The sequence below is a fragment of the Lepidochelys olivacea genome (genome assembly GCF_965140295.1).
Source record: "Lepidochelys olivacea isolate rLepOli2 genome assembly, chromosome: 1".
NCBI lineage: Eukaryota > Metazoa > Chordata > Testudines > Cheloniidae > Lepidochelys > Lepidochelys olivacea.
The window spans coordinates 138,588,361-138,649,308 of NC_140411.1; the positions used below are offsets into that span (position 1 = coordinate 138,588,361).

General features: G+C 42.0%; 1 protein-coding gene across 4 annotated transcripts; it reads right to left on the reverse strand.

Annotated features, from left to right (window-relative positions):
• Positions 1-29,639: 29,639 nt before the first annotated feature.
• ASB9 (ankyrin repeat and SOCS box containing 9) lies at positions 29,640-59,836 on the reverse strand. 4 transcript variants are annotated; one of them, XM_084628924.1, is made up of 7 exons: positions 59,228-59,836; positions 50,701-50,780; positions 49,844-49,951; positions 47,122-47,272; positions 45,194-45,328; positions 44,137-44,328; positions 29,640-29,801 (listed from the first exon to the last, which is right to left on the reverse strand). In XM_084628924.1, the coding sequence occupies exons 1-7, from the start codon at positions 59,319-59,321 to the stop codon at positions 29,647-29,649; spliced, it is 915 nt and encodes a 304-aa protein (XP_084485050.1). In that variant the 5' UTR covers positions 59,322-59,836; the 3' UTR covers positions 29,640-29,646. The 4 variants fall into 4 exon arrangements, with proteins under 4 accessions (XP_084485050.1, XP_084485052.1, XP_084485051.1 ...); XM_084628926.1 differs by lacking the exon at positions 29,640-29,801 and adding an exon at positions 32,824-34,560 and having other exon boundaries at positions 59,228-59,829; XM_084628925.1 differs by lacking the exon at positions 29,640-29,801 and adding an exon at positions 36,126-36,301 and having other exon boundaries at positions 59,228-59,833.
• Positions 59,837-60,948: the final 1,112 nt, after the last annotated feature.

Sequence of the window (60,948 nt, forward strand, 5' to 3'; positions counted from 1 at the left end):
TAATTAAATATTTATTGGAGCAGGGCCTTGCTCCTGACTCTCCCACATCAAGTGGCCTAATCCTTGGGCTATAAAGTCAGTCTCTCATTGTCCCTCTCTGGCCCAATAAATATTTAAGATCGTTCCTGTTCCATTTTCTTGAATGTTCACTGAATCATTTCCCTGGGTGTCAGAACAGGTTTATCATATTGTCTCGTCCCTGTGTTTCTAAGCACCCTAGAGAGGTCTAAACAGCTAGGACCCAAACCTGCTCCTATCAAAATGAATGGCATAAATCCTATTGATTTCAATACAGCAGCATCTGAATTCATTTATGGAGTATACCAAGAACTCAACACCATGTTCAATCCAGTTCAAAACCTCAAAGTCAATGTTGTATTGCAAGTAAAAGTTTGTTGGGCTTATGGCTTTAAGACATGTCCAGCACAGTCCTGCGTAAATGCCTCATGCCCTTTTATTCCACTGAGAATGCTGTGAAATGACTTGGAAGACTGAAATGTTTCAGAGAGTAAGTTATTGGTATCCATTAAGATTCATGCAGGAGGTGGCACTTTATAGGTATCTTATGTAGTCATTTACAGCTGTACAAAGTAGATGCTAAATGCATGCTGCTAGCCATTTATGGTAGTACTTTGCAACTTCTTTGTACAGGTGCGAATGACTACACATAGAGCAAGGTGGAGAAAACTCTGTCCCAAGGAATTTACAGTCTAGGGGACACAAGAAGTCCAAATGATTGCAGTGAGACGATTTGTGTGAGCAAGAACTTTTCAAAACATAATGCACTGAACAATGATACAGATGCAAGAAAGTATGGAGACAGTACAGCAAAAACGGGTGGTTGTTTTTTTCTAAAGAAAGGCTCTGTAAGAGAGGATGGTTGCATGGCACAGGAGATGTGGAAACTAGAGTGGAGGGTGTCAAAGATGGCATCGAGAACCAAAGGCAGCAGTGTCTGTGCTAGGGAGGTCTCTCTCCTCTTTCTGCTGGAGCAATGGAGCCCAGCAGCTTGTTCCCCAAGAGCCTCAGCAACTGGTTCATATATTCAGGACTGTCTGTGCTAGAAGTCCCATACCCATTTCTCTTTTGTAAACAGGAACTGTGATTCCCCTCTCTGTGTAATGGAGGGGTCTGGGAGGGTCATGGGACCATCAGAGTTCATCAGGGAGAGAGAGGGAAGTTCTAACTCCATGCTTATTCAGCCCTTGGCTTTTTTCTGTTTTGAAGCTAAGATATGGGCTGTGCAGGAACAAGTGAAGTTGATGGGAGTGCCACAGAAATAGTGGCATCTTTAATCCTGCTTCCGGTGCCTATAATAGACTTTGTGTCTCTAAAGGAGAAGCATTAGGAACACCACTCATTAGACTCAGTCTTTGAAAGCAGATTGATTGGTTAGGTGATGAGATCACCTCAGGAGATGTGGAGTTTTAGTCCAGTTACTGGTAATGTCATTAACTCCTGCAACTTGTCAAATAACAATACACTGGAGTTCCTGGCTGGAAAGCCCAGCAGCCAGACTTGTTCCTAGTGAGTGACATTAATACTTTGAGACTAATAGTCTGATATCATTTGTCAGGATAAATTTGCAGTGAAAAATACTCTTACTGTATATCAACTCCAAGAGAGACCATCTGTGAATTATGCTGGCATAAATTAAAATAAGCAATTGAGCATAGCCTAGTGTGAATTGATACAGTGTTTTGTGCAATGAGGATGCTCAGCTATTTTTCAGTAATAAAAATAAAGCGGTGAAGTTATACAAGTCCTTTAGTACCAGCTGCCAAGTCAGCTCTGGTGTAAACAGATTAATTCCCACAGACTTCAGTGGGAGTTTTATCTACATACACCTGGTCTGAATTGAGTCCTGTGTTGTGGGTTTATTAACTATTTCAGTGTCATCATCTAAATGCAAGACATTTGTTGTGACACAGATCTAGGCTCTGGACATATGTCAGATGTCCTTGCACTCCAGCTACATTTTCTACACCTCACCATACACTACAGTAACACTTGAATGTGCTCAGAGTGTCTGTGCTCACGTATTACAATAGTGCTAAAGAAGGTGGGAGTAGGACCAACTCTTTTGTTCCCTTGTAATTTTGACTTAAATATTAATAATACTTCAGGTTTCAGAGTAACAGCCGTGTTAGTCTGTATTCGCAAAAAGAAAAGGAGTACTTGTGGCACCTTAGAGACTAACCAATTTATTTGAGCATAAGCTTTCATGAGCTACAGCTCATGCATCCGATGAAGTGAGCTGTAGCTCACGAAAGCTTACGTTCACGAAAGCTTATGCTCAAATAAATTGGATAGTCTCTAAGGTGCCACAAGTACTCCTTTTCTTTTTAATAATACTTCAGTCACAGCAGCTCATGGTAGTGTGGTGGCAGGGTATGAGGACTCCACAAAGAGACAGTTAACTGTTGCCATCAGTGAGCCAACCCCACTGTGTAACAAGATCGATATGGCAGTGAAACTGGTTGCTTTCTCCCTTCATCAAAGTTCTAAGGCACTCCCTCCTAAACATGTCTGCATTTGGTTTAGGGAACAATGTAGGTTGCTTTCTCCCTGTGTTAACATCCAGGGAGTATGATAGTTGAACACTATTTGACACACCCTGACCATGATTAATGTAATGGCTGCCCCCAACAAAGCCAGGAAAATACAGAACTGATCTTTATAAGATAAAAACAAGTAGATGGAAAAAAGAAACTTCTAATGATATGCCTGGCTTTCCGCTCCCTTTCAGTCTACAGAGTTGCAAGTGTGTTTTGACTGGATATTTGAGCACACTTATAATCACTGGTGACTGCTGTAGCTGCAGATGGTTGGAATCAGTATACTATATACTATATGCATGTATATCTTCAGTTTCAGATACTGTTTAGAGTCCAAATAAGATCTGAGCAGAGAGAGCTTAAAAAAACCCCAAAAAAACAAACAAAAAAACCCCCAGTGATAATAATTTTGTGGCTGCTTAATGTATAATGAGTGAATGAAGAAAAAGAATCAGATGACCTAACTGGTGTGGACACTGAACGAGGGAAGAAGATTAAAAGGTCTAATGCCCTGAGGGATGAATCTCGGAGACAGAAATATACATGATTAATCTGTTTCTGTAAAGATGTTTGATGAAAAATCCTATTACATGTAATGGACATAAAAATTGGTGATGCAATGTTAAACTGCATTTTTAATATTGTAGCTTATACCTCTAAACAGGTTAGTCCATAGTTAACTGTATTAAAATTAATAAAGTTTACTGTGATTAATCCCTGTCTCATTCTCAAACTGTCTCTTACTCATGCAATGATGTATTTTGGGTTATTGTAATATCTACAATATTGCAAACATCATAATTAATTTGTAAATTAATCTATTCAGAATTAATGAGCTGGAAACTTATTTCATGTACCAGATGTGTATTCTAACTGGTGCCTGAAAGACCTGATCAGGGTAGATTTCTTTAGAATCAGATATATTCTGATTTTTTAAAATTAGATCTTCCACCTAATTAGTTTGTACATTATTAAGATGTTTCAATTTGTATCTGAGCTGAGACATAAGCAGATAATGAAGTAAGCTTCCTTTTATTAAAGGCAAAAACATCTTACTTTAGTGCCGAAACCCTGGGACTGCTTAAAATGTAATAAAAGATAGAAGTGAAGAAAAATTAGGGCAGCAAGTCATAAACTAACAAACAACAATTCGCCATCGTGAGAACTGTCCAAGAAAAGCCATAGGGGTGTAATGCTAGTTGACAGTGATAGGAGGGATGGGTTGTATCAAGAACAGGGCAGAGTGTGTAGGAGAATGCAGCAAGGCAGCCTGAGGGGTAGGGAAACTCATCCACGCTCCAGCAACAGAGTGCAATGATTATAGACTGAGACTGTGCTTTCGCTGAATTGTGTTATTAGCAGTGTCACCCTTCAGGTGAGGCAGAATGCCAGATCATGAAAATATCACACCCCTTCAAGTGATACCACAGCCCAGATCACTTCCTCTTATCCCTCAGTTCGGTCATAATAGCTGGCATTCATGACTGCTTCCAAAATAAGCTTCACCTGAGGTGGAAAGACATCAGAGCACACACACAAACCCACATCATTTTGGTAAGGTAAAAGCAGGCCTGTCTCTCAATCAGGCACCCCTTTTTAAGGACTATCAGAGTGAGATTTTTGGCCCAATCTCTGTCATCTCATGCAATCCTGTTGACTTCACTGTGGCTGCACAGGATATCAGTTAAAGCGGAATTTGATCCCTTGAGTTCTGTGTGTTGCGTTCCCAGCACAGGTAGTTTTCTGAAATGCAGCACAAACACTAAACGGCCTGGATTACTTTTGCTAGGTTGTACCCTCCCAACATGAATTCATTAATACGAATTCAGCAATCACTAGGAACTGGTTCAAGCAGTTCTGGGGCCCGATGTAAAGATATTCACTTGTCTCTCCCCAAACTGTAACGCATACCCAAGAGTCAGCATGTAACCTGTTCTTACATACCTGCAGCAAATGATGGTTGTGACAGCTCAGGTGATTCATCCCTAACAAGGCTAGAAGGAATTAATTAGTAAATGAGCCTAAATCTGTCCTCTGTTACAGCTTGTAAATCCAGTCGCTTTCAGTTGGAATTGTGTCCCTATAACTATGGACAGAATTGACCTTAATATGTCCAGAACTGATACATGTGTTTGTGGAAGAAAAATTTTAGAAAATAGTGTGGAGGGTTCCTTTTAAATAGTGGGGTGGATGGAGGGGAGATGGGGCTGCAGTGTGCAATATGCAGAGCCAATGAAGTGTAAACAGGAAAGTTGGGATAATGCTCTGTGATGGGGGGCTGTGGGGCCAGGCAACTTGATGTCCAGTCCCTTACTTCCCTAACTGGGCAGCACAGATTCCTGGTTCCTGACATTAGGCCAGGAATCTTCTGACCAGCATTCACATCTGGGCCTTAGCCCTTAAGAGTGTATGGTAGGGAAACCTGGGCTCTCCCTCTCCATTATGTCCCAGCCCAGGGCCCTGTGTGAAGCAACACTGGCAGGGTCCTCCCAGCAGAGAAGTCCACTGCCCTGAGCTACTTCCAGCCTATGTCCCTTCAGCTGGGGTGTGGCCCCAATAGTCCAAACAGTCTATAGTGGCTCATGTGGAGAAGCATCTCCTATGGACCTGATGTGGTGTCCTACTGTGGCCTCAGGTCCCTTTGGGTGTGGTGGATGTAAGTTTGGAGGGGGCCTACCTCCTCCATGTCCTAAGAGTGAAATGGCAAAGTTCACTCACTGCTGGGTGCTTCCCAGTCTCCTCAATGGTCTCTCTCTCTCTCGGGCAGAGACATAGCGCTGCTGTCTGGTTTGCAGTGACACTCCCATCATGCAGTGGCAGAGCTGCCTGTGAAGTGAGTCAGCCCTGAACTGAGCCAGGCTCTCTCCTCTTCTTCCCCCTCCAGGCCTGGCATTGGCTGTGAGTATAGCAGAGCAAGGCTAGCTGGACCTCTAAGCTCTCGTCAACTTTTTTTTTTTTCCTGGTGTGAGGTTTCTCTGCTCTTTTACTCACATGCTCCTTTTGGTCCACATATTTTTCTAGTATCAGGTAGAGCTGAGTGAAATTTTTCAGACAAATAATTTATCCCACAAAATATGCAGTTTTGTGTTGTCTGAAACTATTCACAAATTTGGGTAGAATTTGACAATTCGTTTTGTCCAAAAAAACCCAAAAAAGTCAAAGCATTTTGTTTTGACATTTTTTAAATAAAACATTTTAACTTTTCATTTTTGAAATTTAGCTAGATTTATATTTTTAAAGGGGTATAAAACACCCAAAAATGAAATGAAAAAAGATCAATTAGACCCAAAACTAATTTTTTTTGTTCAGCCACTGAGCCAAAAAAATTAAATTTTCATTCAGTCCTAATCACAGAGGTTGAGAGGAAGAAGATCTTCCCTTGTGCTGCACTCCCCATTATGTTCTCCTTCAGCTATTACAGAACTAGAAATAGTCAGATTGGCTGATAATGGAAGGTTACTCACTAAACATTATGCATCTCATAGTCTACTCCCCTTCCTTCTTACTGCCAACCTCTCTTACAGACTGTGTTATGACTCCGTCAGTCAGGAAACTGGAGGCAAAATCTGTCACTCTTAGATAGTATGTAAGCCCCAGTCTTCCCACTTCTTCTTGGAAGAAGACTTCCAAAGCAGAAAAAGGGACTTGGAAGAAAGTCTCTTCTAGCTGACACTCCCAAAAGAGAAGAGGGAGGGTTTTAGTGTGGGAGAAAACAGGACTATGACAAATCGGATTACCAGCGACCTGGTATGTCCTTCCTCTCCTGCCACACACAACAACAGCTCTTACAGACAGCAGATAGTGTAAGCAATTTGATCCTAGATGAGTATTAACTCTAGTGGAGCTTGGAGAATCAAACTATAAATTTTAGAGTCTGAGACAAAAGACAGGGCCAGTTGGTAGTAGCAGATACAAGTGTAATGAAGTGATCAGTGGTCACGTTGCATATTTTAGTGGCAGATCATAGCTCATCAAGCCCAAGATATTGCTGTCCTTCAAAGGGATGTGGCTTTTGACAGGAGGACGTTTCATAGCATGGTCATACAAGAGGAGAGGGAAAGGGACTTCCACCCACCAGGCAATTGTAATTTGACTGGTGGCCTGAACTTTAGAACTGCTTTCATTTTAGATTTCCTGAAACATTTGGCACAAACACCAGGAAAAGGTGACACTTGAATGTGGGGACCATTTGTGATGTCAATGCTTTTGACTTCAACGGCTGTAGACCAAAGCAGGGTAAGTCCATTTAAGTAGTGCAGTTTGTCATAAGTGCTCACAACAGCAAGTTAAACTGCTAGTAGTTATTGAATTCCAGCTGTGAATTCATTTTATCTCGGCTATTTTTGCATTTGTGTAAATATTCTTTTTTGTCAAACATAGCATAAAGTTTCAGAGTAACAGCCGTGTTAGTCTGTCTTCGCAAAAAGAAAAGGAGTACTTGTGGCACCTTAGAGACTAAACAATTTATTTGAGCATGAGCTTTCGTGAGCTACAGCTCACTTCATTGGATGCATACCATGGAAACTGCAGAAGACATTATATACACACAGAGACCATGAAACAATACCTCCTCCCACCCCACTGTCTTGCTGGTAATAGCTTATCTAAAGTGATCATCAAGTTGGGCCATTTCCAGCACAAATCCAGGTTTTCTCGCTCTCCACCCCCCCCACACACAAACTCACTCTCCTGCTGGTAAGAGTGAGTTTGTGTGTGTGGTTTTTGGAAGGGGGGTGAGGGAGTGAGAGAACCTGGATTTGTGCGGGAAATGGCCCACCTTGATTATCACACACATTGTGAAGAGAGTGGTCACTTTGGATGGGCTATTACCAGCAGGAGAGTGAGTTTGGGGGGTGGGGGGAGGGTGAGAAAACCTGGATTTGTGCTGGAAATGGCACAACTTGATGATCACTTTAGATAAGCTATTACCAGCAGGACAGTGGGGTGGGGGGAGGTATTGTTTCATGGTCTCTGTGTGTATATAATGTCTTCTGCAGTTTCCACGGTATGCACCCGATGAAGTGAGCTGTAGCTCACGAAAGCTCATGCTCAAATAAATTGGTTAGTCTCTAAGGTGCCACAAGTACTCCTTTTCTTATAGGAATTATTAAGAATTATAAAGTTGTATAATTGTAAAATTATAAAGTCCAATTATAAAGTTGTAATTAGTATGAATTTAATGTAGTCGGTTTGAAAGTTATGATATTAAAAAAGGCAGACAATTTTCACAGTTAAAAGAATGTCATTTGGTGAACTGGAATGAGATTTATAGTGGAACAATTTAAATAACGGATTAAATGATAGGTGCTTGCACCTTCTTATTTTGTCATTCTTCAAAATGCACTTTGAGTGTGGCCTTTGGGTTGTGATGAATCCTTACTGCAGCGATGTCACCAAAATATGTTCTCATCTGTTGGGATTACATAATTTACCCAACAGATACATACATCACTTATTGGTTTCGGTTACTATACAATATACGTCCTTTAAAAGATAAGCTGATTATGCCAAATGTCTATGAAAAGTTTTGTTCAGGAAATATCCGTGTCACAGTACATGTATGCATTTCTCCCATTATATGATAAAATCTACTTAGCTAGGACACCATGGTGGATGGCCTTTTATGAGAGTTAAGTAGGAATTTGATATAACAAAAGCAACTGAGACACAGTGTTGAGAGTTTGCCACTGACTTCTATGAAACCAGGACTTACCTACTGTGAGTAGAGCTGATTGAAAAATAGCATATTCTCTCTGGTCAGCACTGCTGAGCCAGCATGCCAGAAGAAGTCATTGGCACTGGGTACAAAGGCTGGAGTGGATTATTTCTCCTTGGAACCAGATGCTGACTGACTCACAATCTGGTTTCAGCGCTGTTCCTGGGACAGTGCAACAATGTGTTTAATTGTTTCCTTTTAGTCCCCTCTCTGTCTGTCTCCACCACTTTTATCTTGTCTAATACTTAAATTGTAAACTCTGTAGGCCATGGGGCTGTCTCTCTGTTTTGTGTTAGTACAGTACTAACAGAGTGAGGGCTTTCTTCATTACTAGCATGCATAGGCATTGCCACAATACAAATAATAATAATTAATAAACAGGGCTGATGACAAAGCCACAACTGAGCCCGTAAATAGCAGCATTTTGAAATTGCTTTGGAACTATAGCTGTCTTTCTGGTTGGCTGCTCATTACTGCATCGCTACACCTACAAAGTGTCTCCTTTTAGCATGTAATAAGGACTCTGTACCAAGTTTGGATGTTCTTGTTAAGAAGGCAGTGAGGGAATAAGCAATAAATCAAAGGGCCTTCCCATAATGGCGGAGGGAGGCAACAGCACAGGACAAACCACTTATGTTACATGAACACTGATAGAGATGTTGCTGCTTTGTTTCCTTTAAAAAAATGGTTCTACTATCCTATGGTTGTACATAATTCAGCTTGTGTGCTTGCAGTCGGGAAGGGGGTGAGTGAGAGAGACTGAGTGCATGCTCACTGAGAAAGTCATGTGGTTTTTGTAACTGTGGACACGATGTACAATTTCGTCCCTTCCATATGGCAAAAAAAATTGCCTTCAGCAGTATTCTTCTCTTTCTATTGTACTTATATCACCCCCCCCACCACCACATTATCTGAGCACCAAACAATCTCCTTTAGTGGTTTATCCTCACAACACCCCTGCCAGGCAGGGAAATACTATCCCATTTTACAGACAGAGAACTGAGGCCCAGAGGCCCAGATCCACTTAGGTGCCTAAAACTGAGATTTATACACTGAAAACCCATGTTTAGGTGCCACTGACATCCACAAAACTCCCACTGTAGGTGCCTAAATATTAGCAGCAAAAGTTCCCTTGGCACCTACATTTGTGTGTCTTGGCCTACACACTGCTGTCTCACGCTAGGCATTTATCTCTTGCCTAAGTCCCAGAGCAATCCACAAACGGGGGTGGGGGGGGGGAGGAGATAGGTGCTCCTCTGCCTATCTCACCTGTGGGACCCAATCCAGTAAATGTGCTCAGAGGCCCCTGACAGAATCAAGTCCCATTCAAAATCAAGCCAAAGGAGAAGGTGGTATCCCCATTAGAGCTTTTAGCCAGTGGTTAAAACACTCAGCTGCAAGGTGGCAGACCCAAGTTCAGTTCTACCCTTTCAGGAGAGTGCTTTAACCACAGGACTATTCTGATATTGATTTCTCATAATCTTTTCTATTGAAGCTGTTCCGCTTTGAATAAATTCTTAAATAGTCATTGGAGCAGAGGGCCTGGACCCTAGGTGTCCCACCTTCCAGATGGGTGCCCTGACCACTGGACTAGAGTCATTCTCATGCTCTCTCTCTCAGGCCCAATGACTACAACAATCAGCGTCACAATGCTTAAGCCCCTTTGTGTAATTGAATGTTAATAAAGGATTCCCATTAACCCCCCAAAACTCCCATTCTCCCACATTGGCCATCAAGGTTGATATTAGGCCGTCAATATGGTTATACCCGTCTCAATAATTCTCAGCAAATCTGCATGTTTAAGTGCTTGCCTTCCATTGTGCGCATGAGTTCATCCACATGTTAGTTAAACACTCATGGAAAAGCATTTCTAAGGTAATATGGCACTTCTCAACTTAATAAAGTCTCATCTCTGTCAGCCTTATAACACCAACCAAAGCACATTAGCATCAACTAGGTACATGTTGTGTAACTGTTGCTTAAAGAATAAAACATTTTGTCAGTTTCTTAGGTGCTGATTGCTTTGTGACACACCGCATCACTCTAGGCAACATCAGTCACATCCCTTCACCTCATCTGACATGCCACCCCGCCAGGGAGATGCATGAAAGCTGATTTTACAGCTGAAATGCGCTACTCTGGAAACATGGAAAAAACTGTATGTTCCTGAAATATCAAGCAGAGAAATTACCTGAGAACCGATATAGGTTGAGCCTTCAGTGTCAAAATCTTCTCAGGGTTAAGAATCGGGAATGGCCATTTGTTCAGCTTTTAGTTTTTGTGGGGATTTGTGTTTGGAGGATCTTCTCATATATAAATTTTTTAAAAGAGAAAGAGAGAGCGCTTTCCATAGCTTTCTTTTCTTAAGGGTCTGTACCACAGCCTATTGAAAAGTTACTATTGACTTCAATGGGGATGTATTCCTGTAGTTATGAGGTTTGCTTACTGGTAACTGTTTCCCTCTTAAAATAGTGTATCCATCGCAAGACACCCCCTTCCCCCATCCACTGATGTTAGCGGAGTTCCTCTTCATTTATACTAGGGTAAGGGATAGGAGAATCATGCCCCAGGGAAGAATCCCAGGGACCAAATAAACTGCAACCAAACATGTATGAAGTAATCATGGAATAAGCACAGGTTGGTGCCTGGGAAATTTTGAATGTGTGAATGCAGACCAAGAAACTTTACATACGGAAAACTGGCATTCAGTGTAGAGAGCCTGAAGGATGGTTTCTAGTTATTTTCTTACATCGGTGAGTGAATTAATGTTTGTGGATGATTAATAGCCAGCACTGCCAATGCACCCCATTCCTGACCTTCTCCACACATGCTATTCCACTCCTCACTCTCTTTTGAGCAGAGACAGCTAATTATGCCAAATTACTTGCTGGTTTTATGAGGAGACTTGAGAACACAATGAGAGGGAACACAACAGTTATATTTATTTGAGACCTTGGCATAATTTGAATGATGGCTATCCAGTAAAATATATGACCTAACAAGCAAAGTTTTACAAAGTACAGGCTCACTGACAGTGTAGACATAGAGCAGAAAATGATATAAAAGAAGGATTCTCAATCCAAGTACAAAATAGAATCAAATATAGTACTTTAGTTCCTCTTCATTCATTTTTCTTGTGCTTCACTGCAAAATAATTTTTTTTTTTGTATCCTGAAATTGTTTTTCAATAGTTTCGCAACCCGAAATTGCACCAAGGTATAGTAAAAAGCTGTTTGCAGATTTGCAGTATGTTCTCAAGTGTCCCTGTAATGCATCCCTGTTGCTCAGTACCGTTTTAGCAAAAGGCAAACTCTGTACTAGCCTGAACCTTCATCTCTCCGGAATTGGGAAGGAGGAAATTTGTTGTGATGTTTACTTTATTTTTCTGAGGGAAAGTTACTAGAAACTAAATATGTATCCTAATCCATGGAACACATCCTCTCAAAGAATAGAAAGCTAGTCATGTCTCTCTCTCTTACTGAAAATATAATAAGACCCTTCAAATATGAATTCCCAGTAAAAATTAAAAGCCAAAAAAGCAGACATACTTTGTTTTCAAGCCTGCAAAGATTTAGACACTGAAGGCTAATCTGTTCTGAGGTAATTTCTCTGCTTGTAACTTCAGGGAAACTGTGCTTTCTCCACGTTTCCAGGGTAGCACAAACTGTAAAATCAGCTTTGATGCATCTCCCTGGCGGGGTGGCATTTCACATGAGGTGGAGGGATCTGACTGGTGTTGCCTAGAGTTCTACGATGTGTCACAAAGCAATCAGCATCTAAGAAATCGATAAAACATATTTTATTCTTTAAGCAACAGTTATACAACATGTGCCTGCTTGATGCTAGCACGCTTCAGGATTTTGTTACTAGGCTGACAGAGAAGAGACGATCAACCTGAGAAGTGCCGTGTTACCTTAGAAACATTTTGCCAAGAGTGTCTGACTAACATGAGGATGAATTCATGCACACAATAGGGCAAGCACTTAAACTTGCCTATTGTCTGACAATCATTGAGAAGGGCACACCATCACAAACAATGGAGATAATGATGATATAACAATGTGTTTGAGAAGAATCTTGGAGGCTATCAATAAGTGACTGTTAAAATTCCTTCTCCAACTTAAGAAGTTGGTGCAACATTTCTGCTTTGGATGTAGCTCACCCCTATATATGTATTCTGCTAACATCAACTCTGACAGAAATTATATCATAGGATGTTAAAAAAAGCTTTGAAAGGTAAATTTGTGCCTCTTAAAATGGACTGGTTTACCCTAAATGTCCAGTATTTACAAAAAAGGCTTCCAAATTCCACATAACCACAGCATTACAAACTGCATAGCCTGACCAACTTGCTATGCTATTTGTGGAAATGGTGTGTATGTGTATCTCTTCTAGCAATGTTTATGCTTTGTTCATGAACTACAGGTAACTTAGGTATTTTTATCAAGTAGTGCTGCCGCCCGCCTTGGATATGAGTGTGTTCTGGGTTTAACTGGGAAAAGAAAGGGAAAAATTCCTCTTTCCCTGCCTCCCCACCACCATTTCTGCAAACAAATGGAACCCTAATAAGCCACTGTCCTGTGTAGTGGATGGTATAAAAGTCACAGTCTAGCACCGAAGTTGCAAAATGAAGCACCAAGAAGACTAAAAACACCAAATTAAGGTTGCCAGCGTGACTTTGTATATTTGCAGTCTGATACAGTTTTAATTAGGACACTCTCTTTTTTTTTCTACAGGACTCCTCTCTCTTTGCTCAGATTACACAGTAAATGAGTCAGGAGTTTGGGAGGACCCCTGCCTCATTCTCATTGATGATATGCAGTAACCACGAGGATTAAAAATCTATTGAAATTGAATAGCTTCCTCCTTCAATGCACGCTGTTTAATCTGTACATTGTGTGAGGCAGGGATCCTGAATTTAAAATAGTATGATCAGGAAGTTAAAAAGGGGGCATAAATAAAACTATGTGGGAAACTTTAACTTTGAGCATTTGCTGACTTTTGAATGCTTCCCTTTCCATCTTTAACATTCTTCGAAAAGATTTCCATTTGGAAGATAGTTATCTACAGCCTATTAAATAATACTTGAATTCATTTCCTCTTATTATTATCTGAGTAGTTCACTAGCTCAAACACTCATTTCATGTGGATTACGAAATTAATTCTTTGTGTTGGTCTTCACGGCTGCGTATGTGAGGGAAATTCCCAAACCTGAGCCATTCTTTTTAGGTGACAAATTGAGGAGAGAGGAGATTTTGGAGAAAAATTGATAAACTAAACAGCAATAAGTCACCAGGACCAGATGGTATTCACCCAAGAGTTCTGAAGGAACTCAAATGTGAAATTGCAGAACTACTAACTGTTGTATGTAACCTGTCATTTAAATCAGCTTCTGTAGCAAATGACTGGAGGCTAACTAATGTGACACCAATTTTTTAAAAAGGCACAAGAGGCAATCCCGGCAATTACAGGCCACTAAGCCTAATCTCAGTACCGGGCAAACTGGCTGAAACTATGGTAAAGAGCAGAATTATCAGACACATAGATGAACATGATTTGTCTAGGAACAGTCAACATGGCTTTTGTAAAAGAAAATCATGCCTCTCCAATCTCATAGAATTCTTTGAGGGGGTCAACAAGCATGTTGACATGGGTTATCCAGTGGATATAGTGTACTTAGATTTTCAGAAAGGATCTTAAGCAAAGTAAGCTGTCATGGGAGAAGAGGGAAGGTGCTCTCCTGGATCAGTTACTGGTTAAAAGATAGGAAACAAAGGGTAGGAATAAATGGTCAGTTTTCAGAATGCAGAGAGATAAATTGTGGTGCTCCCCTGCGGTCTGTAGTGGGACCAGTACTGTTCAACATATTCATAAATGATCTGAAAAAAAGGGGTAAACAGTGAGGTGGCAACATTTGCAGATGATACAAAACTATTCAAGATTGTTAAATCCAAAGCAGACTGCGAAGAGTTACAAAGAGATCTCACAAAACTGGGTGACTGGGCAACAAAATGGGAGATGAAATTTGATGTTGATAAATACAAAGTAATGCACACTGAAAAACATAATCCCAACTGTACACATAAAATGATAGAGTCTAAATTAGCTGTTACCACTCAAGAAAGAGATCTTGGAGTAATTGTGGATAGTTCTTTGAAAACACCCACTCAAAGTGCAGCGGCAGTCAAAAAATCAAACAGAATGTTGGGAATCATTAGGAAAGTGATAGATAATAGGGCAGAAAATATCATATTGCCTCTAAATAAATCCATGGTATGCCCACATCTTGAATACCGCGTGCAGATGTGGTCACCCCATGTCAAAAAAGATGTATTGGAATTGGAAAAGATACAGGAAAAGGGCAACAAAAATGATTGGGGTATGGAACAGCTTCCATATGAAGAGAGACTAATAAGACTGGGATCTTTCAACTTGGAAAAGAGATGACTAAGGGGGGATATGATAGAGGTCTATAAAATCATGACTGGTGTGGAGAAAGTAAACAAGGAATTGTTATTTACTCCTTCTCATAATAAAAGAACTAGGGGTCACCAAATGAAATTAATAGGCAGCAGGTTTAAAACAAACAAAAGGAAGTATTTCTTCACACAACACATGGTCAACCTGTGGAACTCCTTGACAGAGGATGTTGTGAAGGTCAGGACTATAACAGGATTAAAAAAAGAACTAGATAAAATTCATGGAGAATAAGTCCATAAATGGCTATTAGCCAGGATGGACACGGATGGTGTCCCTAGCCTCTGCTTGCCAGAAGCTCGGAATATGTGATAGGGGATGGATCACTTGATGATTACCTGTTCTGTTCATTCCCTCTGGGGCACCTGGTATTGACCACTGACAGAAGACAGGATACTGGGCTAGATGGAGCTTTGGTTTGATCCAGTATAGCTGGTCTTATGTTCTTACGAGCGTGTGTGTTTCCTGCTCCCAATGCTTTTAGCTCATTTCCATTTGGGCTGCAGGGAATGGGGCAGCGGAAAAACAATAGGGGACATAGGGAGGAGGAGCAGAGTTCTAAACAGAACTATGGAGATCAGCTAGGTCCCCAACTTCATTGCAGGAAAGTACACAGCTTCTAGAGAGTAAGAAGAGAAGGCTGGTACCTCCTTTGAATCAAATGCCTCCCTATCTCTTTGCCTGTTGCTCCCCACAAGCTCCTGAGACAGCACGAGCAGCACAAACTGGGAGGCAGCCTTGCATCCAGGTAAGGAGCACACAGCAGCAGCTAATTCTCTTGTGAGCAACCAACAAAAGCAGAAACACCAGAAAGTAGGTGAAAACAGGAACAAAGCCACACGTCACTTCAAGGTTAAGGGGATGTAGAGAGGGGGGTACCTCAGATAGACATTTTGGGTGAGCACTTCTGGAAGATGAAGCTAGACAATTTCAGACTAGAAATAAGATAGTGAAGGTAATTAACCATTGGAACAACTTATCTAGGGACATGGTGGATTCTCCGTCACTTGACGTCTGAGTGTCTTTTCTAAAATATATGCTCTAGCTCAACCAGAAGTCAAGATAATTCTTGATGCGGGAATTATTGTGGGTATGCTATGGGCTGTGTTATGCAGGAGATCAGATTAAAAGAATACAATGGTCCCTTTCTGGGTTTAAAGATCTGTGCATCTAATCTAATACAATGAATAACTTTACTAACTGTTTACAAAGCTTATGTTGCAAACTACAAAAGTATTACCTAGAGCATGGTAGAGAACGCTCATTTCCTTCTGACAGCCTAATGCTGTGTCTATCACATCTGTCACCTCAGAATTCTAGTCCATTTAGTGTATGAAGTAACAATCACTTGATTTTTAAAAACATACCCTTGCTTGCCTTGTCAGTTTATGCTAAACTATTTCTTCCATTTCCCATGCATATTTAAAATCTCCTTTGTCAGCCACCCCTCTTAAGTTTTAACTCGCATCCCCTTTGGCCAAGTACTACTGATCTTGGTCTGTGTGCAAACTCAGCATAATCACAAGTACTGTTTTTGTTCTGTCAGAGAATAGTTCTCAGAACTTGTCCCAAATAACAGTGAATAATTTCAAATGATCTTCAATAAGGTAGGACCAATTTTATTCAAGTTAGAAAACACAGATAATTAAATGTTCATGGCAGAGGGGCATTGCTAGCACATGATGGCATATATCACGTTAGTAGATGTGCAGGTGAATGAGCCCCTGATGGTGTGGTTGGGTTCTATAATGGTGTCACTAGAGTAGATATGAGGACAGAGAAGGCAACAGGGTTTGTTAAAGGGATTGGTTCCTGGGTTAGTGTTTCTTTGGTGTCGTGTATAGTTGCTGGTGAGTATTTGTTTCAGGTTGTAGGGCTGTCTGTAAGCGAGGACTGGCCTGCCTCCCAAGGCCTGTGAGAGTGGGGGATTGTTTCCCAGGATAGGTTGTAGATTGTTGATGTTGTGCTGGAGAGGTTTTAGCTGAGGGCTGTACATGATGGCCAGTGGTTTTCTGTTATTTTCCTTGTTGGGCCTGTCCTGTAGTAGGTGACTTCTAGGTACCCATCTCGCTCTGTCAATCTGTTTCCTTACTTCCCCAGATGGGTATTGTTGTTTTAAGAATCCTTGGTAGAGATCTTGTAGGTGTTTGTCTCTGTCTGAGGGATTGGAGCAAATGTGGGTGTATCTTAGGGCTTGGCTGTAGTGCCCTGAAAGCATGCATGTTAATACATTTCTCATATTGCCCATAGCAACAACAGTTTAGTGTTGGCCAATTCATGATCTGCTAATAAAAAACCTGTGAAGCCTCTTTGGAAAAACTTGAAGATTATCTTGTTTTCATATCTTAACAAGGACATTAGTTATTAATCCAAGCTTGTACAATCTTGCATAACATTCCATGCAACAGCACTTACCTAGTCAACCTTAGCTGGCCCTGGAACATTCAGTTTCTTAGAACACCAGCTGTTCTGCTTGAAACCTTCCACAACTTTATGAAGCATTAATATGAAGTGTTGCATTTCCATTTGTCTCCTGGCTGCAGAGTGCATTCCCTCCATTGTAGCACACTGTCACTATCATTTTGTTTGAATTGTTATTATGTATTATTAGTGGTCTCATTCAACACAGTGATGGTGACGTGCCTCGGTCATTTTCTGAGAATTTAGTATTGCCACACAGCAAGGTAATTTTTCGTGAGAGTGCACTATTCTCGCAACTTTCTGGGAGTGCTCTTTCACAAAGCCTTACTTCTCTTTTGAAGAAATCCATCTACAGTGACCTTGCAGACCCAGCTCTCACATTCAGCGTGAAAGGGCTTAAACTGGAGGAGAATGTATAACTAGGAGTAAGGGGATGAAATTAAGGAAAGAGAAAGAGGCTGAATATTAGAGAAAGCTTCCGAATGCTGAGCTCTATTAAACTGCACAATCGTCTCCAAAGGCAAGTAATAAAAGCCCCATAGCTTGACACATTTTAAATTAGTCAGGGCAGGGCACTAAAAAAAAGTACAGGAGCACTTCTACAGGCAGGGGACGGAGAAGATTATCTAATAGATCTTTCCACATTGAAGTATCGTAGTTTCACCTTGCAACAGCTTTTCTAAAGTTCCGGCAGAAACCTTTGTTGCTGTGCAAAGAGCAAACGCTGAGCTTTCATCCCACCCTCCATTTGGAGAAAATTATTTGGAAATGGTGTTGACTCCAGGCATTTATGGAGTTTGAGCTCTTCTGCCATAATTCCCTGGTCTCATTTTTTCTGGTGATCCAGTTGAGGAAAATTGTTGATGCCCGTGACCCAATGGAGCTGGGGATGAGGGGCTAGGGGGCACAGGGCTGGGGTAGAGGGTTGGAGTGTGGGGGTGAGGGCTGCAGGGTAGGGCTGGGAATGAGGGGTTCAGGGTATGGGAGGGGGCTCTGGGCTGGGGCAGGGGGTTGGGGTGCAGGAGGGAGTCAGGGCACTGGGCTGGGGGTGCAAGCTCTGGGGTGGGGTTTGCATGCAGGAAGGGGCTCCGGGTTTGGGAGGGCTCAGGGCTGGGGCAGAGGACTGGGACACAGGGTTGGGGTGTGGATTTACCTCAGGTGTCCCCTGGTCAGTGGGGCAGCGCGGGTGCTAAGGCAGACTTCCTGCCTGTCCTGGCACCGCGGACTGCATTGCACCCCGGAAGCGGCCAGCAGCAGGTCCGGCTCCAAGGCGGAGGTGTGCAAGTGGCTCAGCGTGGCTCTCAGCCGCAGACACCACCCCCTCCACCTCCCATTGGCGGGTGCTCGGGGTGGGGGCAGCGCCCAGAGCCCCGTGGCACCCCGTCTAGGAGCCGGATCTGCTGCTGGCTGTTTCTGGGGTGCAGTGCGCAGTGGCATAGCTAGGTGGAGCGAAGAGGGGCAGCGGACATAAAAAAAGGTGACACCCGCTGGTACGCACTGGGCGGTGCTCTGGGTCCTCGGCAGCCCTGAAGGCCCCCGCCACCAAAATGCCGCTGAGGAACCAGAGCTAGTGAAGGCCCCCGCCGCCGAAGTGGAACCGGAGTGCATGAACACGCGTGCCGCGGAGGAGCCGGAGCGCATGAAGGCCCCAGCCGCCGAAGACCTGGAGCGCCACCGGGTGAGTAAAAATTAAAAAAGGCACCTATAAATTAAAAAGGCGCCACTTGGGCTCAGAAGGGGAGTGGCTGCTCCCCCCCTGCTCCCTCCCTGGCTACGCTACTGACAGTGCGGTGTCAGATCAGGTAAGGACCAGCCTGCCTTAGCCGGGCAGCACTGCTGACAGGACTTTTAACGGCCCGGTCAGCGGTGCTGACCAGAGTCACCGCGATTCAGTGCCTTACATTCCACGACCCAATACTGGGTCGCGACCCTCAGTTTGAAAACCACTGTCTCAGAAGACCTTTTAATATATCTCTTCAGGGAGCCATGTGGGAAACTGAGACACCATGAGGACAGCGCATCTGGAATGGTTTAATATCATGTAAATGTAGACATGGGCAAAACTGCTTAAACAATATGATTTCTAAACCTTCTACCCTACCAGTTCAGTCCTCTAGTGTAGACACAGTCTTAGAGGCTCTTAGTACACAAAATCCCAGTGAGAGTGACATTTACATTAGAAAGGTGGAATATCTTTCTCAAAGCGTCCAAGATTGATTGGCTATTTCAAGCTCTGAATATATCTATTTGATATGATCTGGGCTGGTCCCATGAGTGCTGTCTTCATCCATCACTCAGACCCCAAGGCCTGACAGGAAACATTACAGCCTTGCTCCACTCCAACCCACATTTCTCAAATCACTTGCACAACCACCCCTCCACCCCAATGGAGTATCAGTGATGCCACCAATAGCATCAACGTGAAGGTGGATGGGGTGCAGTGGGAGAGCAGGCTGATCAGATGGACCAACTAATGTTGGGATGAGTATCCCAGCAACACGTCCCAAGGCAGCTCCATTTTTTCTCACATCGGTGCCCGGCTTCAGCCATCAAGGAGACATGCCCATCCTAGTTCTGATCAAGCTAGCATGCTAAAAGTAGAAGTGTAGCCACGGATGGGTATGAACTTGGGGCAGCTAGTCCCGCCTGCAGCTCGCACCACTACAATTATACATTTTTAGCTCGTTAGCTTGATCAGAGTTGGGACAGGTATGTCTCATCCAGCTGGGAATCACACCCTCAGATTGACATGTAAACTAACCCTGTGGGTTTGAGAGGTGGGTGTTATCCTAATTTTCACATGTAGGGAAATTGAGGTGTACAGAATCAGAACTAAGGCAAAGTGACTTGTCCAAAGTCACACAATCAATGGACCGTTTCTCAAGTAAGATGCAACTTAATGTGAGTGAGTATCAGGCCTACAGTGTGATCCAGTGGTGAACCCAGATCTCTGATTCAGTCTAAAGCTGCAACTACTAGACAACCCTGCCACCCCATGTTCATGGATAGAAATGAAAGGTGAAGGATAAAAATATATAGGGAATTACTGAGACAATAAAAATGCATTTTATCAAGCTACAATAATTGGGGAATATGCAATTACTGTCAAAGAATATGTGAAATGCTATGCGTTGTAAAAATGTAACACAGAACTCTGAGGAAAACAAGTTTACTTGCATAAATGGTGGAAAATGTCATGTAGAGGTACAGAGTGTAAGTCTTAATAGGAAACAACCTTATCACAAAGTTGGTCATGGAGTGTGAGATGGTCTGCCTCCTTCCTGACAACTCAAAAAGCAGGCTAATGGTACAGAGAATCCTAGAAAGCCTTTGCGGGTTTAGAAATGAATTAACCTTACTACTGATCATTCACAAATCTGTTATCATGAATGATCTAAATGTTAACTGCTAGTCAGCTGAAATAGCATCTGCGAGCTAAACTGGACTGACCTTAAGCCAGAAAGTCTATATCAGAGATACTAACTACAAGTGATTTCTTAACAGATCTAGTTCAACTATGGAAGCAGAATTGTAGCTCATTTGTCAGAGCATTTACATAATTACTAGAGCATAGGGCCAATTCACTTTCAGTCTGGGAAACCATGAATTTTAAGGTCATGGACTTTCTGGAGACTAGCTGGCAGCTATCAAATGACATGCAACATTTTTCTTAAGGTGGAAAAGGTAAAAATCCATGTGAATAGGAAAATATGAGTAGGTTCTTAGAGCTAAGAGTCCAGTGATGAAGAGCTTATCTTTGCTACTGATCTTGGCTTTGCTTACATCTGGAAATCTTACTCAGTGTTCTGAGAAGTTGCCTTAAAATGTATTGACACATAAACCGGCTGTAGTCCAAACATAATTCTGTTGGACTGGGACTGGGGGAGGTACACCTGTCCCTCTGGCCACGGCAGGTTCAGGGCTGGGTTGGGGCCAGGGGAGAGGCACCTGTTCCCCGGCCGTGGCAGGTCCTGGGCTGGGCTGGATTAGGACTGGGGGAGGGGAACCTGTCCTCCAGCCACGGCAGGTCTGGGGCTGGGGAGGGGCGCCGCAGCAGCTATTAGACTGGCAGAGTTGATATATTTGTTCATTTATGAGACATTTACTTAATTATTTGTTCTTAACCTGGAAATTTAATCTTGTTCTGATATTTTGTTTGAGGTTGTGCTTTGATTGTTTATAGTTAGGGAGGGAGGGAAAAGTATGTTAAGTTAGAGGTAGTCTCCTGATATCATGTTTTGCATTCGATTTTAGTTAATTGTTAGGGGTAATTAATAAAGCTTATGAAATGGAAAAGTCATCTCAAATCCATCTCTTTAGCTTAATAAATGGGGCTCTGTTAAATCACTGAGAACTTTGGAGAGATTCATTAGAATTAATCAACCTCTGCATTGATTAGCTCCAATTATTCTTGCAATATGTTGACAAAGAATAGGTTCAGATGCTACTCAGTGCTCATTATGATTTGATGGATCCTTTTAGAATTCAGACATGTGACCTCTTAAAAAGTTAAGAGATCAACCGCAGGATTGATTTCATTATTCCCAGAAATCCTCAAGTAAAAGAGTTTCAGATTGGAGAATCATAGAATATCAGGGTTGGAAGGGACCTCAGGAGGTCATCTAGTCCAACCCCCTGCTCAAAGCAGGACCAATCCCCAATTAAATCATCCCAGCCAGGGCTTTGTCAAGCCTGACCTTAAAAACTTCTAAGGAAGGAGATTCTACCACCTCCCTAGGTAACGCATTCCAGTGTTTCACCACCCTCCTAGTGAAAAAGTTTTTCCTAATATCCAAGTGATATTGGGCGATAGGAAGCGATAGGACTTTGAAAAGTGTCTGTTCATTCATGTTCTGTAGAGACTTGTTAGAGTTTGGCAGCTAAATTCTCGGAAGATTATATCTGTACCAAGCATGCTCCAGCTCAGGGCTGCAGGGGCTGAGCAAAACATTTCCCATAATTGCTTCTCCTGGCTGCCAGTGGCCTCTGAGGTGCTGGGTACATGAACTGAAAGCAAGAATCCTCTCTCTCCTGTGGTCTTAATGCTCCCTCTGCTGGCTCCCAGGCAACAAGGCAGCGGAATGCAGACTAATGCAGAAAAGACAAAAAGAAAAGGAGTACTTGTGGCACCTTAGCGACTAACCAATTTATTTGAGCATGAGCTTTCGTGAGCTACAGCTCACTTCATCGGATGTGAGCTGTAGCTCACGAAAGCTCATGCTCAAATAAATTGGTTCGTCTCTAAGGTGCCACAAGTACTCCTTTTCTTTTTGCGAAGACAGACTAACACAGCTGTTACTCTGAAGCAGAAAAGACAAGAGCCAGAGTGGGGGGGGGGAGACTGAGATATAATAAGTTGTTCAGCAGGGACAACACTGCCCAGGGATGGAGACTGAGAATGGGTGAGCAGGGAAAGGAAACTGGGGCGGAGATGTGCAGCCAGGAATGGGAGAAAAAAAAAACAGAGCAGGCTTGTGGGGGTGGGAGAAAGGCAGCAGGGTCTGTACCAACTAGAGAACTCTCCCTTCCAGAACCTGGAATGGAACACAAGATTCCTGCATTTCACCACCTCTCTGCTGTCAGCAAATATGTGTGAAACCTACTACCACAGTGTGTTTTGTCTCCTCTAGTTCTGGTCCACACAGAGGCTAACAACCTATTGCTGCTATTAGCTACTCCGTTAGCATAAGTGACCGAAGTCTGGGTGGTGAATTTAAAGATTCCAATCCTGATGAACCATGCTGGTATCAATATGATACCATGTGACTGAATTTCTAATTTTTTCAATTCATTTTTATAAAAACCCAGGGAATTACAAAGAAAAATGATGTTAAAATAATATTATTAAGGTTGCCAAGTCAAGCACTCAAACGTTAGGAAATGACAGAATTAAGGTTGACTGTACAACCTTAATTTGACACCCTTGTGTGTATGCATTATAATGCAGCCTTTAATTACATGAACACACACTGTTTCTTCCACAGGATCCAAGCCTTATTCAGTGCACAGGATGGAATATGATCTATAAATGCATCAGGGTTGCGCAGAAGAGGTGTCTGTTGGCCATAGGAACACTGCTTCATTTGTTGCAGAGTTGGAAGGGGTGTAGTAAATGAAGCAGGGGACTGCAGGACTAGAAAGGACAGTCAACAAGACAAGAGCAGGCCCAATAGCATACCCAGGCCTGAAACCAGTGACAGGTGTCAAGGAAATCTGAATCTTTCAGAAACTGCCACATTTCTCTAGAACCATGGATAACATTTTCAAAAAGTGCCTAACTGACTTAGGAACCCAAGTTCCTCAGGTACTTATGGCTAGATCCACGAAGGGGATTTAGATCCAGTGGTTTACCATTTAGCTTTTAAGTGCCTTACTGCCTAGCAGAATTCAGAGCCCTGAGTTAGGCACCCAGACTCCCTATATAATACACAGGAACTTTAAGCACCTATGGCTGGAATTCACAAAAGTCAGTGTACTGAGCAGTGAGCCACCTGAACTAGTCAGTAGGAAACACATAGGACAGGGGGGTGGCCTAACCCCCATCTTTCACAGAAGCTGCCTCCCTCCACTTGGGGTTTCCAGCTGTGAACCATCTCCTAGAAATAAGCACCATCAGTGGGGCAAAAAGATGCTACTTAAATGACTAGCAAATGCTGCAAATAGTTGATGTTCCCAATGAACCTCTTTGGCAGTACAATATCTGATGTTTTATTAAGCCTGTTCTCCCTGCAGACAGATATAATTGCTTTAAAAATTAGTAAGTACTAAAGATTCAAGTTATGAAAAATTAACGGGAGGAAATTAGGCTTATAGTGTTATTAATGGAAAACAGGGAAAACCCTGCAGTGACTTAAATTGCTTATTTTTAAATGATTGGAAGAGATGAATAATAAAACCTAAGAAGAATGACCCGTCACTTGTTACAAACTTTAAAGGCCATTGTAAACCAAAATTAGGATTCTAGGATAATTGTAAAGCAGATTTTTTTAATGAAACTGCTTCAGACAAATACAGTACTACACACATGAAATGAGCCATTAATAGCAGCGGTGAAGCCAGGTGCTTCAACAGAGTCAGGAAACAACTAGATAAGTCCATAAATGGAAAGGAAAGATGAGATCTGAAACAGAAAATGTGTGGAAAAGAAACTATCAAAAGGAGCTGATGTGATTGGGACAAATACCTTTTCCTCTTCCCAAGATTTTTTTAATTTGTTTTGACTATGTTAGAATCATTTTCACTTTCATAGATGTTTGAGGAGGCAAAGGCCGCTGGTTAAAAGGCTGGGTTTTCACTAGCAATAACAGCAGCGACAGTCCTAACTGAGGTATGATGCAAAATGAGCTAGGTAATTCCATCTCATCCCTTTCCCGCTGTATTGCCAATTCAGCTCGCGCTGTTCAGCACTGTATAGGAAATACCTGCCCACAAAGGTCAGAATAGGAACTCAGTATTAACCCAATGGTTACCCTTAAAAACTTGCCAGTTGCCTTAGATAACAAAATGACCCAGATTCTCTCCTGCACTGAGATATCCCTCCACTGGTGCTGAGTGAGTCAGAGATCCAGTTATGGCTCCCTGATTTTCTAGCTTCTATGGACTCAGCCCCAGCCGTAACATAAGATAGAGATGCCTGGGGACCATATGCCAGCTGAGAAGTGCTACAGGGTATAAGGGAACTAGGGCATAGGCCGTCTGGCCTAACAGTCACAGTTGGGCTGGTGTCTATAAGTCAAGGACAGGCACAAGGCAGTAGTCAGCAAGCAGAAATTAGAGTAATCACTAGAGCCAGGGTCAATCGGTAAGAGCCTGGGACAGCATTAGGCTAGAGTCAGTAGGCAAGAGTCAGGGTCAGAGACTAGAGCTCAGAAAGCAAGATGAGGTCTGGAGTCACAGCAAGCCAGAAATCTGGGTTGTTACCCAGACAACTTCTGAGGGCACCCTGTAAGGTTAAACAGTGAGCACAAGCCAATCAGAAGGCTGCCAGGTGCTATTGTTAAGGCCCCTTTGGGTGGGACATCCCCTAGTGCCGAATTGCCACAATGCTATATGTAGCCTCCTGTGAGTGATGTGGAAAAGTCAGCTGTCCTAAGCTCTGCAGAACTGGGTTCTAGTCCCCGAGGTCCATACACAGAGAATTCTGCTCTGTCCTTTATGTCCCTTTCTACTTTATAGCACATCCACTCGGGCAGGGGCAGGGGCAGGGGCAGGGGCAGGGGCAGGGAAGGCTGGCTGAGAAGCCCAGAGCCAATTTTCACGTGACCAGCTGCAGTTATTTGCACTCAAGTAATACAAAGAGGTTAGAACTGGGGTCAAGAATCTGACCCCTATCATTTTTCTTCAGTATTTGCAGAATTGTACAAATTTCCTATATTAAGTTTACAGGAATGAAGGAAAAACTGTAGACACCTTCTCTGTTTATCTAAGGCACATTTGACAATTTTTTTAAAGGGGACCACTGTATGATGCCATTTGTAATCCTTCTTCATACATTCATAGATTTGAAGGCCATAAAGAACAAAGAATTTAGGTCACACTTACAGTACGGGGGACTCTAAAAAAGCAGTGACTCTAAAAAAGATTTGGGGGTCATTGTGAATAATCAGCTGAACAGGAGCTCCTAATGTGATCCTGGGATGCATAATCAGGGGGATCTCAAGTGGAATACAGCAGTTATTTTACCTCTGTATTTGGCACTCCATTGATACCAGTGGTGGGGGTGGGGGAGGGGTTTGCTAGCTCAAGCACCTCAGGTGAGCTCAGCTGCTGCATCAGGAGACAAGAAGAGAGGCAATCTCTCAGATAGAAAAAGCTAATGTACTCGATGCTTTTTTTGCCTCTGTCTTCACGAACAAGGTCAGCTCCCAGACTGCTGCACTGGGCAGCACAGCATGGGGAAGAGGTGACCAGCCCTCTGTGGAGAAAGAAGTGGTTCGGGACTATTTAGAAAAGCTGGATGTGCACAAGTCCATGGGGCCGGATGCGCTGCATCCGAGAGTGCGAAAGGAGTTGGCGGATGTGACTGCAGAGCCATTGGCCATTATCTTTGAAAACTCATGGCGATCAGGGGAAGTCCCGGACGACTGGAAAAAGGCTAATGTAGTGCCCATCTTTAAAAAAGGGAAGGAGGATCCTGGGAACTACAAGCCAGTCAGCCTCACCTCAGTCCCTGGAAAAATCATGGAGCAGGTCCTCAAGAAATCAATTCTGAAGCACTTAGAGGAGAGGAAAGTGATCAGGAACAGCCAGCATGGATTCACCAAGGGCAAGTCATGCCTGACTAATCTAATTGCCTTCTATGACAAGATAACTGCCTCTGTGGATGAGGGGAAAGCAGTGGACGTGTTGTTCCTTGACTTTAGGAAAGCTTTTGACATGGTCTCCCACAGTATTCTTGCCAGCAAGTTAAAGAAGTATGGGCTGGATGAATGGACGATAAGGTGGATAGAAAGCTGGCTAGATTGTCGGGCTCAACGGGTAGTGATCAATGGTTCCATGTCTAGTTGGCAGCCGGTATCAAGTGGAGTGCCCCAAGGGTCGGTCCTGGGGCCGGTTTTGTTCAATATCTTCATTAATGATCTGGAGGATGGTGTGGATTGCACCCTCAGCAAGTTTGCAGAAGACACTAAACTAGGAGGAGAGGTAGATACGCTGGAGGGTAGGGATAGGATCCAGAGGGACCTAGACAAATTAGAGGATTGGGCCAAAAGAAATCTGATGAGGTTCAACAAGGACAAGTGCGGAGTCCTGCACTTAGGATGGAAGAATCCCATGCACCGCTACAGACTAGGGACCGAATGGCTCGGCAGTACTTCTGCAGAAAAGGACCTAGGGGTTACAGTGGACGAGAAGCTGGATATGAGTCAACAGTGTGCCCTTGTTGCCAAGAAAGCCAATGGCATTTGGGATGTATAGGTAGGGGCATTGCCAGCAGATCGAGGGACGTGATCGTTCCCCTCTATTTGACATTGGTGAGGCCTCATCTGGAGTACTGTGTCCAGTTTTGGGCCCCACACTACAAGAAGGATGTGGAAAAATTGGAAAGAGTCCAGTGGAGGGCAATAAAAATGAATAGGGGACTGGAACACATGATTTAGGAGGAGAGGCTGAGAGAACTGTGATTGTTTAGTCTGCGGAAGAGAAGAATGAGGGGGGATTTGATAGCTGCTTTCGACTACCTGAAAGGGGGTTCCAAAGAGGATGGATCTAGACTGTTCTTAGTGGTAGCTGATGACAGAACGAGAAGCAATGGTCTCAAGTTGCAGTGGAGGAGGTTTAGGTTGGATATTAGAAAAAACTTTTTCACTAGGAGGGTGGTGAAACTCTGGAATGCGTTACGTAGGGAGGTGGTAGAATCTCCTTCCTTAGAAGTTTTTAAGGTCAGGCTTGACAAAGCCCTGGCTGGGATGATTTAGTTGGGGATTGGTCCTGCTTTGAGCAGGCAGTTGGACTAGATGACCTCCTGAGGTCCCTTCCAACCCTGATATTCTATGATTCTCTGATTCTATGACCCAAGCCATTTAGGGCTGTGAAAGTCAAGATAGACTTTAAATGCTTAAGCTTCACCCTGAAATCAGGCAATAGCCAGTGCAGATTGTGGAGCACAGAAGTAATGTGCTCTCTCTCTCTCTCTCTCTCTGTCACTGAAACCCTGTTTAATGAGTGCTCCACTGCATTGGCTGCAGTTTCTGGATGATTTGGTAGAATAGCACCATGCGGAGCTTGTCATAATAGACTTTCCTTAAAGGGTATGTGTACACTGCAGCAGGAAGTGTGCTGCCCAACCTGGGTAGACAGCCATTCTCTGCTCAAGGTAAGATGCTAAAAATAGTTGTGTGGATGTTGCGGCACAGTGAGTAGCATGGGCTAGCCATCTGAGTATGGACCCTGGGGGTTAGGCAGGCTTGTATCTGGGTAGCTAGCCCAAGCCACTGTCCACGCTGCAACATCCACACTGCTATTTTCAGTGCGCTAGCTTGAGGATGTGCCCAGCTGCAGTGTAGACATACCCAAAGTGACAACGGTGTGCATAACTATGACACATCTGGATCCAGATGGAAAGGAAGGAGCTTTCTTTTTGAATGCAGACGAAAGCTCTTAACTACTGCTGCTGCCCAGAAATTCAACACCAGCCAAGAATCCCCAAACTATGAAACCTTGGGGGAAATGGGAGGATGCTGACATGATTCATTAGAGATGCTGACATGATTTCCACCATTTCCTCCAGTTGTTTTTCTCATCGTACAAACATCATCTCATTCTTGCCTGAGTTGAGACGCAGCCATCATCCATGAAATACTAGATAAATCATCACTCCCGTGCAGCTTAAGATTTAGAAGAGAACATAAGAATGGCCATACTGGGTCAGAGATGGACAAAGGTCCATCTAGCCCAGTAGCCTGTCTTCCAAGAATGGCCAATGCCAGGTGCCCCAGAGGGAATGAACAGAACAGGTAATCATCAAGTGATCCACCCCCTGTCGCCCATTCCCAGCTTCTGGCAAAAAGTCTGCATAGACAGAAGACTAGAAACAGAAGAGACTATGAAAGTCTGCATACTTAGAAATGTAGTGACAGCATAGTCAAGACACCACAACCCTTGCTTGCTTGAGTTGAATATCACAGCCACAATCGATCAACATCCCATACTCCAAAATAGGACTTCAGGCATGGCTAGTGGGACTGATAATAAATAATATAATATGCTCACTTCTTATTCCCTGTTTGCCTACTTCCATGACTATCATGATAGGGATTGAGGCGACAAATCCTTAACACCCCATCCCTGTCTAGGCGGATTGCCAAGTCTTCAATTCATGGCAGACATCCAAAAGCAGCCACTGAGAGAATGCAGCTGCAGCAACTGACTACCTGAATAAGGACTTCCAAATAGGCCACAAATGATGCCAGAGACACACCGTCCAATTCCCCAACTCCACCCTCCAAGCCTTCCTACAAAAGTCTTCCATCCACATCCTATGGAACCGTTCCATCCTAAAAAGGCTAGTTAAATTACACATCCCCCAACCATCCATTCATCACCACAGAGATCCCACCTGACAAAGTGAACTAAGTGATAGCCACATGTCCATCTTCCCTCTCCCCATCCCTCCCTGTAGAACACTCACTTGCCAGGGGTCATAGACCCATTCAGTCCTCCATCCCTGCTCCCCATGACCTCCCAAGGTGAGATCTCAAACATTCATCATCATAAAAAATACGTTAAGAAAAGTTAATCCCAGTAGTAACAATTATTTCATTAGAGTAGTGAAAGTTTCTGGAGAACATTAGCTTTAGGACGTATTCGTGCTGCACACTCTTGCAGACATGATTCTATCATTGGTGAATTATCTATAATTTTGGTAAGAATGGGTAATCCATTTTAGTCTGTTCTAGCTCCTATAGTCTGTTGTAAATGGCTGATTAATACTGGAAATACAAGATACCTTAGGCAAAATGGTTGGCGTAATGAAATTTAATGAGAGAAACCGCATAATAAATGAATGAACATTTCCAAACTAGTGAGTGCTGTGGAATATCTGTAATTACTAGGTCCTCGGCAGCTGATGACCAAGTGACAGTGTTTGTGTTCATTAGCTTCAGAGCTCCCTGATGCTTTCTTCACACCAGCTGTGAATGGAAAACACATTAGTCTCGGCCATGAAAAGAAGTTAAAACCCAGTAAACAAGTCAGTCACGATAAATAAATGCTAATGGCTGCATCTACCCTGGTTAATTCCATTCCTGGACAAATGAATATAAAAAGAGAGGACAACAGCAGCCATTGAAATAAAATAAAAAGCTACAAAGTTCAGGAATGGAAATTTCTGGAGGCTGCATGTTTTATTCTTGGCAGAATTTATATTCTCTGTTTGTACCTTACTATTTTCTTTTCCATTTTCCTTTCTTATTTCTGAAAAATTCTTGAACAGAAGACATGCAGCAGCACCATCTGCTGGTTAAATCTAGTGCTGTGTCAACAGAGGAAAATCCAGGTTGTCCTTTAAACTTGACTTTTATAACCATCTAGTTAATTGCATTCTGTAAAGACTTTGAGCTTGATTCTTGGATCCATTTATGGCCCTGTCACGGGGCATGGCTCCCCTTTTGCCCTCTCCCTGCAGAAACTGCACAGACTCCCATGCTAGCACCTTCATAGGTCCTTTTATTTTGAGTTCCCTCCACCCTTTCCACAACAATCCCCATGCAACAGTCTATTTACAATGTTAACCTAGCGTTTGGCCCTCTCACCAGGACCTCAGGGGAACAGAAGTCTCCTTATTCTGTGCCTCTGTGTGACCAGGCTCAGCTAGACCTGTCCCTCCCTCTCTCCCCCCTGACACCTCCATCCTGCCTCTTTATCAGCCTTGGGCTGATGGGGTAATTGGCTCCTCAGACCATCCAGCTGCCTAGCCTGATTGACTAATTACCCCCATCAGCTTTCTCAAGGGAAACTAATTAATAGCTGAGTGATCAGAGTGCAGGCTCCCATGTTTTCAACCTCCACTCTGTCACAGGCCCCTTTGTGTGTCTCTGGTTCTACAGAGGGACCCATACAAGCTGACCTAACCAGACAGCTGAGGAGTCTCGTGTGTAGAATAATTTGCTGCCTCAGAACCACTCCCTTCCTATCTCTAGCCCAGGAGTGGAACTGGGGGAAAGTGGAGTCCAGAGTGCTGTCTGCTGGAAGTGCATGGTTATCCTCGGTTGCTGGAATGGCTTCTTAGAGACGTTGGTATGTAGGCACAAATTAGAGCAGTTATGAAGTGCCTCTAAGTTATATCAGAGGCCAAACTGGGCCTCATCTGGCCCTAATGTAGCAAGGGCATAAAGGTTGCATCCAGCTGCCAATGCTTCCCTTTACAGATCCAGCTCTGAGCGCAGAGTCAGCCTCGATCTGTCTCTTTTTTTTAATAATGCAGAAGAATGAATACAGCTTTCCACTAGTGCAAAGTGCATAGTGATTTCAGGAACAAAACTGTTGTGTACAATGTGGAATAGAGTTATTACTACTGGAATAAATGTCTTACAAAATGGATATCTGTGGAAAAAATTCACCGGAAATGTCAGATTTATTTTTTCCATGGGGCAGAGGTCCTTGCTCTGATCTTTGCTATTTCACCTATTTATCATCTTCTGAGTCGTAGGTTTTTGAGGGACAGTGGTACAATTTGGGGCTATCAGACTCACACCACTGCAAAATGAATGCTCTCAAGCATCCCAAGGCCTGAGAAAAAGTCTAGTTGTCAACATGCTGACTAATCTAGCTTCTCTAGTGGATGAGTTAAAAGTAGAGCTAATTGGAAAATTTTCCAGTGGAATGTGGTTCCATTGGGGAATGCTGTATAGTCAAAATGAAAATTTCAACAGGAATGTGCTAATTTGGATGAAATTTCATTTTGAAAATAAAAGGAACAGTGTTTCAGAATGGAATGTTTTGATTTTTCACCTTTTTGTTTTGAAGTTTAAGTTTATTTTTTTGAATCAAAACTGGAACACATTTCAGTTTTTATCAAAACAAAGAGTGTTCCCATTAACCCAGACTGATATGTATGTGCATGTGTGTGTGTGTGTGCAAATTTTCTGTTGCATGGGGAAAAAAAATCATTCTGGTTTGGAAGAAAATCAAATTTCAAAATCTCAAATTTTTTCATGGAAAATTTTCATGAAATTCCAGTTCCCACACAGCTCTGGTTAAAATGTTCAACTATTTCAAATATTGGTAGAGCCCTTTAGGTCCCAGGATATCAGAGAGACACGGTGGGTGAGGTCATATCTTTTGTCTAACCAACTTCTGTTGGTGAGAGAGACAAGCTTTCGACCTACACAGGGCTCAGACCTGAAGAAGAGCTCTGTGTTGCTCAAAAACTTGTCTCTCACACCAACAGAAGTTGGTCCAATAAAAGATATGACCTCACCCACCTTGTCTCTCTAACTATTTAAAGAAATTTGGGTATTTATGTGCCTCTAACATTGCTTAGGGATACAATTAGCCGGGGAGCAAAAATACGTTTTTTACATGAACTGGAACCTCAAAGTTGAGGATTACTGCTAATGAGTGGGAGGCTATGGCCTTTGTTGAGGGAGTCTTAAAAGAAACAGATATGATCCCTCGAATCCTGTAGAAAGAACTGGAGAAAGGTGTTGGGAAGGAATTAAAAAGTTAATTGGCCTGATTCATTACTGTGAGTAGGATGGCATAACACTACTAATAATGTACAGTAGTAAATCAGGCTCAGGAAGTATCTGGAGAGAGTAAAGTGAATCTGCATAAGGAGAAGGTTTGCAAGTAATTTATACTTGTTTTACAATTATCAGTTTAAATGAAGGTAAAGCCAATGTGAGTCAGAAAATATCGACTGTTCTTGTAAGGGAAAAGCTTTCACACCAATTATGTACACAAGAGAAGGGCCAAAAAGAGGATAGGTATTTAGAAATCTGGTCACCCTTTCTACCATACTCAGAAGAGGAGGTTCCCCAACAGGCAAGCCAAAATGTTTAGCCAATTCTTTGAATATTAATCTGATCCTGAACAAGTCCTGTGCAATGCAGTATGTTAACATTTCATAGTAAGTTTGTTGTAATAAACTGTTAAAATAAATGATAAAATACAATAAAACAATAAAAAGTTTGTTTGTTTTTAAAAGGAGGGGGAGGAGGTTTCAGAGACAGCACATTGTCTATTTGTTTCCAGCAAGAACTGTTAAGTAAGGAAGAGTTTATCTATTTTAAAAGACAGACAATAATTTGTGTATTTATTTAAATAAATGGTGTAGGAACAACTGAAATCTTCAAGAGACCCAGCTCCCACATGGGTTCAGGGGACAAACAGCTGCTTCAGCTCTTATCACAGCATTCTTCAGACATTTTAAAGGGAAAGTACTGTGGTTACAAGAGTCCCAGACTCAGACAGGATTCCACCTTATGATGAGAGTCTGTATACTATTAATAACATTGTTAACTCCCTGTTACAAGCCAGAGTATTAGACCTCAACCTAGGACTCCAGAATATTAAAACATAATGCAAAATCGGTACGCTAATTAAAAAATAAAAACCAAACTTAGAATATATACAATATATTTTGAGCAAACATCATGTACAATAGTGGTTGAATAGTCTTGTTAAAAATTGCTGAAATAGAATCCTTTAACAAAATGACAGCCTAGAATCTACAAAAATATATTCAGGACAGTCTTTCAAACACTGAGTGGCACTTGGCATGATTTCAAGTTTGGAAATAGCTCCAGATTTCATTAAGTTTACCTTATAGCTTCAAAGATATCTGTGCATAAAACTGTAATCCATCAGTTTCAATCACGAATGATTTAAAAATAAATAAATACGTAAATATATTGAGATGATGGAAAATGAGCATAGGGAATTCATCCTAGTTATACAAGATAAAAAGATTCAGGTAAACAGAGCCAAGCTATTAAATCTTCAAAAGGTAAACAGATCTCAAAAACCAGCCCTCACCACCTGATATGATTAAGCAGCTCAGGATATTAGCTTAGCCCTACAAACACACTGATTGAGGTCACAAAATCAGAATTTTAAAAGTATTTGGCAAAACTGTTGAGAAAAAATTACTTACTGTTTCTGATCCTAAAATGTGGACAGCTGAATATTTAGATTTCAAATGTGGGTATTTATAGCATGATCCAATGCTCACTGAAATCAATGGAAGTAGTCTTGTTAACTTAATAGTCATGGGATCAAGCCTTTAAGCAGGGTATCTATAGCCCACATCTGTATGCCAAGTAGGGATGTAAATGCTCATTTTACATACCAAAGAACCAAGTATGAGCATACAGTTGTGAAATTTGGACATCCTATTAAAGTTCCCATGTTTGGCAACTGTGTAAACCATACAGGTATATTGGAAAAGTTTTAAACAAGATGCTCTATTTGAAAAGCTGTGTGTCCTTCTTTTACATGCTAAGGACTCTGTATTTCCTCCTGCAGAAGTTAATGATATCACCAGCACTGAATGCAAACCATTTTCGTACACTCTGCATGTTAGTAATGCAGTCAGCTTCTGCTTGGGAAACACAATCCTAGTGAGGTCTTGGGAACTGGAAAAGGAGAAAATTATTTTTGAAAGTGTTATTTACTGAATTGTAGCATTCGGGTCTACATGTGTATTATTTTGAGACGGACAGTATGGAGATATCCCAGAAGTATATGCACCTGGTATATTAATGCTTAAGTACTGTATAAAAGCACCATGATTCAGAATTAGAGATGAGACTGAGCTAGAATGTTTGTACTCAGATCCTGATCCAGATTTTCCCAAATTCAGAGTGTGCAGTTCTGGGGTTTTGCTTCAAATCCATCTCTATTCAGACTCAAACATTCTTTGAACAGAGAGTCAATGCAGAGAGCTACCTGCAGAGAGAGAGAGAATAGCTAAAATACACTATAATCATTCTTTCTACTCAAAAGAGCATACTCAGAGCTCAAAGAACTTGTAGAGTATTTGTGAATAAATCTAAAATTGAGTCTTGTTGGATGCAATCCAGCTCCACTGATGTCAACAGGAGTTTTGCCATTGACTTCAGTGGAGACAGAATTTAAACCTTTGTGTCTGGTTGACCAACGTCCAAATTAAACTAGGGGGAAAAAAATGGGGGTGGGGCAGATTACTATTGTTCTAATTTTATTTTTAGTTTCGAAAGCTGGAAAGAACTAGAGTTTTCAAAGTATTTATATGGGATGGACTTTTCTACTATTTATATGTTTTCATTATTTACTATATTATTCTACACTAAAGATAGTTGTTTCTATTCTCTCTCATGTGGGAAATGTTAAGAAAGAGGTAGAATGTTTTCCAAGAAAGATTTTTATTTCACCCTTCGAATGAACTCTTTGGTAACTTTCTCTGGAGGAAAAAAAAAATGAACCTGTCCTTTTTGATGACCTGCTGATAAATCCTTAGGAAATTTCACTTTTCATTCAAACCATAAAGCGAAGAACATTTCCTCCCTGCCAACATGTGGTAACCTGTGTCCTTGAAAAATGTATCCTTAAGGGAGAAATTATACTGAGATAGGAGGCCATTAAGTCTCAAAACACATCAGTGAATAAGTGTTTTTAATGGCTGATCAAAAATAATTTTCCTACTATTTCCCCACTGCAGGAAGCTACCCTCAACAATGATCTCTATGCTGTAATGACAATAATGTAAACCCCTAACAGTTTCAGATGCCCATGTGAATAGATTGCTGTTGGCTGGTGCTCATCTATATGCACTGTTGGGTATTCTGAAAACACAGAATATTCTTTAAGAACTAGTTAATATTTTCATGTTTAAAACATGAAGGGCAGAAATAACCTAACTCAATAAAATAATTGACATTCACTGTCTTTCCTTTACTTTTCTTTGAATTCTAAGGAAGAAACTTTCAGCAAATTCTTTGATCATCTTTAAAAGTGTTGAATTGTCTGCTCCAAATGATTAACCAGTTTTCCCACGCCAGATCTCCCTACTTGCTTTTCAGGGTTGGAATTGGCTCCGTTTCCTTACACATAAAGGGCAACGAGACCGTGAAACAATCTTTTATGGCCAACATGGGCATCCTAGGTGGCTGCTGCTTAAAGCAAGACTTCAGTCATCCTTCTTATTTATTAAATCTGAGATGATGTTTGTACTGCACTAGTACATGTACTTGGTGCAGTATGGCCAACCCCAAGCATTCAAAAATCAGGCCTCAAAGAATCATGAGATTTTCTTTATAAAAATGATAAATTTCGTCCTCATGTTACTTGCTTTCTGGTTTCTGAGCTGGGTCACATTATCAAGCTTTTCTCCACAGCCATGAGAGCTAGAAAATTACTTCTTTTTTAACGAAAATTGAGATTCTCATCTAAGCACATGACTCCAGCATCTGGAGCTTTCAAAGAAACATCAAATGCCACAAGACTCACAGTAAAATTGCAAGAGTTGGCAACACAATGGTAAACCTCGCCTTATTTTTACTGGTATGGGTTTGAATACAAAATGTTTAAATGTGGAGAAGAAAATGTTTCAGCTCATCCGGGAGCAGAAGTCCAGTTATTTTATGATGTTGTTTGTGTCCGAAGCACTTCCTAATGCACAGGCGGCACAACTGCATCAAGGACAGGGGCCCTGGAGAAAGATGCCACAAGACAAGTTATAACATGTGATTTTATTGCCCCAAGATCAGTTGTCACAGAACTGAAACTGTAGATATGTAACAAGGCCAGCTTTTGTGTAGTACAGGCTAGACCAGCTTTACTTAAGGGCAACATTCCCAAGCTCTCAGCTCCCGCAGGCTCCTGAAAGCTCAACTCACTAGAAATTCTTTACCAAATCATTTTAGTCATAACACTCCAAAATAGTGTTTGGAGCAGGTAGATAGTTTTTTAAGGGGGATCAGAGGTGGTGTTAGCCCACTGGGGGCCCTACGCTGGAATATTTTTTGGGGGGCCCCCCACACAACACATACTAAAAAAGCAAACAGGGGGCCCCGTGAGCAGCTCAGGACCTCAAGCAATTGCTTAGTCTGCTTATGCCTAGTGCCGGCTCTGAGAAAGATTGTAATTTATAAATAGATTTTGTAGCTGAATACTGAAAACAGCACACAGGGACCGATTCCCCATTGCTATGCTCCTGGTGCAGTCATTTACTCTAGTGCAAAAACAGGCGCTAAACACTATCAAATGAGAAATCTCCTCTGACTTACCCCAGTAGAAGCAATTTATCCCCATGTTGCCCAGGTGTAAATGACCATACAAGAGGCAAGGCAGTGGTAAGTCAAGCCCACAAGGTAAATGCGATGAAGTGAGCTGTAGCTCACGAAAGTTTATGCTCAGATAAATGTGTTAGTCTCTAAGGTGCCACAAGGACTCCTGTTCTTTTTGCAGATACAGACTAACACGGCTGCTACTCTGAAAGGTAAATGTGTTGTCTTAGAACCAAACAGAGTCATTCTTAATCCTTATACAGGTATGATTAGTAGCTGTATTATTTTCCTACAAGCTATAAGACAAATGTCTTTATGTTGCTTGAAAATAAGAGATGATTAATGCTTCCTTCAAAATCCTTTCCCTTGAGTGAGATTCAAGTTTGCGGCCCACTGGTTTCTGCAGAAGTATTCATAACAGTATAACTGATAAACACATAGCAAGAGTCGCAATATATAATCCCTTATTTAAACCTTCAAGATTAAATAGTCTCATGCTGATAATGCAAGCCCTAGTAAAGAATCTCTTTTATTTAAATGTAACAGAATAACGTGCTTAATGGAGGGCTTACCCTTCTTGTTAAGAGGTAGTTATTATGACGTATTTAAATACAGAGCAGTTGGATCATATAACATGTCATTTGTACAGCTATCTCATCATACACAGCAGTTACAGCAACAGAAAAGTTACTGTCAGAGTAGATAAGGAGAGCAGACAAGCAGGATGCACTAATGGGTGAAGGCGGGATTGGGATGGGTTTAAGCAGTGTAAGAAGAAAGAGATGAGCTTTATGAGGCATTTTAGAAAGCAAGAGGGAATCATTGAAATGGGATCAGGGAGGCAGAGATGGTATCAGCTAAAAGTCAGTCCCAGTTAAGATTTTCTAAAAGAAGCTAGAAGATAAGGGCATTTGTGGTCACCAGAGAAGCTGTGTTGGCAGTAGCTGTGAGTAAGGGAGTGGAAGGTACTATGGAAGCAGCTGGTCCTGCTTTTGGGTAACAGCTTGAAAAAGCAGCTGTTTTTTCAGTGTCCCTCCACACTCCAGCTACCACTTTTTCAGCAGTTCTTCACAGCTGGCTCAGTTCTCTTAAAGACCATTTTACTGATCAAACGGCTGTATAAAGAACACTGTCAACATGCAGTATTAATGAGACATGAATTAATGAACCTGGTAAATATACAGGGCTTCATTCGCCACTGCTTTGCATCTTATGCTGCCATTTGCAACTGTGCACAGAGAATGCAAGACTGTTCCAAGTCAGAACAGCAGCATTTTACACACACGTTACACAAGTTTAAAAGACAATGTATGGTGCAAGGGAAACGCAGTGGATCTAATTTACCTAGATTTTAGTAAGGCATTTGATATCGTGCCACGTGGGGAATTATTAGTTAAATTGGATAAGATGGGGATCAATAGGAAAATTGAAAGGTAGATAAGGAATTGGTTAAAGGGGAGACTACAACGGGTCCTACTGAAAGGTGAACTGTCAGGCTGGAGGGAGGTTACCAGTGGACTTCCTCAAGGATCGGTTTTGGGACCAATCTTTTTATTACTGACCTGAGCATAAAAAGTGGGAGTGTGCTAATAAAGTTTGCGGATCATACAAAGCTGGGAGGTATTGCTAATTTAGAGAAGGACAGGGATACCCTACAGGAGGATCTGGATAACCTTGTAAACTGGAGTAATAGAATGAAATTTAATAGTGAGAAGTGTAGGGTCATGCATTTAGGGATTAACAACAAGAATTTTAGTTATAAGCTAGGGACGCATCAATTAGAAGTAACGGAGGAGGAAAAGGACCTTGGAATATTGGTTGATCATAGGATGACTATGAGCCGCCAATGTGATATGGCTGTGAAAAAAGCTAATGCGGTCTTGGGATGCATCAGGAGAGGTATTTCCAGTAGGGATAAGGAGGTTTTAGTACCATTATACAAGGCACTGGTGAGACCTCACCTGGAATACTGTGTGCAGTTCTGGTCTCCCATGTTTAAGAAGGATGAATTCAAACTGGAACAGGTACAGAGAAGGGCTACTAGGATGATCCGAGGAATGGAAAACTTGTCTTATGAAAGGAGACTCAGGGAGCTTGGCTTGTTTAGCCTAACTAAAAGAAGGTTGAGGGGAGATATGATTGCTCTCTATAAATATATCAGAGGTATAAATACCGGAGAGGGAGAGGAATTATTTAAGCTCAGTACCAATGTGGACACAAGAACAAATGGATATAAACTGGCCACTAGGAAATTTAGACTAGAAATTAGATGAAGGTTTTTAACCATCAGAGGAGTGAAGTTTTGGAATAACCTTCCAAGGGAAGCAGTGGGGGCAAAAGATCTATCTGGCTTTAAGATTAAACTCGATAAGTTTATGGAGGAGATGGTATGATGGGATAACATGGTTTTGGTAATTAAATATTCATGGTAAATAGGCCCAATGGCCTGTGATGGGCTATTAGATGGGGTAAGATCCGAGTTACCCGGGAAAGAATTTTCTGTAGGATCTGGCCGATGAATCTTGCCCATATGCTCAGGGTTTAGCTGATCGCCATATTTGGGGTCAGGAAGGAATTTTCCTCCAGGGCAGATTGGAAGAGGCCCTGGAGGTTTTTCGCCTTCCTCTGTAGCATGGGGCACAGGTCACTTGCTGGAGGATTCTCTGCTCCTTGAAGTCTTTAAACCAAGATTTGAGGACTTCAGTAGCACAGATATAGGTGTGAGGTTTTTTGTAGGAGTGGTGGGTGAAATTCTGTGGCCTGCGTTGTGCAGGAGGTCAGACTAGATGATCATAATGGTCCTTTCTGACCTAAATATCTATGAAGTGGCAAATCCAGGTCTGCTCCAACTGAAACTGGCAGAACTGCAATTAGACAAACAAGGTGGGTGAGATAATATCTTTTACTGGACCAACTTCTGTTGGTGACAGAAACAAGAATTTTTCAGGTCTGGGAAATGTACTCAGAGCATCACAGCTAAATGCAAGGTGGAAAAGATAAAAGTCATTAGCACATATTTTAAGGGACCAATCAAGATAGAGTGGCCCATCAAAACCCCTTCAGTCATAGGACAAAAAGAGGGAGTTAGCGAGTTACAGGTTGCTGTAATAAGCCATAAATCCAGTGTCTCTGTTCAGTCCATGATTTTTAGTGTTAGAAAAGTTATGAATTTAAACTCCCAGGCTCATCTTTTGAAATTGCTGTTGACATCAATGGGAACAGGAGTGACTATTGCAATATTACATCGTGCGTTCTGTTTTGTCCATTTTATTTTGCTTCGGCGTAAGTAAATGCCTCTTTGAGAACTTCTTAAAAGTTTAAAAACACTCCCATAAAAGCAGAAATGTTTCACTGAAAAAGAGAAAAGTTTAAAAAAAAAATCAATTTCACTCTCCTGAAAAATAACCAAAAAATGTACGGTAATTCTTGTATTCAAGGTAATTCAATGCGGTGCTGTTTTATTTGTTAATTTAGTGTGTTATCCGGAACACACGCAAAACTGTCTGTATCATTCAGACAGAAAACATATGCAGCGAAACATTACATTGGGGCAACAACATTCTGTAACTGTTCATATGGGTGACTGTAGGCTGGTACTTTGGCCAATAGTCTACTGAAGCAGAAACCCCTAGATGCTACCATTTCCTGCACATTTGTAGGTAGAGCCTTCCAAGCATTTACCAGATGGAGGAAAAGAAAACAGAATGGAGACCAATTCTGATTAGCAAGTGAGTCTACTGGAATAATGGAGGCTGCCCAGGAGTGTGAGAAATACTACAGCTCATCTGCTGCCTGTACCAGAGATCACCATGCTCATAGAATGAATCTGAATGAAAGCAAAAGGAAGTAACACTACAGGAAGGGAACTTGAACGTTAAACAAGAGGCTGTATATTTTCACATCTGTTTTCAATTGCTTCAGACCAGACAATTTAGAAACCAGCTGCTAGCAAACCTGGAACTTACTCAGAAAAAGGAATTTTGAACAACATTTGGGAAGCACTACTCAGTAGCAAAATGTTCTCCATAATTTTATGAGTGCAAGCTTCAATTACTGTAAAAGCAGAAATTGCCTTAGAAACTTTAATTATTGTCCAGCCCTCTCAACACAGTCCTTCCAATGTTACATGTGGTTCTGTGGCTTCTCCCTAGGCATGCATGACATATTCTTTTATCTCAGATAAACACATGTGATACGAGTCAGAAGTCTAATAGAAAGAGGATTTGAGTTCTGTAACATACAGCGTTAAAGACCAAATATCTCTGCCATGCATCACCATGTGATGGTTTTCATAAGATTACTGACTACACACACAGGGCCTGATTTATCACTGTATTATTCCAGTTTTACACTGGTGTAACTCCACTGATCTCAACAGAGTCACATTGGCATAAAACTGGAGTAATATAGTGGTGGATTATACCAGCAGTATCTTGTTTAACATAATGATACTAACTGCTGTTTACTGCCTCCATAGGAAATTAGAATCATACAATCTCAGGGTTGGAAGGGACCTCAGGAGGTCATCTAGTCCAACCCCCTGCTCAAGCAGGACCAATCCCCAACTAAATCATCCCAGCCAGGCCTTTGTCAAGCCTGACCTTAAAAACTTCTAAGGAAGGAGATTCCACCACCTCCCTAGGTAATGCATTCCAGTGCTTCACCACCCTCCTAGTGAAAAAGTTTTTCCTAATATACAACCTAAACCTCCCCCACTGCAACTTGAGACCATTACTCCTCATTCTGTCATCTGCTACCACTGAGAACAGTCTACATCCATCCTCTTTGGAACCCCCTTTCAGGTAGTTGAAAGCATATATCAAATCCCCCCTCATTCTTCTCTTCCGCAGACTAAACAACCCCAGTTCCCTCAGTCTCTCCTCATAAGTCATGTGTTCCGGTCCCCTAATCATTTTTGTTGCCCTCCACTGGACTCTTTCCAATTTTTCCACATCCTTCTTGTAGTGTGGGGCCCAAAACTGGACACAGTACTCCAGATGAGGCCTCACCAATGTCCAATAGAGGGGAACGATCACGTCCCTCGATCTGCTGGCAATGCTCCTACTTATACATCCCAAAATGCCACTGGCCTTCTTGGCAACAAGGGCACACTGTTGACTCATATCCAGCTTCTCGTCCACTGTAACCCCTAGGTCCTTTTCTGCAGAACTGCTGCCTAACCATTCGGTCCCTAGTCTGTAGCGGTGCATGGGATTCTTCCGTCTTAAGTGCAGGACTCTGCACTTGTCCTTCTTGAACCTCATCAGATTTCTTTTGGCCCAATCCTCTAATTTGTCTACGTCCCTCTGGATCCTATCCCTACCCTCCAGCGTATCTACCTCTCCTCCCAGTTTAGTGTCCTCTGCAAACTTGCTGAGGGTGCAATCCACACCATCCTCCAGATCATTAATGAAGATATTGAACAAAACCGGCCCCAAGACCGACCCTTGGGGCACTCCACTTGATACCGGCTGCCAACTAGACATGGAGCCATTGATCACTACCCGTTGAGCCCGACAATCTAGCCAGCGTTCTATCCACCTTATAGTCCATTCATCCAGCCCATACTTCTTTAACTTGCTGGCAAGATACGCTGGGAGACCGTGTCAAAAGCTTTCCTAAAGTCAAGGAATAACACGTCCATTGCTTTCCCCTCATCCACAGAGCCAGTTATCTCGTCATAGAAGGCAATTAGATTAGTCAGGCATGACTTGCCCTTGGTGAATCCATGCTGACTGTTCCTTATCACTTTCCTCTCCTCTAAGTGCTTCAGAATTGATTCCTTGAGGACCTGCTCCATGATTTTTCCAGGGACTGAGGTGAGGCTGACTGGCCTGTAGTTCCCCGGATCCTCCTCCTTCCCTTTTTTAAAGATGGGCACTACATTAGCCTTTTTCCAGTCATCCGGGACCTCCCCTGATCTCCATGAGTTTTCAAAGATAATGGCCAATGGCTCTGCAATCACATCCGCCAACTCTTTTAGCATTCTCAGATGGAGTGCATCCCACCCCATGGACTTGTGCTCATCCAGCTTTTCTAAATAGTCCTGAACCACTTCTTTCTCCACAGAGGGCTAATGTATTCTAAATGAATATATTATAGGAATGTAACTCTATTGACCAGAGGCATTGTTCACATTTCCCTGGCAAACAATTAGGATTTTTCCCCAGAATTCTTGAATATAATATACCCAATAAAACAAAATGGACTTGGAACCATTTTGATTTACAGGTAAATAGCAGCTGCTTTTAAAAAAGTTTTAATAAGAATCAAACCTAAATATTGGAAGAAGGGCTGGACTCTGCAGGACATAATATAGGACCTTAATAAACACATACCATATATACTTATTGTACCACCTCTTGGGATGTATTTTACAACCTTTTTCAAAAAAGCTAACAGAGAAATTAATTTTCAGACACATTTTGCTACTTCTTAAGTATTTTGACCCACAAATATAAAGCAAAAGGCAAGGAATTAAATCATGGTTACAGTCCATTTACCATTTTTATACTGCATGAATTAAAAGCTTCCCAACTGTACTTTAACACAGAATTTCCCGGCATTTGCTGGACTTGTACCACAAAAATTACATTATTTAAACTCAGTGGGTACATTTCTGCTCTCTGGTAATCAGGCTCAACTCTCACTGGATGATTTGAGGTTACTTTCTATCCTTTGCAAATTTGTTAATATGCTCCAAGGAGAATCACTAGCTTAACGCAACCCAGGAATGACCCAGAACCCACTAAAGTAAATGAAAATGAAAAGTTTCCAATTGACTTCAGTGGATTTAGGGCCAGTCCCAAGAACACTGATAGTCAAAAAGAGGAAAGTTCCCAGTTGATTAAGTTCTTCTGCTTAATATGTCTCCTAAGCTCATTTCTGTGACACATTACAATCTTCAAGTCTGTTCACTGATGCCCTGGACTCTCAGGAAAAGCTCTGGGGGCCACAGGTGCATGGGATCCAAATAATACTCTACAGCATTTGTAGTGACTGGAAATTCCTTTTTGCTGAGGCTGGACTCTCCATAAAGTCTTTTAAAACAATAATAATAATAATGAATAATATTTCATAAATTAATACGCTGATGCTAATGGAAATTGTGTCCAAATATCTGAGGGCAGAACTGAGCCCAGTTATTTTCAGTTTTGCTCCATGATATAGAACATGAAGTGCAGCATAGTAAATAATGTGCCCTTTTTTCAGTCACCTATGGGTTATGATTTTGAATAAAACAAATATTAAAGGACACCTTCTTTCTGCACAAATATTTGTGTTAAAGTGCTGCTTGGTGGAACCAGCTCCACTGGCCTTTTGCCTTCTGCATTCTTAGCACGCACGTCAGCTCCAAAGTCAATGAGCAAGTTCACCAGGTCAGCGTTGGAATTCCGGGCAGCCGCATGGAGAGGAGAATCCAGATCTTTGCCACCATTTGCACTTGCTCCTGAAAATAAAGTAGGACTAAGAATATGATCACATTAATAAAATAAAAGTCATAGCTGGAACATCCCATTTCCTTTGCTACCGCCTAGGTGTCTGACCAACCTGCAGCAATGGAGGTTCCCACTACACTCCTAGAGATGGATTTTAATAGTTAGGGGCTCGATTATGACTTTAAACCACTGCCTGTTTTGGGATGGGATGATGGGGTTCCGTGAATCAATGAAAGCTCCCTGAGACACTCTGTCTCAGGCTGTGCCTCTGCTCTGGGGGGCCACAAACAGCTGTGGTACCTGCTGTACCCTCTTACGGGCCACAGACCAGACACCTGGATGCTGTGGAGTAGGGAAGGGACATAGCTCCACTCTCAGTCCCCACATCCCCTTTCCTACCACCTGTGGAGTTGCTAGCACTGTGGGTGGTGCTCCGGTCTTCCAGTGTTTGCATGATGCGATTGCACAGTTCAGTAGGGTACTTAGGCATGTGCCTAACTTTACACACATGAGGAGTCCCATAGACCTGAGCGGGACCACTTGTGCTACGAGTGAGGCACATACTTCAGCATCTTGCTGAATGGATGACCATGTTTGTGTCCAGCCCTAGCACTGGTGTATAAAGGGTCCAAGAACGCAGGGCTCAGTGCACTCTGGCCCCCTGCATGGGGCGCATGTAGTTTCAGTGGGAGTTGTGTGGCTACACCCCTTCTAGTCAACTTAACGTTCCGAATGTGATACCCAGAGCTACCTACCCGCTTCACATGTTTCAGAATTCCAGTGTGTGAGCACCCCTAAGCCTGGGATGAGGACAGAGTATGAAGAGATGTTACAGAAAATAAAAGAACATCATTTTACTTTTTTTTTTTTTTTTACCTGATTCAAGTAACTTCTTGGCACAGGCTACCTGCTCATTCTCACAAGCCACATACAGTGGAGTACCCAGGTGTTTGATGTTGAGGTCGATATTTACTCCATTGGATGTGAGGGATTCGACACATTCAATATGTCCTTTGAAAGGATAAAGAAAGGTCAAATAATAAAAATAAGGGGTTTCTGAACAATCCTCATTTTGTGGCCCAGATAACTCTCCCCCCTCCCCTCCCCAGTGTAGATCAGTAAAGCTCCATTGATTTGGCAAGAGATTTTAGATTTCCATTTTTGTCTCTCCCCGGATCCCAGGATTTTGCTACATTCAGAATGCTTTTCTCCACCCATCCCATAATGAATCATTTTGGTGGGATGGAGAAGAGAAGCAGCAGGTGACAACTCACAGACAATAATGGTCTCAAAGGTGCTCATCCAGTCATTTCTGCCATTTTTGATTTCCTGTCTGTAATGGCCCCTTCTTCCCCAGTCTCTTTTCAAGAGATTGGAATCCTCGTTTTCTCTTTCTCTCTCTAGTCTGGTCAAGGGAACAATAGCCATTAGGAATATTACCATGTAAGGGGGGGGGAGAGTTTACATTACACACATGACCAAATTATGCCATGACATCTTCAAAGGAATGCATTTTATTTGTTGGGTAATGTCTGCACTGAAAAACAGGAACAGCTAAGCCAAATCAGGGAAGGTCCTTGCAAGGCAGCCCAGTTGCTTCCTAGGTTCTTGTATCTCATTTATTAGCTGAAATATTTTGCTTTTTATAGGGGTCTCATTTCAGTATGCCTTTTGCTAGCTAATGTGAGATCATTATCCATTCTCAATACTTAATGGAAAGTAGTAGCTGGCATTTGTTCACCATCAAAGCACTAAAGCAGTCTTCTTGTCCATAAGACTAGAACAGTAGTAGAAATACAAGTCCTTGCTTCATGAAGTGCTTACTAGGGAATGGAAGTGTCTGTGAAAATTTGTATTGATTTCCAGTGCTTTCAGAAAATTCACAGTAATTCTCTCTTCACAGAATTCTCCTTATGGTGGACAAGTTTGTTAATTTAGGAGGTGAGGAGTTCAAGTTCAACCTGTTAAAATTGTTTTGTTAAACACAGAGCAACACTCTTGGTGGGATACTTTCCCCTCCAACGAACAGCATCATTTGGGGGACCAAGGAGAGATAAGTACCAGATAAGGAAACACCTGCACCCTTTCCTCCACCCAAATGACAGTAGTTAAGCTGTGGGAGACCCAAGGGCAATGTTTGGGTTAGATCAGTGGTTCTCAACTCTGGTCCACTGTTTGTTCAGTGAAAGTCCCTGGTGCGCCGGGCCAGTTTGTTTACCTGCCGCGTTCGCAGGTTCGGCCGATCGCAGCTCCCATTGGCTGCAGTTCTGCGCTCCAGGCCAATGGGGGCTGCAGGAAGGGAGGCCAGCATGTCCCTCGGCCCACGTCGCTTTCTGCAGCCCCCACTGGCCTGGAGCAGCGAACCGTGGCCAGTGGGAGCCGCAATCAGCCGAACCTGCAGACGTTGCAGTTAAACAAACCGGCTGGCCTGCCAGGGGCTTTCCCTGAAGAAGCGGTGGACCAGAGTTGAGAACCACTGGGTTAAAGGATCCCTCGCAGCAGTGCAAGTTGGTGTGAGGGCTTGCGAGCCAGATTGTGTGGTAGACGAAGTTAAGAGAGGTCACCTCAAATACCCAGGGCCTCAGGAGCTGATTAGGGACCCAGGAGCAGGTGTCACGGATGAAGACAGGAAGGTAGAAACTGTGATATCAGCACTGAGGACAAGTATCAGAGTTCTATCAATGATATATTTGTATTTTACATGAATTCAATATACTGACCGATCTTTCCTTTCTCTCACTAGCTTCAGCTGCAAGGTGCTGGTAAAAGGAAAAGTAATTCCGACTCTTGACTGAGTAACCTACCTCTCTTAGCAGCTTCATGGATAGGGGAAGCCAGGTCACATGGTGCATGTGGGCTGGCTCCATGCTGTAATAATAGATTCAAACAGGCCACGTTGCCACTGACACAGGCATTGAACAAAGGAGTGTGCCAATCAATAGTAACTCCATTCACCTGAAGGAAAAACAACAGGCAAGTAGTTTCTTTAAAAACAGTAATGATCCAGGAATATTTTAACTAGGGCTGGATGAATATTTTCATCAAAACTGTTTTTTCTATGCAATATTGAGAGTATTCAATTAAAAACATTTTTTTTTTGCAAAAGGTGTCTACTTTCTGTTGAAAATAATCAACTTTTCATTGGAAAAGCACACCTTTTTTCCCCAAACCCAAAAACTATTTGAGTCAGAAATACTACCATGGTGCTCATGGGAGTTTTCTGGGATCATCATGCCCCCATTGCCCTGTATGGGCCAGATTCTCCAGCTGGACCACATCTCCCATGATGCACCATGGTAGGGGCTTCCATGATGTACCATGGTGGTTTAGCGAGAGAGGAGACCATGGTGCATCATGGGAAATGTAGTCCGACCAGGGAGCCCAGCCCATCGAGGAGAAGGTGGGCATGAGGCACCTGACCTAGAATTCCCAGGAGGTAGATACTGTGGTGACGTTTGTGCATTAACATTTTTGGTTTTCCAACAAAAATATTCAGTTTTAAATTTTTCACTGAAAAGTCAATACTTTTGGGGGAAAAAAACCAGAAATGCCATGAGACTTGCACACATCACCACTCTGGACACTTTGCTTGTATATTGTCTCCATTCCTCTCCATTTTTTATGTGCTTCTTGCTTTTTTTTAGGCACTGACCCTGCATATTTACACCTGTGGTGCATATATGCATGTGATTTGTCCTGCTAACATCAGTGGGACTAATCACGTGTATAAAGTTAAGTGTGTACCTACGTTTTTGCGGGATTATAAACTCTTTGGGATAGGACTGCCTCTTTCTATATGTTTGGTAAGTGCCTAGAACCAAGACTAAACTCAAGAAGCTCAATCTATTTAGCTTAACCAAGAGAAGGCTAAGGGGTAACTTGATTACCATCTGTAAGTACCTACATGAGGAACAAATATTTGATAATGGGTTTGTCAGCCTACCAGAGAAAGGTATAACACAATCCAATGGCTGGAAGTTGAAGCTTGACAAATTCAGACTGGATATAAAGTATATTTTTAACCCTGAGGGTGATTAATAGGGCCCTACCAATTCATAGTCCATTTTGGTCAATTTCATGGTCATAGGATTTTAAAAACCATAAATTTCATTATTTCAGCTATTTAAATCTGAAAGTTCATGATGTTGTAATTGTAGAGGTCCTGATCCTAAAAGGAGTTGTGGGGGGTCGTAGGGTTATTGGAGGGGGGGTTATGGTACTGCTACCCTTACTTCTCTGCTGTTGCTGGTGGCGGTGGTGCCTTCAGAGCTGGACAGCTGGAGAGCGTCGCCTGCAGACCAGACACCTGGATGCTGTGGAGTAGGGAAGGGACCGAAGGCAGAACCAGCAACAGCACGGAAGTAAGGTGGCATGGGATGGTATCGCCACCCTTACTTCAGCGCTGCTGCTGCTGGTGAGGCGCTGCCTTCAGGGTTGGACACCCAGCCACCAGCCCCTGCTCTCCAGCCACCCAGCTCTGAAGGCAGCCCTAAAATAACCTTGAGATCGCCCTGCAACTCCCTTTTGGATCAGAACCCCGAATTTGAGAAACACTGGTCTCCCCCATGAAATCTGTAGTGTATAGGGTAAAAGCACACAAGAGACCAGATTTCACAGTCCATAACATGTTTTTCATGACCGTGAATTCGGTAGGGCCCTTGTAATTAACTACTGGGACAATTTATCCAGGGTTATGGTGGATTTTCCATCACTGGCAATTTTTAAATCAACATTGGATGTTTTTTCTTAAAAGATACACTCCAGGAATTTGTTTAGGGAAGTTCTGTGACCTGTGTTACATGAGACTAGATGATCACAATGCTCCCTTCTGACCTTAGAATCTATGAATCTATGAAACCAAAATATAAATAATAATAATGGCAGGGGCTGCTTAAATCTGTACTTTTTTGTTGCTTTATTAAAAAAGTGTCTTATGTAAAAAGTGGCAATATGCTTAGAGTTAAGCTAGGCACCGGGTACATGCACAGTATCAAATTTTATATTTAATATTTTATCAAAGCATATTTTATTATAAATTAAATCTCACTGGGCTTTTTGGAATGGCTATTCACTATATTGGTTCAGCCAAAATAATTACATAAAAAAATCGAAAAGACCCAGGATCTTAGTTATACTTACATTCCTCCAAAAGTGTAAAGGGGCCTTAAAATGTAAATGGTATTTACACCCACATTACGCTCCTTTACACCACCAGAGCAGTGTAAATGGGCTTTAATTGATATTAGAATTTGGTTCAGAAAACTCTAGCAGGGTTCATTCTTTTCACACAGCTTACAATATCAGGAGCTTGAAATAGACGTTTTTAAAAATACAACTGGTCTTTTTATTGTTTAACTCATTGTGGTACATTCCTTCACATCACACAATTCCTCCTACATAACACACTGTAGACATCTCAACATGCAATCCTATGGTTTTCTTCTCATCGTTCATTAAACCAATTATTACCCTGCAGGGAAAACTGAGTTTCATAGATGTGCTTCTAAACATCTGTGTTATACTTACTTGAGCCCCATGTTTTAATAGGACACTAGCACAAGCAGGATGGCCCCCTAAGCAGGCTTCATGGAGAGGAGACACATGATCTGCTGTAATGAGGTTTACACTGCTCCCCTTGTAAAATAACAGAAATTATTATTGGAGGCAATAACAGTGATGCTTACCACTTATATAGTGCTTTACGTATTTTAAATGTCTTTGAATGATCTTGGCTTCCAGCCTTTTACATCACCCACTGTGCCATGTGACCTTTTCCATCAAGATTTAGAATTGTGACTTCTCAAATAAAAGTGACCTTTTGATTTTTGCAAATATCTTATTTGCAATTTTGTCAAGAAATTCTGGAATTTTATCAAGTTGTTTTCCGGAAACCTCCATGATTTCAGGAGCGAGTTTTGATGGAAAAGCAAACCTTGCATTACAAATATTTTATTTAGCTCTACCACAAATCCTTCAACTATGACAGAGTCTCATGAGATCTGCAAGATCAAACACAGGGCATTTCCCCAATAACTGCTCTCCTCCAACCGGTGTCTCAACAGGAGAGAAGGATATAGCTCAGTTAGGCCCTAATCCTGCAAACACTAACACATGTGCTTAACTTGAAGTATATGAGTAGTCCTGGGGACTTCAATGGGAATACTTGTGCAAGAGTTAAGCACATTCATAACTGCTTGCAGAATCCAGGCTTTCATTTATATGGCTTTGCATAGATAATAAGTTAGCTATCATAAAACCATCCATCACAAGTGGAGTTCACTGTACTAATCTCAGATACTTTACAATATAAAATCCAGCCTGCATTCAACAATGGGACCAATGAGCAAAGCAGCAGAATGTTCATCTCCCCAGTAAAACGATACCTGAGTGATGAGTTTCTTCAGAGCAAGCAAACGCCCGTGGATAGAGGCATCATGTAAGGGAGACCAGTCTGAAACAAAGTCTGCAGAAGGAGAAGAGAAGGGTCAAGAATTTCATGGACTATTTCATCGCCTGACTTTATCTAAACTGGGTGACTGCCGGAAATGTAGTAAATCTGCTTCCTTCTCATGCGATTCCTAAGTATTATCTGATTTCCAGATACATTGCTTGAGTTGCTGCTGCAGTCAGGAGTAGCAATGGTTCTGGTCAAGGTGGTTTATTCCCTGAGTTGCCAGCCTTCACTCATTTGGAGGGAGGAAAAAGCAAGGTACATTTTATGAGAATGCAAATAGTGTTTTAAACAAGCACTAATCAACTAAGTTCCCATTGGAGGACAAAAGAGTAATTTACACAGCACAGTCTTGTTCTTATTTAGCCTGCCACTAGCTCTGAATTGTTTATAATGCCTTTGGGGTTTTTTCAAGCTCAGAATATTTTACCAATTTTAAAAGGAAGATATTCTGAAAAGGTTGCAGCTGCTAAATTATTTACTAATAGCCAGAGATGGGCTAGAACTAACAACAGTTGATCGTGGTTGGTGCCAAAATACCCAGGGGTAATTGTGTTACCCATTGACTTTGTACCTCAAGTTTTGGTGGCCAGTATTATTGTAATCACAGAAGGAATTAAGCATCTGCTGTGTGCTCTGCGTGGTTAGATGTTTGGCTGCGTGCGTGTGTTCTTCCTGTGTGCCGTCCCAGCTCTGCGCAGACAGCTCAAGTGAACTGCCCAATGACCACAAGATCCATTAAGATACAAAGGCACGAGGACAGGTTTATTGTTGACAGTGCACGGTAATAGCACCTGGCAGACTCTATGGCAGTGGTGGGCAACCTGCAGGCCGTGGGCCGCATGCAGCCCGTCAGGGTAATCCGCTGGCGGGCTGCTAGACAGTTTGTTTACATTTTCACGGCCGCCTGCAGTCCCAGTGGCCGCAGTTCGCTGTTCCTGGCCAATGGGAGCTGCGGGAAGCAGCAGCCATTGGCCGGGAACGGCGAACCCCGGCCAGTGGGAGTTGCGGGTGGCCACGCAAATGTAAACAAACTGTCTAGCAGCCCGTCAGCGGATTACCCTGACGGGCTGCATGCAGCCCGCGGCCTGCAGGTTGCCCACCACTGCTCTGTGGGGATACTAAGGGCTAGTCTACACTGGCAATGCTAAAGCACTGCAGCAGCAGCACTGCCATGGCAGCACTTTAAAGTGTCTTGTGTGGTTGCGGCCCAGCACTGGGGCACTGTTGACACTGGGGCTTTATAGCGCTGCAACTTGCTGCACTCAGGGGGGTGTTTTTTTACACCCCCAAGCAAGAAAGTTGCAGCGCTGTTAATTGCCAGGGTAGACAAGCCCGAAGACATGTATGCCCGAGACAATGGACACAACTCAGTGAATGGTGGGACTTTCCATTCCCCACGCCGCGGAACAAATAAACTCCCTCTAAAAGACATCTTTATACCCTAATACAGACAAGTTACGTGCTACCTTTGACATAGTTACTGCTCCCTGATGTGGCTAGTGATTACTAGAGCTGTTGATTAATCGCAGTTAACTCACACGATGAACTCAAAAAAAATTAACTGCGATTAAAAAATGTATCGTGATTAATCGCACTGTTAAACAATAGAATACCAACTAAAATTTATTAAATATTTTGGATGTTTTTCTTCATTTTCAAATATATTGATTTCTATTACAACACAGAATGCAAAGTGTACAGTGCTCACTTTATATTATTATTTTTATTACAAATATTTGCACTGTAAAATGATAAAAGAAATAGTATTTTTCAATTCACCTCATCCAATACTGTAGTACAATCTCTTTATCGTGCAAGTATAACTTACAAATGTAGATTTTTTTTTGTTACATAACTGCACTCAAAAACAAAACAATGTAAAACTTTAAAGCCTGCAAGTCTACTCAGTCCTACTTCTTGCTCAGCCAATTGCTAAGACAAACAAGTTTGTTTACATTTACAGGAGATAATGCTGACTGCTTCTTATTTAGAATGTCACGTGCCAGATATGCTAAACATTCGTATGCCCCTTTATGTTTCAGCCACCATTCCAGAGGACATGCTTCCATGCTGATGATGATTGTTAAAAAAATAAATGCGTTAATTAAATTTGGGACTGAACTCCTTGGGGGAGAATTGTATGTCTCCTGCTCTGTTTTACCTCCATTCTGCCATATATTTCATGTTATACCAGGCTCAGATGATGACCCAGCACATGTTTGTTTTAAGAACACTTTCATAGCAGATTTGACAAAATGAAAAGAAGATACCAATGTGAGATTTCTAATGATAGATACAGCACTCGACCCAAGGTTTAAGAATTTGAAGTGCCTTCCAAAATCTGAGAGTGACGAGGTGTGGAGAATGCTTGCAGATGTCTTAAAAGAGCAACATTCCGATGTGGAAACTACAGAACCCGAATGACCAAAGAAGAAAATCAACCTTGGGCTGGTGGCATCTGACTCAGATGATGAAAATGAACATGCATCGGTCCGCTCTGCTTTGGATTGTTATCGAGCAGAACCCGTCATCAGCATGGACACATGTCTCCTGGAATGGTGGTTGAAGCATGAAGGGACATATGAATCTTTAGCGCATCTGGCACGTAAATATCTTGCAAGGCCAGCTACAAAAGTGACATGCGAATGCCTGTTCTCACTTTCAGGTGAATTGTAAACAAGATGTGGGCAGCATTATCTCCTGCAAATTGTAACCAAACTAGTTTGTCTGAGTGATTGGCTGAAGTTGGAATAAGTGGACTTAAAGGTTCTAAAGTTTTACATCGTTTTATTTTTGAATGCAGGTTTTTTTTCTACATAATTCTACATTTGTAAGTTCAACTTTCATTTTAAAGAAATTGCACTACAGGATTTGTATTAGGTGAATTGAAATATACTATTTCTGTTTTTTGAAATGCAAACATTTGTAATCAAAAATAAATATAAAGTGAGCACTGTACACTTTGTATTCTGTGTTGTAATTGAAATCAATATATTTGAAAATGTAGAAAACATCCAAAATATTTAAATAAATGGTACTCTATTATTGTTTAACAGTGCGATTAATCGCAATTAATTCTTTTAATTGCTTGACAGCCCTAGTTATTACCCATCACTTTGTACATGTTGGTTCAATCAAAACATCTCTATTACATACTGTCATCCTAACCTTATCTTTTAAAAGGAATCAGTGTGTTCCTGTTACCCTTGGGAAATGTTTTTGTACAATCCTAATATCAGAATGTTTTGGTACCACTTAATATCAAAATGTGTTTGCGTAAGTACTCTGTGCTTACTGCTTCTTAGAAATGTGTATTTCTGCAATATCAGCCCAGTTCTTGCCAAATTCTGTAAGCAGGTCCTGCCTCATACCAGGCCTCTAATACAAGGGCTTATGTCTCAGGCTCTCTTCCGACTACACTCTGTACCATTAAAGCCACAAAATTAGATACAAACTGTACAGGGGAGACCAGGAGGAAGCATCTGTCTTAGCATGTTGTTTGCTTATTTTTAACACTTAATGGGAAGGTCAGAGTGCTTTAGATTAGCATTGGTGGGCTTCCTGGGGAAAGTTGAGTTTTAAGGAGGGGTTTGAAGAGAGTGGGCTCTCCCAAAAGGCAAGAACCACCCAATTTTTTACTGATTTGCTCCTCTGGAGCAACACTAAACCACCATAACATCGGCTCACTAAATTCTATCCTGTCTCAGCCACTTTAAAAACAAACAAAAACATAGCCCCAGACTTTCAAAGGGCTCTGCAAATGATAACTGAAGTAAACAGGATCCGAAGCAGGTGCAAGTGTTGCACTCCCCCAGATTCCCTTGCATGATTTCAGGCCTAAAGCAAAACACTGAAATGGAAACAACTTTTAGCAACAATCCAGGAACCAGCACACTGCATAGCTGTAGTGGGTGTGAGGAGTGAAATTTCATCCAAGGACATGAGGAGATATTCCTACTACTGTGAGAACTGCTCTGAAATCATTCATGTCCACATAAGCAAACACATCCTTGGGTTTTAAGATCTTGTCTGAAAGGCCTAAATACAGTAAAATAGATGGAAGTCAGTTTATCTACCTTTAAAAGATGAAGTCCTATGTCATGCTAGGATTTGAACTACTGGTTCCAGGGAGTCTAGGTATTTAAAATTTGATACTAGACATGTCACAGTCTGCAAATGCACTGACATTTGGAACGTTTTGATGGAAAAAATTTACTCAGAAATTTGTCAGCATGAATGGCTGTGATAGGATCTGTAAGAGTCTTTTATACTGGGGAAATTGTTATGGTTACAATTTGATACAGGAATTGGCAAGTTATTTTTTTTAAAGAGAGAGAAAGATTTATTTGGGATTTGTCAGGCAAAAGAGCAATTGGATATATTTCATAAGACTTGCCATCCATCCCTGGACTTGGTAGATCCACACAAATGTGTGAAAGAATACTCACATTTATGTTTATGGACTGTTATGTTTAATTTCTCTGGTTACTGAATCTATTAATTTATTTAACGTTAATTCTCTTAGCATTAGGCACCTCTACAAATACTGAAATAACAGCAAAAGTATCGATATCCTTAACACAAAAGGCTTTGTGGCATGAACCATCTGACCACACTATTCAATCAGTATCACATAAGTGAAATGAAACATTTAACCATGAAGAGTCCCCCATCAAATAAGCTACCAAAAATCCTTTACCCTTTCGAGAGAATAACAGAGATCTTCAGCAAGCACATAAGGTCAACAAACCTCAGCTCTGGTGGACCAAGAGAGGAAACAAATATGTTTGAGAGTCCTGGACCTGACACAGAAAATGCCTTAAGAAAAGGAGTACTTGTGGCACCTTAGAGACTAACCAATTTATTTGAGCATGAGCTTTCGTGAGCTACAGCATCCAATGAAGTGAGCTGTAGCTCACGAAAGCTCATGCTCAAATAAATTGGTTAGTCTCTAAGGTGCCACAAGTACTCCTTTTCTTTTTGCGAATACAGACTAACACGACTGTTACTCTGAAACCTGAGAAAATGCCTTGCTTGCAGCCACTGCCTTTTAAGCCATGAACTGCTAGTTAGATACCTCCACTGACTTAGGTAGCTAGGACCAAAGCTGCTGGATTACTCCTCTTTTATTTTCAATTATAACAACTGAAAGATATTACGTCGACACAAGACAAAGACACGTGATGGCAATTTTGGACATATACTAGTGTAATGTCTGTGATTTATAAAGTTCTGTAGCAGGTAAATCATGAATGGTAATATTTTAGGGATGGTGGTGTCGGGATATCCTAGATGAATTTGGCTTTTGTTCTGTCTGAAACAATGAGTTATTAAAGGAACAAAAATGAGGCACATTTTAAGGCATTTCACATTTTCCCAGACTTGAAGCCTCTGGGCAGTTTACCAAGTGGCAATTCAAAAAGGTAATAGTCGCACACATCTGATAACAATAGTCCAATCTGCGAGGCTTACTATATTATTCAAACAAAGTAAATTGAAAGGAATTTGGTGTGCATAGTCCAGGCTCTGCAACTCTCTTGGGATAACAATTCAACAATACTTGTTCTAAAGGGGTTGTCATCCTGGGGCTAAGAGAAAGGATGGAGCAATTCCAATGGAACTCTGATTGTTATCCCAAAGTGAACAGCTCAAAGCAGGTTTGAGGCCAGAGTGAAATATCTTTACTGGTACCTGGTACAGCATGTTGGCAGACAAGTCTGAACTAACTGCTGAAGATGGAATAAAGCCCTTACAATAGGGGTTCTTATCACAGACGGACAAACAGGTGGGCCAGTGTATTTTTCCCAGAGGTGAATACTTCTTTATCTCCTGTTATGTCGCTGAAAAAGAGCATGCTGAAATCAGCTCAGTAGAGGAGAGAAAGACTGGAAGGCAGACAAAGATCATGAATTCAAAGGGGCACAAAAATTCACTCCTCTGTTTAAAAAAAAAAAAAAGATTACTTAGATCTGTGGAATCTAGAGGAGTCAATGGGCCAAATGGGAGGAATGACATGCCCTCAATGCACCCTTCCTGGTGGTAGTCCGTGCATGGAGTGCTGACATTTGTGCAGTAAGTCTTTCTGAATAACCCATTTTGTGGTACTTCTAGAGAAAATTATATTCTTTTTTTAATTTGGTAGCGTCTCACTTCTTTTCACAAGCAAGTCGGCAAAGTTCCATTGGCTTCACTGAAACTACAGCACCGTACACCAGCTAAAGATCTGTCCCCATATGGATAGTGCCACAGTGGGCCCAAGCCATGCTACATTGATTGATAAAGGGCAATATGCTATTCATAATTTTATGGATTTTGCTTTAAAAGCAATGTCTGTAGAATACTGTTTATTAAATCACATTTATCCATGAACAATATATGGTGGTTTTCCAGGCTGGAATGTGGGATCATCTAAAGAGTAAGGAAATAGTCAAGTTGTCAGAATAATGGGGATAGCTGTTTCTGCTCCTTTGCAGTAGACGTCATGGAAGTGGTTTTTATTTGTTGGGTGTATGGATAATATAGTCTCACATTTTTCAGTGTGGGGTCAATGATTGTCAGGCATGCTGTTCTGAGCACCCGCATGAGAAAACCTGAATCAGCAGTAAGGAACAACTAAAAACTGAAGAGCAGAAATACTACTAGTATCAGCTCAGGTACTGGTGTTTTTCTAGTGAAACATTTTGGGATGAAGATGTCACTAATCTAAGGGCTTAAACCTCACACTTCTTCTACTCTTCTGGGTCAGTCTTAACCCTACAGTATAGCCTCTTCAAGCTCTCTTGGCAACATCGCATATTCATTCCTCGTAGGGTTACTGCTTGTATTATATTCAGTCTCTTCAAAAACCTTTCAATTTTCCCATTTTGAAACCAATGCCATCACAAAGTCTGCATGAGCTTCAGCAGAGATATGTTTACAGATCATTTACAAATTTTGGATTGAGAAACAATTTTTCTGAGTTAGACTCTGATCTTTTATTGTTACCTACACCTTGTGTCCCAAGCTTATCCTGACAGCAGTATAATGCAAATACACATATTACAGACAGATGTGTGAACTACATGGCTATTGTATACATTCACAAGGATTCAGGTGACAACAGAGTAACCACAAGAGTGAAAGTGCATAATTATGCCATCACAATCTGGAGGTGTGTGCTTAGTCTAAGTGTTCGCAGTTTCCCTGTGTTGCATACTAGTGTATTTAGGCTGTGGCAGTGGTTCCCAATGTGGAGTTCCCCGGACCGCTGGGGGTCTGCCATGGGTTATGCGGGTAGTCATCCCTTGAGCCTGGGCTGCACTGACTTTCAATGGGAGCTGGGTGTCTAATTTCTTAGGCCTCATTGAAAATTCTTGTCTAAATATTATTTTGAATCCTTAAATTAGTGCCACTACCCTTTGCTTCATCGTATGATTATTTATTATTTATATTACCATAGTGCTTGTGAGCCCTAGTCTTGAACCAGGCTCCCATTGTGCTAGGCTCTGTACAAACACAGACTTTCCTCCTTCATTCTAGATGCTGGAAACCTGTCATCCATTTAGGAAGAATCCATCTCAAATCCAGACTCATTTGGGATTTTATTGTTATCACTATTCCACCACCCCCACAAAAAACAAAATCAACCTAGACAGCAGTACAGACACCTTGGTCACTTCTGCGCTGCAGCTGGCCTTGTAGTTCTCCTCATATTCTAACTGCATTATTCTTTTTTAGTTTAGTAACAAATGGAAGATTTCCAGAGCTCTCATGAAAGAAAGAGGAATACTACAATGTTACTGCATATTACCTTCATTTTTCCTCCCCCAGCACACTAGCCATGAACTGAAAGCCTCCCCGAAAGCCAAGTGAAACACCGCTAACCAAGCTGTATGTGAAAAGAGATTGTTTGTATTTCAAACACTTTCGGCCGGACTGCAAGCCTCTTACGCAGAGTGGTGAACAGAATGGGGCAACTTGTGTGAGTAACTACTCATCAGTGACAGAAAGAGGTTCACAGCCTGGCCTTTTGAGAATAATCCACAAATATCTGTAATGCCACGAGCAAAGATTCTTTAGTCTATCTTTAAAAACAAAAGAGGAACTTTTTTCGCTGAGCTAACACTGAGTGTTCAGCTGGCAATAATGCAAACCAAACATGCCCACGTTGCAACTTCTTTTTCAGTTATGTCCAGCTCAGATTGTAATGCTTATTTTACTTTGCTCAGACTCCTAATATTTGTGAAGTGCTTAAAAATAAAGCTTGGTTTTTACTGTCAGAAAGCACTAATAGTGCATAATCAATACCATTTAAAATGCAATAACGTACACGGATGTCTGCCTACAAACTGCACGTAAACAAGCCTTCTGGGAGAATACAATTCTGAAGCTCTGCATATATACCATCCATGGCCCTTCCATCACCACCAGAAGACTATCTGGAAGATTGTTTGGATAGATACAGTTATATTACTTACCACTCATCAGTGGATTTGATAGAGAAGTTGCATGTGACTGTCCTTCCACTCCCTGGTATTTACTGGCATTTCCCTTTGCTCCTGCACCATCCATTGCACACTGGGCAGTCAAATTTCTGTTATTTCACTTCACAGTTGGTCTTGAGAGTTCAAATTCCATCCTCCCTGATGAAAATCCTAGTTATGCAAGTAATCTATTAAGCAGACTCCGTGTGTGCAAGTCAAGCAGACTTCGCAGCAGACTGGAACTTGGTACCGGCAGCAGTTTCAGAGTAACTTGAGTACCTGTGTGCGGATTTAACAAAACACCTCCTCATTCACTTGGTGTGCAGCCAGAGATCAGACAGACCACACTGTACAAAGCCAGGGATGTGGTTGATGTCATATCCTTTCAAAAGCCACACCCAATCAGCAAGGCTGCCTTCTGTTTTTATCAGGAAGGAACTTCATAGTTTGACAAAAAAACAAGACAGAGCCAGCTCAACTAGTTGTGCAAACTCTGCCTTTAGGGATCTGAAAAGGCAACTCAGAGAGATAACTGTGCTCAAAGCTTTGCCTTCAAGAGGAGGATCAAATTAAGTTGTTTTGAGACAACACCCTTTTCCTATATCTACGGTGCCTCCAGTATTCAAAAACTGACATCTAAAAAGCTCATGACTGCATGCAAAAAATGGTGTCCTGAATTCCTTTTACACAGCAGCAGTCACTACATACCATAATATTATTGAAACCACATGTTCACAGAGCTGTGCTTTCCACTGGAACTACTTCATTGTCTCCATGGCATGAAAAGCCCAGCATTATGCAGGCTCATTTCCCTCCATCCATTTCAATCAATTTCACTGAGTCCTCACAGTTGCACCAATACTATATATAAAATCTGCTTTTTCCTCTGAAACAAAACTAATTAACCTACAGGCAAGTAAACAGGGTCAGATTTTCAAACAGGCTTCATCCCCATCTCTATTTGTGTGGGTGCAACTTTGCAATTTGCAGGTCATTTCAACATGCATATTTTTGTGCACATAAATTAAATAAATTTACAAGTACAAACCCCATTTGCTCTTAGTGCATATATACATTAGCACATGTGCACAAGTAAGGATGCAAGAACTGCATTTGCAAGTGATTGCCTGTACCAAGTTGCATGCATGTACACACAAGTTACATTCTTTAAATGTGGCCACAAATCTGCCCAACAACTGAGTAATTTGACTTCATTTTATTTCTATTTATAGTACATAAAAAGGCACCTGTGCCAGCTTCTAGGTACCTTTGACTGCAAACACAGTCATATTAAGTATATAACTGCACAGTTAACCTGGGGACTGACCTGGGCTTTAGCTCAAGACCCCCTACCTCTGATCTGGGTTTGGAGGTGCTTGAAGCCCAGGGTAGCTTCCACGGCTCGGCGGTGGGTTAAAACCCAAGCTCCCCTTTCGTTCGGCCTGGAACCTGACCACTTTGCAGTGAGAATGGAGGCGAAAATCAGTCTAGTGCTCACAGTCCTCCAATGCCTTCCCACAATTCCCCCCAGAGGACAGACAAGTTCTCCTGCAATTTTCCTCCAGGGCAGATTGGAAGAGGCCCTGGGTTTTTTTGGTTTTTTTTTTTGTCTTCCTCCACAGCATGGGGCACGGGTCACTTGCTGGAGGATTCTCTGCACCTTGAAGTCTTTAAACCATGATTTGAGGACTTCAATAGCTCAGACATAGCTTAGA

Excerpts from the sequence above, each read along its gene's own strand:
- ASB9 (XM_084628924.1), bottom strand. The coding sequence starts at position 59,321 with ATGGATGGTGCAGGAGCAAAGGGAAATGCCAGTAAATACCAGGGAGTG. Across the intron at positions 49,952-50,700 it reads TGAAGAAACTCATCACTCAG|GGGAGCAGTGTAAACCTCAT; the intron begins GTATCGTTTTAC and ends TTATTTTACAAG. Across the intron at positions 45,329-47,121 it reads CCATGAAGCTGCTAAGAGAG|GACATATTGAATGTGTCGAA; the intron begins GTAGGTTACTCA and ends ATCCTTTCAAAG.